The sequence below is a fragment of the Panthera leo genome, chromosome C1, assembly GCF_018350215.1.
Source record: "Panthera leo isolate Ple1 chromosome C1, P.leo_Ple1_pat1.1, whole genome shotgun sequence".
NCBI classification, from domain to species: domain Eukaryota; kingdom Metazoa; phylum Chordata; class Mammalia; order Carnivora; family Felidae; genus Panthera; species Panthera leo.
In genome coordinates, this window is record NC_056686.1 from 19,604,725 (window position 1) to 19,675,268 (window position 70,544).

At 50.9% G+C, this 70,544-nt stretch overlaps 2 protein-coding genes across 2 annotated transcripts; both read right to left on the reverse strand.

Moving 5' to 3' along the window:
• Nucleotides 1-588: 588 nt before the first annotated feature.
• On the reverse strand, nt 589-29,442 carry CRYBG2 (crystallin beta-gamma domain containing 2). The gene is made up of 22 exons (XM_042952395.1): nt 29,320-29,442; nt 27,192-27,261; nt 24,905-25,629; nt 16,923-19,545; nt 16,441-16,488; nt 16,242-16,354; nt 15,947-16,076; nt 13,956-14,095; nt 12,742-12,868; nt 12,464-12,499; nt 11,977-12,113; nt 11,694-11,820; nt 11,271-11,410; nt 11,047-11,173; nt 10,780-10,812; nt 10,577-10,689; nt 6,826-6,955; nt 5,358-5,497; nt 4,882-5,005; nt 3,852-4,010; nt 2,319-2,478; nt 589-2,215 (listed from the first exon to the last, which is right to left on the reverse strand). The coding sequence occupies exons 1-22, from the start codon at nt 29,433-29,435 to the stop codon at nt 2,127-2,129; spliced, it is 5,607 nt and encodes a 1,868-aa protein (XP_042808329.1). The 5' UTR covers nt 29,436-29,442; the 3' UTR covers nt 589-2,126.
• Nucleotides 29,443-31,488: 2,046 nt separating this feature from the next.
• ZNF683 (zinc finger protein 683) lies at nt 31,489-39,521 on the reverse strand. The gene is given in 8 exon segments (XM_042952530.1): nt 31,489-31,912; nt 31,914-32,209; nt 33,250-33,378; nt 35,191-35,894; nt 37,560-37,764; nt 38,427-38,551; nt 39,289-39,371; nt 39,512-39,521. Coding segments are annotated over 6 exon segments (1,731 nt in total). The 5' UTR covers nt 38,541-38,551; nt 39,289-39,371; nt 39,512-39,521; the 3' UTR covers nt 31,489-31,629.
• Nucleotides 39,522-70,544: the final 31,023 nt, after the last annotated feature.

Sequence of the window (70,544 nt, forward strand, 5' to 3'; positions counted from 1 at the left end):
TCAGAGTCTCAGACCCTAGCCCAGCTAGTCAGGTCAGGGGCCGAGACCACAGGTTCCCATCCCCCATGCCCTGGAGGAGCTGGTGGCTTAGCAGAGGTGAAAGGAAGGTCCCGTGGTAAGGGGAGGAGGAACCCCCTTTCACCTTGGCTGTGTCATGGCAGGAAGCAACCAACTGTCCTTGCAGGGCCTTGCGGCAAAAGTCGTGGTCATGAGGGACAGAGAATTGAGAACTATGGTATCAGGGTAGGGGAACTAGGTCTCTAGATAACATGAGCTTTGCAAGTGCCCCGAGCTCGTCCTACTTCTTCTTTTGCAGATACAGACCGGAGTCCTGGGAAACACCACCACCGCCGCCACCACCACCAAGAAACCCAAGAGCGCGACCCCGCCCCTCAGCAGCCTGAGCGGCGGCAGTGTCCTTCTCTTCCTGGCCAACATCCTCGTCCAGTTCTTCTACCTCAGCTGAGGTGACATGCCTCAGCCCTAGCCCCGTGCCCCCTGAGACCATCGCTCGGCTGCCACCATCTCTAGCAAGAGAAGCTCCTCCCACCCAGCCCCTGGGAGGGGTTGGTGCCAGAGATGACCAGGTTGTGGGAATTGACAGGTAGTGCCTTGGAGGCATGACCAACACCAGGAGGTACTGATGTGCAGGGGGCAAGTACCACTCAGCTGGAGGTCAATAAAGTTGTCCTGTACTTGGAGTGGGGTCCCGTGTGTGGTCACTGGACGTCACTGGGCCCCAAGAGCCAGGTTGGCGATAGCGCCAAGGACCTTCCCACGCAGGGGAAGGAGGAGAGGTAGCACCAGAGGGCGCTGACCCCAGCGTTCCTGCCTCGAAGTCCCAGTGCCTTGGCCTCTCCCCTTAGGATCCCTGTGCAGGGACATGGCCCAGAGCCTGCCACCCTCACCAACCTCTTTAATTGCACCTGCTTCACCCATCCCTGGGTGTTTGGGCACGATGGTCCCAGAGGAAGCCCCGACCCCATCCCTGGACGTCCCCAGCTGCAAGGGCTCAGCCCCACAGTCACCCTCCTGTCCTCACCGGATACTGGATGTTGGTCCAGCAGGGGTGCTGAGAAGGATGAAGAGGAGGCCGTCCACTTCCTCCCCGCCGACCCCAGGCTGGGAAGGCAGGAAGGACGCACGACTGCTCCAACCACTTCTACCCTCCTGGGTCTGCGGTGGTGGTACTGGGAGCTATGAGGAGGGAAGGGAGACCCAGAGAAGCCCCCAAGGGCCTTGACCGTCTCTGCCTCTTCCTAGAAGACCTTGGCCAAGGGACGGGGAAGTGCTGGCTCAATTGGGTGATGGAGGGGGCTGTTCTTCTAGGTCCTGCCTTCTCTGGGCTGGGTTAAGAACTCAGACCCCCTGTCCTAGCTTCTTTGACTGAGAGGCCAGGTCTCTAGGCCTTGAGACCGGAGCTGGGGGAAATTAAAAAGAGTGCTGGTGGGCAAGGCGAATGCTGTGTCTCCGACTCTTTTCCCCTGCCTGGCCCACTGTGACCCCATCACACTGTCTGCCTCCCTAGAACACTCTCCCTGTACCACCCCCTAGCCTGGCTGACTCCTTCCCATTCTCCACACCTCAGGAAGGAGCATCCCTTCCTCCGAGCAGCCTGCCCTGTGCCCCTAAGTGGTTCAGGTTCCTCCCCGGTGCATCCTTCTACTTCCGTTCTTATCACTCAGTGTATCACCCTACCTGTCAAAATCTGCCACTGGACTGTGAGTTCTCTGAGGGCAGGTACCAAGGGGCTTGGCTCGTGTTTGTGCCCCACAGCTCAGCGCCAGACTGGACTCAGAGCAGGCTCTCGGAACCCATCAACTGAGGGGGGGACAGACAGCTTTAAAGACCACACTCACAGTTAGTCTGGGCCCAGGGCTCCCTCTGGTGGCAGAGGGAGGCCTTACACCTGAGCCCTAGAACCTGAGCTGGGAGAAAAGTAGGGCGAGTACAGGGCAAAGAAGGCAGGTGAACAATTCCGCACCCCAGCCCCAAATATCGAGGTGCACAAAGATGAGGATACCTGGGAGCATATGAGAAAATAGCTTATGTTACAACAACGACAAAAAAACCTATAAAAACATTTCATCCCAGGGAAAGCCTCCAGGGCTGGGAGGTGGGGGTGGTCAGAGCACATGGACTGTCCAGATCTGGGACGCCCGGTCCTTGGCCACCTCCCACAGCACTGCGTGGTCCCGGTCATAGCCCCGGCCGCCTGTGGGAAGGGGTAAGAGATGGGGAAGGTGGTCAGAGATTGCTGAGGACTCCACTGCCCGCAGCCGCCTCAGGTGCCTGCTCCTGCACACAAGCCCCCTTACCCTTCACATCCAGGATCCGGCCTTCGAACATGTCGCTGCAGATGTGGCCCGATTCGCTGATGCTCCACGTCTGGCGGGGCAGGCGGCTCTCGGCCCACAGTACCACCTTGGAGCCCGTGCTGGGGGGCCCGATCACCTGCAGGCTCATGGTAGGGGCCACCTGAGGCCCCAGCAGGTGATCAGGCACTGTTCCTTCCCACTGGGTCTCCTCCAGCCCGACACCCTTGACACACCCAGCTTTGAATCCTGGCTCTCGTGGACTGTGACCCTGGGCCGATCTCTTAATTCTTCTGAGTTTTGTTTTCCTTGGGGATGGGAATCCCTGAGTGCTGGCTATTGTGAGGGTTCGGTGTGAAAGACCATCAAAGGTCTGGAAAAATAGTAGCTCGTCCAGGAAGACTTTCACGGCTGACTCCCCAAGCACAGGATTTAACATCGGACAAGCTCTCACACACTAATTGACTGTGTGACTTTCGGCTTGTTACTTAACTTCTCTGTGCTCTAGTTTCCTCACCTATGAAATGGAGAGTAAGTAAAAGACGAAACCCCTTCGATGGCCTGCAAAGGTGCACACCGTCGTAACCTTCCCTCCCTCGCCTCGCTCCAGCCAGTGGGGGGACCTTCTAGTCCTGCTGCCAAGCATTTTCCCACCCGAGAGCCTTTCCACTTTTGCTCCCTCTGCCTGGAACACTCTTCCTTCGCACATCGACACAGATGGCTCCCTCAAATGCCACCCTCTGGGGGAGAGTCGGCTTTGTCACAGCTACCGGTACTCCCTAGTCTCTAGTTACTTTTTTCTCCTGCGCTTCGCATCACCTAAGGCACAGAGATATTTGACTCATTTAAATTGTCTCTGTCTCTCCCCCCTCTACGATGTACGCTTCGGGAGGGCAGGAGTCATTTCCGTCTTCTCACTGCTGTATTCCCGGCCCCTAAAACAGGGCCTAGCACATGTAGGTGCTCGGGAGATGTTTGTGGAGTGAATCTATCATCATTATTATTATTGTTTAATGTTTATTTATTCTTGAGAGAGAGAGAGAGAGAGAGAGAGAGCACAAGTGGGGGAGGGGCAGAGAGAGAGGGAGACACAGAATCTGAAGCAGGCTCCAGGCTCTGAGCTGTCAGCACAGAGCCCGATGCGGGGCTCGAACTCACGAGCCGTGAGATCGTGACTTGAGGCGAAGTCGGAGGCTTAACCGACTGAGCTACCCAGGCACCTCATGAATCTGTCATTACTAATAGGACCCAAGTTCTCCCCAGGATATCAGAGCTGGCAGGTCCCTTAGAAGGGTCTGGTTCAACGCTCTCGTTTTACAGATGGGGAACCGAGGCCCAGAGAAGAGCCCGAACTGCCCAGGGAATCGGTGCCTGCATCCTCTACCTGCCCAGGGTCCTGTTATCTGTGTGTATCTCTCTGTCTCTCTGGCCCAAGGGCAGGTCCTGCTTCTGACGGGCAGGCTGGCATTTCCCCTGGAAATGGGCCTTCGACTGCCTGAGGCTCTGGGGTCCCTGTCCCCGGCCCTCAACTCGTACCTGGTTCTTGAGCAGCCCGTCCTCGTAGTACCAGATGAAGCTGCCTCCCTCTTGGGGCTCGGAGACCACCACACGGCCCGCCTTCATGTCCTCCACATGGTCCGGCATGGCCAGGAATCCCCTCAGTGCAGTATTCCAGAGGCGGAAATAAGCCCGGCACTGGTGAGCAGGGGAGGTTGAGTGAGGGACCCCTGGGCAGGGATGCTCCCACCTGGGCCCCCGACACCCTCAACTCTGGACCCGCCAGGATCCCAAGCTCCCAAGCCCTCCTCCATGCCCTGAACCCTTCCTGGGCTCTGCTTCTAAGCCACCCTTTCTTTCACACCCACGCACCGGGGGGCACATCCGTGGTGCACACCCATGGCCACACGGCTCCGCGTCCACAAACACCCACAGCCATGTGCAGAGGGACGCAGTGGCAGCAACACCCAAGGTCCACACGGTTGCACAGAAATTTGTGGCAGATACAAACACACGGATATACAGCCGTGCAAACACGCTTCCTAACTGATGTACAGGCCCCTCCCCCGGCCTACCCTACACCCCATGTTTGCTAAAAGGATGGATGTATGCAGGAATACAGACACACACACACACACACACACCATGGCCATGCCTCCACCTCAATGCACATGCACATAAATGAGAAACAGGTCCAGACGTGCTCACAGACGGAGAAACTCAGGAGTGGATAGTGTCTCCCAGAGTGAGGCCTGCTTATTATTGCTGGTTGGTACGTGAGATGATTTTTCACCCTAAGTGGATGAACTTATTGCTAAAAATTCAATGGGACTGTGTTTATTATCATGTCAATTAAAGAAAAATCATACATACACATCAAACCCATGATTTTATGGTTATCAGCCCTTAGGATAAGGACGAAGTATAAAAAACAAGTGAGTTGGTTTAGAGAAAAGTGTTAAGTAGATAATGGTTCAAGAGGAATGACGACGTGGCAAAACTGTGACAAAAATGCACAAAGGCTGAGTTTGGGAAATATGGGAAACCCACAACCCGACACGCTACCCACCTGCTTGATGGGGTAGAGGGAACCCACCCTCTGCGTCCCGCTGTAAGTCAGCCAGTTGGTGATCTCACAGCTGCCCACCAGCCACTGGCGTCCCCGGAAATCACTGTGCTCACACAGCACCCAGCTGGGTCCAGCAGGTGCCAGAGATGCAGAGAGGAAGACAGACAGACACACAGACAGAGGAGGAGGCACAGATGAGAGAACATTCTCCGTCTCCTTTTCTCTCATGCTGAGACTTCTCTACCTGGTGTTAGGGTCCCGAGGGAGGAGAGGGAGGCTGGGAAGTGGCGGTTTGCAGAGCAGAGGAGGGTCCTGGAGAACCTGGGCTGGGGTCCAAGACCCTCCTTAGCCTGAACCTTTCCCTCCCTCCTGGAGGGGGGTGGGGAGTGGAGGGGAGGTGGGAAGGGGCAAGAGGCCAGAGACCCAGCCCTCGCTCCCTAGCAGCCCCCGCCCTTATGCCCCCCCAACACACTCACACGCCCCCCCTGATCCGCACGGACAGCACGTGGTTGTTGAAGCCCTCGGCTTGCAGGCTGCGGACCTCCCTGTCCAGCTCGATCTCCTTCCCTTCAAAACACTCCAGTCCATACAGAAAAATGGAGGGCTCTGAAAAGTGCTGGGGCCAGGGGTATGGAGAAGGGGTGAGGCTGAGAGAGACTCGGCGCCAGACTCAGCCCCCAATTCCAGATACTCCGATTCCCAGATCAGTATTTCAGGCCCTCTTCCCTCCTGAGGTCTGCCTCACAGGGTCCTGGGCTCCTGGACACCCCCAGTCCCCCAGATTCTCAGATGCAGCATATACCAGACTGGGCCCCCTACTGTCCCCTCAAACCTCCCCCTAGTGCCAGTCCATGGTACTTCTAAGAACAGTAATAATAATAATATGGGTAATTATAGCAGTTCTCACGTATTCGGGGCTTACCGCACACCAGATTCTGTGCTAAGTGTTTTACCTGACCTCGTTATAACTTCTCAACAACCTTATAAGGTAGGTGCTCTTATTATCCCTGCTTAACAGAGGGGAAACTGAGTCTGGAGAAGATTAAACCACTTGCTCAAATCCCTCGAGCTGGGCTTCAGAATCCGGTCTGTCTGCATTGAGAGCCCAGCACATAGTTGTAAAGCTCGGACTCAGCAGCTGGGCTGCCTCTGGGAGAACCTGGCTCTGCTTGTTACCAGCTGTGTGACCTGGGGCAAGTCGCATGACCTCTCTGTGCCTCAGTTTCACATGTGGAAAAGGGAGCGGATGGTAGTAACAAACCTCTTCGGGCTTTGGTGAGGACTAAACATCTTAGTGCATGGAAGCCTTTGAAACACTGCCCAGAGCCTGGTAGGGGCTCAGTGGTCAGCTGTCTGCTGTGCTCTAACAGCGGGCCCACCCGGTCCTATAGACTCTGACTCCTTAACACGGCCTGTGTCACTTCCCTCCGTCTCCTCCCTGGTGCAGGACATCATCGTTTATTCTGGCTTACTGTAGCAGCAACCCCACTGCCTTGTCCCACCCTTCTGTCCTCCACCGCGCAGCAGAGACGGCTCTCTGTTCCACTCCTTCCTGCACAGAAGCCCCACCTCAGCAGTCTGGCTGCCGTCCCCTGCCCACCCCAGAGGCGCTAGTCCCTACTGTCCCCATACCACCTCTACATCTGGACACACCACTCTGCATTGTAATCGTTATGTCAGTGTGGTCATGGGTTCCTTGACATCAGGGCTGTATCTGGTTTGTGTCAGTGTCCCCAAGACCTGTCACAGTGGGTGCTCAATAAATCTCTAGTAAGTGTAACTGACTTTGAAGCCATGGGGTCAGGGGAAGCTGGGGTCGTTCTGAGGAAGACTGGATTCAAGCCCCAGCAGCCGAGCCGACAGTGAGGACAGACTCGGCGCCCACACTCCCCCAGCAGCATCCCCTGCCTCAGTGGTTGCCCGGAACTGGACAAGGGTACTCACCAGGGGTACCTTCTGGAGAGAGCCCAGGACTCCGGAGGCTAGGCAGCCCATGGCCGTGAGAGTGGGAAACTCGCCCTCGGAGAGAATGTGCTGGTCACCTTCAAAGTTCTTCTCATCAAACAGGATCCAGCTAGGGAAGGGGAAGAGTAGGAGGGCATAAGTAGGTATTTGAGCCTGCCCTGTCCTGTGCTTGGCCTGCCCAGACCCTCTGAGATGCAGCAGAGTGGATGCAGACTTGATTGTGACCACCGCCCCGCCCCCCCTCGTCTATGGGAGGTCAAGGATGAACAGGCCCTGAGCAGCAGAGACTGAGGTCAAGACTTAAGAACTGACTGGATGAAATCCTACTGCCCCTATGGAGGGAAATTTGGCAACACCGAGCAGAACTCTATTCACAATTACTCGCAATCCCATTTCATGGAATCTCAAAACCTCCTTCAAAAACATGAAATGGCACACGCACAAGGCTTTTCATACGGCACTGTCTGCAAGGACAAAGAGTGGAAGCAGCCTGAGTGTCCATCAGTGGGGGATTGTTGAATCAACTAAGAGTGTTGAGTATAATAATACAGCAGTAAAAAGGAATGAGAAAGAGCTCTTAAGGGGATGTAAAGTGATCTCCAAACTGTTAGGGAAAAAAGGTGCAGAACAGCGTTTATAGTATGCTTCCCTTAAAAAAAAAAAAATTGAGATAAAATTCGCATACCATAAAATTCACTCTGTATGATTCAGTGGTCCTCAGTATACTCACCAGGTTGTAGTATGCTTCTTTTTGTGTAAGAAAATGAGGGAGAAGGGCAACAAATATATTTGGTTTCTATAGTTAGATGCAAATTTATGTAAGAGAGTATATTTGCTTATATTTTCATTAAAAAAACCAATAGATGAATTAACTAAACACTAAAAATAAAAATAAAAAGATTACAGGGGCGCCTGGGTGGCTCAGTCGGTTAAGCGGCCGACTTCGGCTCGGGTCATGATCTCGCGGTCCGTGAGTTCGAGCCCTGCGTCGGGCTCTGTGCTGACAGCTCAGAGCCTGGAGCCTGTTTCGGATTCTGTGTCTCCCTCTCTCTGACCCTCCCCCGTTCATGCTCTGTCTCTCTCTGTCTCAAAAATAAATAAAAAAAAGTTAAAAAAAATTTTTTTTAAAAATAAATAAATAAAAAGATTACCTATGGGGAAGGACGGGGGGAAAGAAGATCGCAGGGATAGAGATAGATCTTATTGACTGACTTGGCTTTGGAACTGTTCTGGACTGAATGTCTCTCCAAAATTCACATGTTGAAGCCCTAACCTCAAAAACGATGGCCTTTGGAAGGTTCACATGAGGTCAGGAGGGTGGCGCCCCATGATGGGAACAGTGTCCCTATAAGAGGAGGAAGTGCTGTCTCCACTAGGTGAGGACACAGGAAGAAGGCAGCTATCTACCAGCCAGGAAGCAAGCCCTCACAGGAGAGCCAAATGAACCTGCACCTTGACTTTGAACTTCCCAGCCTCCAGAACTGTGATAAAACAAATTCCTGTTGTTCAAACACACCCCCACCCCCAGTCTATGATATTTTGTTAGCCCAAGCTAAGACAGGGATATTGTAAATGCTTTGTGTAATGCAAAAACAATTAGGGGTGCCCGGGTGGCTCAGTCGGTTGAGCTTCTGACTCTTGGTTTCAGCTCAGGTGATGATCCCAGGGTCATGGGATCAAGCCCCATGTCGGCTCCACGCTGAGCATGGAGCCTGCTTAAAATACTCTCTCTCTCTCTCTCTCTCTCTCTCTCTCTCTCTCTCCCTGTGCCCCTCTCCCCCACTTGTGCATGCTCTCTCTCTAAAAATAAATAAATAAAAATGAAAAGTATTCTTAAAAATTTAAATAAATTAAATAAAACAAATGAATCTAACTGTATATCAGGTTGGTGGCATAACCACACACACAAAAGTATTATTTCAAATGTCTTAAAAATGATATTTTGAACTGTTCATACCAAAAGGGATTTTAGTGAATGTCCCGAGGACAAAAAGAACCACGGAGAAGCCTCAAACAGCATTCACTGCTTTATGCTGTTAGTAGTAATTTAGTATTATAGTTTTGAAACACCCAGCTTCCATCTAAATACCATTGGAATCAGAGTCCCTTGGTACATAACTGATTCCAAGTTTAGGGGAAAAATGTACAAAGTGATCCTAGAGCATCTTATTGTACCAGAAAAACAAGGAAATCACAAAAAACTATTGGAGTCATCTCAGAAGCAGGCAATTTGAAGGGGCTCCCATTTGCCAAAGATAGAATGATTAGAGCACATAAATGCACTAAGACATTTCAATTGCATATAAATCCATGCATTCGTAACAACACTTAAAAAACAATACTTCATTACTCAGCTCTCGAGGTTGCTAAGGCACCAGTTCAGAAATTATCCTGAAAATTGATCAAGAGAATTGATCCTTGGAAAAGGAGCAAACTGCCTTTTTTGTATAAACTATTTCAGGTAAGCAAATAGTTGAAAAGGAAAGTTCTCTTTTATGGAAGTATTCCAGATAACATCTATAGAAGGAATACCCAAAATCTTAAAACCATCATTTTGTAACCTCTAAAGAAATAGTGAGTCTAGGCAAATATCACCAGTGGATGCTAAAACCATTAGGTGAGAGATAAATTGCAGATCTTATAATGTAGGCATCTTGATATCATTAAAGGTGGGACAGCCAGACCTGTGCATGAGGTAATGTAGTAAGAAGGACAGGGTACCACCTACATAGATTTCTTGCCAAGAAAACACCCTGAATCTCATCAAGCCTTCAGATCTACCAGTTTACAGGAAATATGGGGCACAACGGAAAAAAAAAGACACCACAAGGAAGCAGTGAGCCAAATACAGAAGATGGGAAACTTACAGGGCAAATTACTGGGTTTCTTTAAACAAACAAATGGTATAAAACAAAGGGAAGGAAGGGGAACTACTATAAATTAAAGACCAATTGACCAAAAGCAATGTGTGGACCTTGTTTGGATTCTGAGAAAAACAAACCAATTTCACAAAGGCATTTTTTGAGACAATGGGAGAAATTTGAACATAGACTGGGTACTAGGTAATATTAACAAGTTATTTATTTTAGAAGATGTGATAATAAACTGTGGCTATGCGGGTTGGGAGGGTTTCTTTCTTATTAGAGATATATATTGAAGTATTTACCTGTGAAACTTTGTTTGGTTGGGGATTTTTTTTTTTTTTTTTGGTCTATTTATTTGTTTTGAGAGAGAGAGAGAGCACAAGCAAGGAAAGGGCAGAGAGAGGGAGAGGATCCCAAGCAGGCTCGGAGCTGACAGCCCAGTGCCCAGAGCCCGATGAGGGGCTCGAACACACAAACTGTGAGATCATGACCTGACCTGAAACCAAGAGTTGGATGGTTAACCAACTGAGCCACCCAGGCGCCCCAAGGGTTGGGGATTTTAAATCCTCCACGAAAAAGAAAAGAAAAGAAGAGAAGAGAAAAGACAAGACAAGACAAGACAAGGCAGAGAGATACATGAAACTAGATTGGGGTTCTTTATATTATACCATCAAGTTTTAGGTTTTCCATTAAAACTTTATTTTACTTTGTGTTAAGATTGAATGCTTCGGGACAAAATAGCTAATCTCAAGGAAGCCCAAGGAAAGAAATCATTTGAAAGACCTTCCTGCAGCCCAGATCTCCAAGCTGAGTTAAGCACTTCTGGGCAGGTGCGCCCCACTTCCCACCTCCCCCCACGTCCTCACCTGCCGCCGTGGACACGGCAGGACTGGGGCTGGAAGGAGGCAGGCAGAGAGGTCTGGTCATCTTCGAAGGAGATGTGGTCGCCCAGGAAGTTGGGGCCGGAGAAAAACTGAATCTGGAGGTAGAGACAGAAAGAGGTGAGAATGGAGGGCGATGCAGTGGGAGAGAATGGGGAAAAGGAGACAGACCCCCACAGGCTCCTTACCTTTGAGACAAAGTGCAGATTGTGCTCCCCGACCTGCAGGGAGGGCCCAAAGTTTCGAGACTCAAGGAGAGTGCCAGACTCTAGCCTCAGTTTCCCTACCCTTTCCCCGGCACTCCCGCTTCTCAGGCAGGCATTAGCTCCGCCCCTTCCCAGAGGCCCCGCCCCACGCGCGCCGAGCCGCCTTCTTCCAGTCCCGCCCCCACCGCGGGGGCACCTCCCAGGCACTAAGCCCCTCCCCCACGGCCCCGCCCCACCGCCGGCACGCACCTGCAGGACTGGCTGCAGCGAGGCGAGGGCGCTGTTGCCCGCTCCCCAGTCATCGCAGTTGCGGTACACGCCCTTCTCCAGGATGTACTGCTCCCCGGAGAAGCCCACCTTCTCATAGGCCACCCACCTGCAGGAAGGACGGGGCGCGGGTCAGCAGGGCGAAGCCGGCTTCTCCGCTGGAGCCGCTCCAGACCCGCCTAGCTCCCGGAGCCAGGGTCACTCACACGCCGCTGAGCACGTGGATGGCCTGCGTGTGGGGGCCGTGTCGCGCCAGCTCCACGTCCGGCAATGCCTCGCTCACCTCCACGCCGTGCCCTTCGAAGTCCATGGCCTCAAACAGCACCACGGCCGGGTTCCCGAAGTCCTGGGCCCCAGGGATAGTCAGGTTTCTCCTGCCCACCCACGGAAACCCCAAGGAGTGCCCAGGCCCCGCGGACGCAGCCCACCAGGGGACTTTGGAATGAGGCGATCAGTGAGTGTGGCCCGGGGAAAGGCAGCAGGCCGGAGAGAAGCTAGACCTCAGGGAACACTTCCAGCTGCTCTGGAGAACAGGGAAAGAGAGCACAAACTCTTCGCTCAACAGATTGTACTGGGGGGAGTCCGCCTGTACCCACAGGCAGAGGGATGGCCCAGTTGCTCCTGCTTACCGTCCGGATGACCCTCAGGGAGGTCAGCACCTCGTCATAGCCTCCCCAGTGTGACCAATCAGGATATTCCCCTTCCTCCAGCAGATACTGGTGGCCCCGGAAGCCTGCTTTCTGGTAGCCCACCCAGCTGGGGAAAGGCAGAGGCAGACAGACAGGGTCAGGGAAGGACCTCGGGTGGGTAAGACAGCTGCCCCCACCCCTAGGCAGCCCGGGGCATTCCCCATCTCTGAGGGTAGAGGCCAGAAGGGAGGATGAAGTAGAAGGAAAGGTTCTGAGTCCTCACCAGCCCCCAAGAACTCGCAGGGACCCCACGGAGGCCAGGTGGGGGCTCTGGCTGTCCTCTGGCTGCTGAAGGTTGTAGATGTCTCTGCTTACTTCCCAGCTCTGGCCCTGAAAGCCTGTGGCCTCATAAACCACAACCTGGCAGAAAGGGTGGTGGGAGGGTTGTGGGGAGGCATCTGGACCCAAATACACTCAGCCAGCCCAGATGGCTCTGCCCAGCGTCAGCCCAGAGCTAAGTCCTCCTACTCTCTCACTGAGCTCCATTCCCTTAGGTAACTCCTGCCTCTTCTCTGACCTCTGACCTGGTCCTTACACATCAGAAGCCATTTCCCAGTGAGCTCATAGGATTCCACCCTTCCAGACCCAGCTTCTCAGCTTCTGTTTCCCAGCACTCTCCTCTCCTGTCTTCCACTTCAGCCTATGAGAGCCATACAAATACACACAACCCACCCAAAGGCCCTCCTTGACCCTGCAGCCCAGACTCTTACCTTGGGCTCCCCTGGCTTCTCCACATTTGGGCAGCCCTGCAGAGGAGACAGAGCTGAGACACCAGCCCAGAGATAGAGGAAGACAGATGGGGCTGGTGACTCAGGAATTACTTGATCCTGAGACCCCCCTAAAAATGGCCAACCCCGTGACTTCCCTCTGCCCCATTCCTTGGGTTAATTCCCCCTGTCCTCAGCCCCCATTCCCAGAAGCAGCTCCCAGGTCCTGCTTCTTCCCCCAGGCTCCAGGACAAGGTAACTTGGGACCACCTGCCCCTTACCAATCTCATGGGCTTTAAGGAGCCCACACTGGGGTCTGATGTACCCCAGGCATCCGAGGTGGGGTATTCTCCAGGCTCCAGGATGTAGGGAGTGTCTTCAAAGAAGGGTTTAGGATACAGCAGCCACCTGGTGGGGGGGAGGCAGAGAGGCAGCTGTATCCCAGATACCCAGGGACACAGACTGGTGGATGGGGGGAAGGCTTAGAGGGAAGAAGTTTTAGGAGAAGAAGCCCCCCAGCAAGGGGATGCTTGGGGATATTGCAGGCCCCCATAATCTTTTTTTTTTAATTTTTTTAAATGTTTATTTATTTTTGAAAGAGAGAGACAGAGACAGAGACAGAGCACGGGGGGGGGGGGGGGGGGGGAGGGCAGAGACAGACAGAAACACAGAATCTGAAGCAGGCTCCAGGCTCCAAGCTGTCAGCACAGAGCCCGAAGCAGGGCTCAAACTCATGGACCAAGAGATCATGGCCTGAGCCGAAGTCAGACGCTTAACCGACTGAGCCACCCAGGCACCCCAGGCCCCCATAATCTCTTGTAGTAACCACTCCATCAGTCCCCCTTCCTCTGGCCTGGCACTCTCTAATTTCATGCAGCAGCTGGAGAGTTCTCTCCTGCACACATACCCACTTAGGGACCCCAAGTAGTTCCCCGTTAGCCCACAATACAGCCCAGATGCACAGAGGCCCTTTGATCTGTCTCCCTGCCTTCTTCCTGGGCCTCACATCTCCCCACTTGCTGCCTTCTTGGGCCAGCCTGAACTTTCGAACTTTCGAGGCTTAGATCTCTCACCTCTGGGCCTTTGCGGGTGTTGTTCCCTCTGCTAGATATACTCTTCCCCATTCAATTAACAAATATTTAGGGGCATCAACCCTGTGCCGGCCTCTGCTTCAGGCATCAGGGATACAGCAGTGAACAAAATATACAAAAGCCCTTCGTGCCCTGCTCTCACTATGCTGAGATTCTTCTGGGGCCAATTCACCCCAGCTGAGGTGCTTCCTCCTCCAAGAAGGCTTCTCTGACTTCAGGTGCTCTTCTCTGGTTTGGTGCCTTTCTATGCTCCCCCATCCCAGAACTCTGCCACTGTCTTCTTACTCGACTGTTGCCTCCAGTAGACTAAGCACTTCTCGAGGGCAAGAGCTGTGTCCTATCACCTCTCTGTCCCCAGCACAATGAATGCCAAATGAAGGGATTCCAGAATAGCCCAGACTCACAGTCCTGCAGAGACAGTGGCAGATGCCACCCGCAGGGGCCTCTCCAGGCCCTGGGGGTCCTCCAAGGCATCCGTTAGCTTCACTTGCTCCCCCTTGAGGCTCTCTTCAGAGTACAAGATGATCTCTGGGGTAATGTAGTCCTGCAGAAGGAGAGAGGTGGAAAAGGAAGAGTAAAACAGAACCCCTCAGAGACTACCTCCCCACCAGTATCTGCTTCCCCAAGTCTGTCCAGCCCAGGCCCCAGGGAACTTCTGGGAAGCCTCTGTGGCCATCCCCGCAGAAGCCAGGAGGGTGACTGGGGTGTTCTCTGCAAGGTCGGCCACACAAGCCTGAGACCAAAGCCCTTTCTTCGGCGCTGGGCCTTTGGTACCGGTTACCAAAGTTCCCAGCAAGAGCCTGCCAATTGCCATGCCCCGGATAGCCTGATTTCCAGCCCGGTTGAGAGACGAACTGGATGGACAGCCACTTCCTGAGGCCTAACTTTGACTCTTCCTCTGTATACAATTCCCGCCCTTGTCCAGACTGGCTTCTACCCACATCTTATCCTAGGCAGCAGCGGATCCTATCTGCATTCTGGGTGTTTCTTCCCCACTAGGATCGTTTTCATTCCCTCACTCCTCATCAAATGCTTAGGAAGCATCTACTGAGGGCAGGGGATGATGCTAAGGGCGTGCCCTACCCCATCCCACTTGGCCCTCCCAACGGGAGTTATGACTCCATTCACAGGCTAGGAAAGTGAGGCTCAGTGAAGTTGAGCGGCCTGCCCGAGGGCACAAAGCCTGTGCGTAGCAGGGCAAAGAACAGAGCAATGTAGTTTTTGTTCTCTGTTGCAACCAGCACCTCCCACGTGCCTGGAACACACTAGGCGCCCAATCAATGCTGAACGAATGACATGAAACTAGGTCCACCTGACTTCAAAGCCCTTGGTTTTTTTCTCCCGTACCTCGTTACCTCCTACATGAAGATGAATTTATTGTGAGAAGCTCACAATAAATTGTCCACAAACACTTGGGTGTTTCTGGAGAGGCTTTCAAAACTATTCCCCCTTCGCATAGCTGGGCCACTGCCCTAGTTAAGACTCGTCGGCTCTCGTCCTCTCTTACCAGGAGGATTGCAACAGCTCTGTCTTAGGGTTATTTGTACTTTCATTAAAAAAAAAAAAAAAAAAAAAAAAATCTGATTGGCCTTGCTTTCAGAGCTATTGCTTTCTCTTCTGTGTCTCCCTGGTGGTCAAGGTGGTGTTACCCAGCTTAATTTTGGTAGTTTGTAAATTTGGGTTATGAAAACAGTATTGTTTTTTTCCCCACTTTATGGATATGGAACTAGAATATTGACTATGCCTTTTCAAACCACACACCTCTCCCTCAAAATTCAGAGGGGCCCCTCACCTGGAAATCACAGCCCTGCCTCATGTTCCCGGCTCCGGGATTTCTCCTCCCGGCAGCCAGAGGGATGTTTATAAATCCCTAATCTGCTTATATGGCTTTCCTGCTTCAAACCCAACCCTCATACGCTCATGTGCATGAGTCCTGCAGGGCAGAGGGCAGAGGGCAGGTCTCCTCCTCCAACCCACTGCCTGGCACGGTGCCTGGCACACAGCAAACTACTAAGCAGCATCAGTGAGCAAATGACTGAACAGACGTCTGTGGCACCCTAAGTCTGCATGTGGGCCTGAAATCCTGGGCCCTGGGTGGTGGGCCAGCACCCACAGACCCTTCCCCCCATTTCTGTTGCTCTAACTGAACCCTTCTCCAACGCCAGCTCAGACTTCCCCAGGCTGCTTTCCGAAGCTGGGGCTTGGCCTCTGCCTGCCCCTCCCCAAGCCAGGCTGCACACCCCAAAACCTCTTTCTTCCCCAGGTGGCTTGGAGGTCAAGAAGCTAGAGGCGACTACCTATAGACAACTCCAGGCACCTGCGGCTGTCCCCTTCCTCAGGAGCTGGGGCCTGGGGAAGGCAGGGCAACATCTGACCCCCGCTCCCAGCCACTCACCCGGACAACCCGCCTCAGGGAGCCAATGCCTTGCTTGCTCCATGCTGGCGACAGGGCTCCTAGTTCCAAATCTCCTTCCGGCAGGACCAGCTTCCGGCCCCGGAACTCTGGTTCTTCGTATAGCACCCAACTGTGGGCACAGAGACCCAGGGTCAGTGGTGGGGAGAGGACGTACCCACAAGGCAGGGTGGCTGAAAGGGGTTTCTGCCAGGTTGGCCTGGGCACATCTCACTGCCCCGGCATCCCCCAGGTCCACCAGCAGCCCCCCAGCCCCGCCCTGGCAGTCTGCACTCACCAGCCTCGAACCACCCTCACAGAGGCCATGCTGGCCCAGCCGGAGGTGTCGGCAACGTCTTGCCAGACCTCCTTGCTGCTGCCTTGGCAGCCAGGCTCTGAGAAGAGGATCATCTGGAGAAGACACAGAGGAAATCCTCAGGCCCTGTCCCTAGGTCCTTGCTTCCGGCTGCCCCCCCTACCCCACGTGCCCACCCTACCTTTCCAGGCCTGGTGTTCCGCTTGCCCTGGGTCTTCAATGCTGGGCTCTGGCATGGAGGTGATAAAAAGTCTTACGGAGTTGCCTCCTTACCGCCTCCCCACAACCTGCCATTCCGAGAATCCCACATATTCCCTGTTGGCCTCCACTCCCAAGGAGCTGGCCTGCAGAGGATGTCACCAACCTCCAGGGACCTTGTCACCCCATCCCAGGGATGGGTGCCTCTTGCTCCCCTTCCCCAGCTTCCAAGAGATCAGGGCCACTAAGCCCTTTACTCTTCACAGTGCAAACCTTCTGCTGTGTGAACAGGGCAACTGAGGCCCAGAAAGATGTGGCTTGTGTAAGGTCACACTGAACTAGACATCAGACCCAATCCTCTGGCTTCTCGAGTCTCTGTTCCCAGCACCATGGTCCTCATACCATCCAGACCCTGCCCCAGGCGAGGCCAGGCACCCTCCCTTGCTCACCCAAGGCCTCACTCACCCACTCCTCCAGGGGCCGGGCACATGCAGGTTTCTCTGGCAGTGGCCTTTCACTGCAGAGCAGAGGCAGCTGTCCTGGCACCTTCCTGAGCCCTGGTGCCACGTGGGGTGGCAGAGCAGACAGTTTTGTGCCCAGTGGTTCCAAGGTGGGGGCCTCCTGGGTGCCAGGCACCCGACCGCCAAAGAGAAGGCTGCCTCCAAGACGGGAAATGGGCCTGCTCCCCGCCTGCCACTCGGGCCCCAGCTCTGGGTGGGGGCCCTTGGCATCTGCTACGTGCTTCTTCATCATCTCCAGAGGAGAACTAGAGGCCTGGGGGGACCTGGCAGGGCGAGAGGCCCAGGAGGAGCTGGGCCTGGAGCTCTCCTGCCTACGCTGGAGCTTCTCATCATCGCTTAAGTAAGGATTCTCTGGTTCTTCCTCCTCTTCTTCCTCCTCCTCCTCTTTCTCTTCTCGTGTGGGCACCTCTTGGGGGCCGGGTCCCAGCACACATGGTCCAGGCTGGTCCTCCTCGATGGCAGGCAACGTGGCATACATGGCCAGGTAGGAAGAGCGGGGGGCTCGTGGCAGCCGGTGAGTACGGAGAATCTCCGGGGGCTCCATGCTCCGCAGAGTATCCAGAAAAATCTCCAGGTCAGCAGCCAGGGCCACCTCCTCCTCCTTGGCTGTCTCTGGGAGCGTCTTGCCCTCAATGGCGTCAGGGACAAGCTGCGACTCTAGACTGGCCTCTGCCCCCATCCGTACTGGGGCAGGAAGGCCTCCCGGGCTGGGGGACAACTTGCCCACGGAGGAGGGGGCAGGGAGAACAGCAGTGTCCTGGACAATCACTTTCTGGGTGGAAAACGGAGCAGCAGAAGCACCAGGACCCTGGATAGCCTCCTTTTGGGTTGGAGATGAGATGGGGCTCACTGCAGAGCCGCCAACAACCTCACCCTGCTGGGGGGATAGGAGAGTAGAAGCAGTCAGGCCTCGAACAGCCTCATCCTTGATGAGAGGAGCAAGGCCGCCTTCTATACTCTGGACAGCCTCTTTTTGGGAGCTAGGGCTGCCTTCTGGGGCCTGGACAACCTTGGCTGGCTTGGGGGATGAGGTGACAGGAGCACTGCGACCCTGCACAACCTCTTTCTGGGCGGGGGGTGGGTCAGCCAGAACACCAGGGCCCTGCGCTCTCTCTTTCTGGGTAAAGGAGAAAATAGTGACGTCTTCAGAGTCCTGAACAAACTTATTCCTTGGGGGGGACGAAGCAGAAAGCCCTCCTGAGCTGGGGACAGCCTTCCTCCTTGTGGAAGGTGGAGCAAGAGGTTGTCCAGGGACTGTAACAACAACCTCGGTCTTCACCGCGGGCGGGATGGTGACAGCAGAGGGATCTGTGAGTCCTTCCCTCTTTACAGAGGGCAGCGCCTGGGGTCCCCTGGGCTTGCCACTGAGCTGGGTCCTGGGGTGAGCAGGCACCACAGGCTGCTCTGGAGGATGGACTGGGCCCAGGGAGGGGGGATGGGCCTGGTGTCTGGGAGAGGAAGGTAATGGTGCCCGGTCCTGAGAAGTCTGGAGAGGGAGCTGGGTGGAGCGGGGGGCTCCCTGCACCCTTGGGACCTCAGAGGCTCTGGCCTCTGGGGCTCTGCTCTGGTCTGGGTCTGGGTGAGCTGCAGGGACGTCCAGGTTCTGAGGTGGGTGTACATCCTCTGGGACGCGTGCAGGGGCCAGAGCAGATCTGTCCTTTGGCTCTGCCATCCCCGTGTCAGGCAGCTGCCCCAAGGCTGCCCCCACCGTGCTGCCCAGACCCGGACTCCTTGGCACCACAGCCGTGGGCCTGGGAAGCCGGCTGGCAGGTAGGCTACGCTCGCCAGGCACAAGGCTACTAATCAGCTCCCGGGCTTGACTGCGGCTAGGTGAGCCCTCAGCTTGCGGGCTCACCACCACCGCCCGTGCGGCGCGAGCAACATTGCGGCCCCGTGGCAGGGCCTCGCCCGAGAGCACTGGCCCCACAGTCACAGAGCTGTTCACCCGTCGCTCCACATGCCCTCCCACCACCACGGTGGTCTGCACAGTGCGTGTCACCCGCCGTTCCTCGAGGCTCCGGGGGCTCCCACTGATGAGACTTGCACCCGGGTGGGGGCTTGGCTCGCGGGGCCCAGGCAGGGGCACCAAAATCTCAGTCCTGGCCACGGCTCCCCGGCTTGCTGGCTCAGTCCTGGGCTCCTGGGGACTGCCATCGCCCTGGCCGACGGCCTCCTTCAGCCTTCCCACTGGCCTTTTCTCCTTGGGGGCTAGTATGTACTTCTTGGAAAAGATGGGCCCATGGCTCTGGAAGCTCCTGGAGTCAGCCTCATCCCGGGGTCCCTGGCAATTTATCGTTGTTTCTTCCCGTGCTGCAAAACCATTGACTTCCTCTCGGCCGTGGCTGTACTCAAGCGTCTCCTCCGGGGGGGCTTCTATCCGGGCCCCCGACACCAGGGACACCTTGTGAAAACGGTGTCTCATCTCTTCCTGGGCAGGGGGCCGCTGCCACATCAGCGTGGCACTCACCACTGGAGCCTCAGCCTGAGCTGGGGGCCCACCTGCCTCCTCCATGTTGGGCCCCAGCAACCTGTCCTGAGGCGTCCTTGGCTCACTGTAGTCCAGCTGCCTGCAGATGGTGCCAGGAAGAAGAGAGACAGAGTCAGGGGGTGGTGAGAGTGATTCTCGGCAGGACAGAGGCACCACCCCTGCCAAGCCCGGGCTCAGTAACCCCAGGCAAGTCATTTGACTTTTTGGGTCTTTGTTTCTTCATCTGTAAAATGGGCGTGATACTCCCAGCTCTCCCACTATCTCCCCACTTTCAGATGGTCCCCAATGCCAGGGGTTCTTCAAGGGGTGAACTTGAGGCCTGAGCCTAAAGGAGAGAGAAGGGAGACAGCAAAAAAGCATATGGGGCAGACTCACTGGTCTATGGAAGGGGCTGCGACTCTGCCCAAGGAGCCCTGGGTCTAGTCCTCCAAGGAGCCAAAAACTAGAAAACCAGGCAACTGTTTTGATCCTGTTCCTGACCTTTATAAGGGAAGGGAAGGAAAGGTGGGCTGTGACCTCAGGCAAAGCTGAGCTTCCCCTGACCCTATTGCTTACTAGCTGGGTGATCTTGGGCCGGCCGCTTCTCCCCTTCGAGCTTCAGGGTCCCCAGCCACAAAACTGGAACGGTAAGGATATGTTTCATAGTTATTGTCCGGCTCCAGTAAGAGAAAAAGAATGAAAAGTCGCTTAAAAATGAAACCACTGGGGCACCTGGTTGGCTCAGTCAGCTGAGCGTCTGACTTCAGCTCAGGTCACGATCTCGTGGCTCGTGAGTTCGAGCCCTGCATCGGGCTCTGCACTGACAGCGCGGAGCCTGCTTTGGATCCTCTGTCTTCCTCTCTCTCTCTGCCCCTCCCCAGCTCATACTCTCTCTTTCTCTCTCAAAAATAAGTAAACATTAAAAAGTAAAAAGGAAACCACTGGCGCACAGATTTCCCACGGTCGCCTCGGAGAACCGTGACCAAATGTTAGCAGGCGTGCACACGTGTGTACCGGCAAGAGCATGTTGGTGACAGCTGTCCGAGCCTAAGTGCACATCTGAGTGCATCTGTGGGCCTGAACGAAGCCCAGCAGGACACAGCACTTTGGATTTGAATGTATTTTCCCTCAATTTTCTCCTCTGGGATTATTTGTGCAGATGAAGAAACTGAGGGTCAGAGAAGAGGAGCAGCGGGCCCAGGGTGACGGAGATGCTGAGTCGCCAGGCTGCGGTTAGAAATCACGTCTGAGGGGCGCCTGGGTGGCTCAGTCGGTTGAGCGGCCGACTTCGGCTCAGGTCATGATTTCGCGGTCCGTGAGTTCGAGCCCCACGTCGGGCTCTGTGGTGACAGCTCAGAGCCTGGAGCCTGCTTCGGATTCTGTCTCCCTCTCTCTCTGCTATCTCCTCCCATCTCCTCTCCTGCTCTGTCTCTCTCTGTCTCAAAAATAAATAAACATTAAAAGAATAGTAATAGTGATAATAACAGCCATGTGTTGAGGGCTTACTCTGGGCCAGGCTTGCTAGCTGCTTTATGTTCATTGTCCTACTGAATCTTCAAAAGAATCTCACGCATTTGATGCCTCAAAGAATAACTTATAAACAAACATTCCCATTTTGCAGAAGAGGACAAAAAAAGGCTCAGGGAGGTTAAGAAACTCGCCCAGACTCTGCGCTGTCAGCACAGAACCCGCTTGAGATTCTCCCTCTCTCTCTGCCCCTCCCCTGCTTGCACTCTCTCTGTCTTTCTCAAAAAGAAAAAAGAAAAGAAAAGAAACTTGCCCAGAACCACACAGCGGCAGAGGCAAGACTGAACCCCAACTCTATATGCTTAGCCACCAAACCAAACTCCTTAATGTAATTATCTGGTGAACGGAGACCCTGGTTTGGAGGTTTACTTTTTTTTTGTTTTATTAAATTTTTTAAACATTTATTCATTTTTGAGAGAGAGAGAGAGAGACAGAGAGAGAGACAGAGAGATAGCATGAATGGGAAAGGGGCAGAGAGAGAGGGAGACACAGAATCCGAAGCAGGCTCCAGGCCCTGAGCTGTCAGCACAGAGCCCGTGGGCTCGAATTCACGGACCGCGAGATCATGACCTGAGCCGAAGAAGTTCGACGCTCAGCGCTCAACCGACTGAGCCACCCAGGCGCCCCTGGAGGTTTACTTTTAAAGGGAACCACAGTAGTCCTGGAGGGACCACCCAGCCCCCACCCCAACTTCCAAGCTGCACTGACCAAGACAGTCTTATTGTCAGATCTCAAGGACCCAAGAGGTCAGGCCTTTCATCCTTAGCCTCAGGGCCAGCCTGTCTTTAAGGCCACTCCTCCTATCCATGAGGCAGCTCCTGGGGGCCATTATAAGAGAAGCTAAGGCCAGAAATGCACCTATGCCCCCAACTTCCCTCCCCCATTTCTATCTTCTTCCCTCCTGAGAGCCTGGTGGAACCCAGAACTTTGATCCTGCTCTGTGGCCCTCACAGTGACTCAGGTTTTATGAGGAGCAGAGATGAAAGGGGTTGAGGCCCAGGGAAGCCTGCTTGACTCCAGAACCATGGAAGCTACGAGTGGCCCTGGAACAGCCTTGTGAATGGGAAAGGTAGGGGGCTGACATGAATCCCCAATCCTTTCCTCAGACCAGAATTCCTGAGAGCAGGACACAACCAGACGCCTGAGGCCCTAGATCACAGCCCTTGGCTGAGGCCCTGGCCTCCTCCTGTCCTCACTAAGGAGTCCCTTTTCTTCCATCAGAACCCTGTCTGCTTGCTGGGACTCCTGACAAGGAGCTCACCTTTTCGCTGAGCCCCGCACTGAGTCTCCTCTTAATTTCTGAGAAAATAGTAAGTATGATTTCAGTGAGATTCCCTACCCCCGAGGGCATTGATAGTAAGTGGCAGAGCCTGGGTTTTAAGTCATTGATCGATTGATTGATTGATTGATTCATTCATTCATCCAATGCTAACAGTTTTAGGTGATGTGCTAGGCCCTGCTTTGGTGTACCCAAAAGAGGTATCCTAGGAGTCCAGGGATCAAAGAACTCCATTTAAAAACAGGAACCACATTTGGAAGGCCCCATTGGTTTTGGCAAAGCAACAGAAGAAGAGCTTCAAAGGAAGCCACTGGTCATCAGATCAGACACTGTAAATGACCTGCCAGCAAGTAGGATTCCACGCCTTTCTCAAGCCAGCCCAGCCCGTGAGCAACACCCCTGCCAGTCACTCATTCCATAAACATGTGCTCATCGCCTTCTGCCTGCACATTTCTAGGATACAGAGGTCACCATTTGACAGTTGACCTGTCCCATCCCTGGACAGTCATGACTGCTAAAGTGTTCTTCAAACTCTGCTGGAAATCTGCCTGCCCATAGCTGCCCCGTTTCATCCTTGCTGTGAAGACACCCCCCGATGACCCAGGATGCCCTTTCTAGGCTAGCAGAAGTCCTCATTCCCACAGCCATCTCTTTTTCAGGGGCCCAGACCAACATGGACCTGTTGGCACGGTGACTGTGACCTCCAAGCGAGGTGTGTGGGGCAGGAAAAGGGAGAGGCTGAGGAGGGGGTGGGGGGAGTGTGGGAAAGAGCCTCATCTAACCCAACAAGTCCTGGATTCTCCCCGCTTACCTGTGAGTCACCCCCAAACTAGGCCAAACCAGTCCACAGGCCCACAGGCCCACAAACACACGCTGCGTCACACAGGCACACACTGACACACAGTCACTAGCACGGACCCACTGAGTCACACAGGCACAAAGACAGACCGGGATGCTTACACGGACCCACACGGTCAGACACAGAGTCAGAGTTACAGACACTCAGAGACACAGCGGACATGCAGGTCACACACGCACGGAAACACACAGACACAATGACACACGTGCCTGTTCACAAGACACACAGGCCACTCACAGCCGTCCCCCTCCTCCTCCTCGTGAAATTTGCCTGCACTTGAACACAGACACACACATGGACGCACACGTATCTTACACATTCCCACTTACAGCCCCAACTGTGTCGCGCCTCCCCCCTGCCCCAATATCTGCCAATCCTGGCCCAGATATGCTTCCCCAGAAAGGGGACATAGAAGGAGGCTATCCCTGGAGGTCTGCTTCCTGCTTCTGCACCTGAGCCTTAGCCTCTGGTCAGAGTCTGTCATTAGCTACCTAGTCCCCAAATAGCCAGGAAGTGGCAGATAGCCCAGGTCCCCTCAGCTGAACCTACTGCTTCTTCCTTCTCCTCTCCGAGGCCTGCCTCCGCTGCCTACCTTCCCTCTCTCTGCAGCCCTTCTCTCCCAGCTGGGGCACCGGAGCAGGTCTCTGAGCAAGCCTGGGTCCACCTCTCCCTCTTCCTTGCCACAGGACGAGGTACCCCAACTCCTGCCCAGGGGCCTGGGCATTCCTGCTGCTGCCAAATCCACCTCCGCGAGGTCCCTGTAAACCCTCTACGGCAACCTCATTCGACCCTCTGCTGTCTGCACAGGACCAGCGAAGCCTCCGGGAGAGGCAGGATAAAGCAGTGGTTAGAGCACAGGCATCCGGTTCAAATTCTGACCCCTTTGCTTTCTAGTTGACTTTGGGCAAGTGATGTAACCTCTCTGAGCCTTAGTGTCCCTATTGTAATGGGGGCGGTGAGCAACTTTAGTCCTACTTCATGGGGCTATTTGAGGACTGAAACGAATTATGCTTAGAAAACAAGCCACAAATAATAGCCACCACCATCATCACTAGGAACTTTTCAGAGCCCGGTTTGAGGCCTGGCGGCCCTAGAGATGTCACCCCCTCCTCAGTGAGTTTTAGGGGACCCACCCTTCTAGCTCTGGGCCTACCAGGCAGATTTAGGAGAGTCATTTCAATACAAATAAAAACCAAGGCTTGGGAGCCTTGCGCTGTTCCTGTGGTAGCCACCCCAGAGCCAGGTAGGGTAATTATGCTGCGACCGAGGCGTTAGTAACAAGCATCCCTGCTATTTGGACAGCCCGACTCCTGGAGTTCAAAGCATGTCCTGTGTCCACCTCCTCCTTCCTCACTACCTCCTTCCAGCTACCAAATCTACTCAACAACTCAAGACCCAGAGAGGTTAAGCAGCTTGCCCCCGGACACCCAGCGCTTAGGCTGGGTGCCCATTCGCGGGCTGGGTCTGAGGTCTCCTAAACAGCACCAGGGAGTGAGTGGTGGGTGTTGCTGAGGAGGTGACCCTCCCCCATCCCTTCTATGACAGGCTATCCCCCTCCGCAGGTGGACAGAGGAGGAGAGCGGCAGTCCTTCCTGGAGGCAGCCTGTGGGTGAGGGGAGGGAGAGGAGGGCAGAGCTGGGGTCGGGAGGAGATGGTGGAGTCAGCTCATGCTCAGGGTACTGAATGAATGAGCCTTGAATTGGAAAAGCCCAGAGATCAGAGACGCGAGAGCGGGGCAGCCAGGCCGGTTTCCCCTCCTGTTGTCGCCCCGTGTGGGGACTGACCTGTACTCACCGTCTGTGTGGGGATCTAGGTGTCCAGTGGGCCCGGAGCTCCTGCTGCTGGGCTGTGATCTCCTGATGCGGTGGGGCTCTTGGCCGGGGTTCCTGGGGCAGGTCTGTCAGGCACCCCGTGATGGGGCGGGGCCCCTGGGGAGGCTCCCGCCAGCCCCTGGATTCCTCAGGGCCGCAGGGGTGGAGAGCTGGTTGGGCCGGTTTAGGCTCCTCGTGCTCCTCCCCAGGTGCCTGCCCATGGCCCTGTAGGGTGATAGTGATGTGGTAGCGGGTCCTCCTGGCAGAGGGACTCCGGTGCAGGGTCTGGGCTGGATGTGGCAGCGTCGGCCCTGCTGGCACAGGCTCGCCCTTTGCCCCCTGGGCCGTGGGGAAGGATGCTGGGTGGGGCAACAGGTCTTCCAGGCTGCCGTGTGGCTCAGGCCTCAGAGGAACGTCTGGAGTAGTGTAGGGGGGTTGCAGGCAAGCGCAGCCTGAGGTTCCCTGTTCCAAACACCCAGGAGCAGCAGCGGGCACGAGGGCCAAGTCTCGAGCAGTCTCTGCTGCCAGCGCCAGGCTCTCCGGTCCCACGGAGGCACAGTTGGCCAGGTCAGAAGCACTGCCCACAGCTGGCCTCTGTAGGCGCCCCAGGGGTTGAGTGGGTCCCCCTGAGCTGTGTCGTCTCTTCCAAAGCCAGGAACCACAGCTCCCTGCCTGAAGGTCCCATTCTGAGCAGCTCTGGGATTGGGCCTGGGGGAAAGCAGAGACAGGGGTCAGGCAACAGCACTTTCTCCTGTCCCCCCCAAGCGCCTCTGAACACTCTTGACTGCCCTCCATGGCACAGGAGAAGCTGAGCAGAGGTGCCGTAAGGCCCGTGAGAACTAGACCAAAGGGCAGAGCTCTGGGAAGGCCCACGGCATTTAACTCACCCCCTCCCATTCTACATATGAGGAAAGTGAGGCCCAGAGAGGACACTGACTTGACTAAAGTCACTCAGTGAGGGCCCAACTCTCAGGCCAACTGCTGCCTTCCCAGGCATCCACAGGCCTCTGGCCCTGTGGCACCAGCTGCTCTGGGGATTAGGGGCTGCATGGGCATGCGTGCTACAAGTGCCTGTGGCCTCTGCCTGCTTCGGGCTTCCAGACAGCTAGCAGCCCCCTCCCCAGTACCCTCACAGCCTGAGATTTCCAAACACACTGGACGCAGAGGTGCACCTGGGCCGTGGGGAAGCCAGGGAAGGTGGTTCCCCCGAAAGTGGGGCAAACCTAACCTCCATCTGCTGTCTTCCTCTGGGGCCCAGCTGGGCCGTGGGAATGAGAAGACGGGGCCAGGGATCCCAGATCCATATGGACACTGCTCCCCAAACCACCAATTTTCAGGGACAGGCTTGTGTCCTTGGCAACAGAGGAGCCACGTCTGGGGTCAAAATTCCTCCTAGCAGCGGCCCTTGATCCCAAATATCTCAATTTACTCATCTATGAAATAGATTCAGTCTCTCTTTCCTCAGGGGCTAAATACCTCAAGAGGGTACAGTGGTTAATGTAGGGGCCTGCAGCGAGGCAACCCGGGCTCAGATCCCAGCTCTGGTACTTCCTGGCACACTCTCAGTGTCCCCGTGTGTAAAATGGGTGTGATAATAACAGTACCTGCTTCCTGGGAGTGCTGTGAAGACTGTAGGAGATAAGCCGTGCAGGGTAACCAGCACATAATGAGTACTCAATTAAATGCTAGTTATTACTAATGGCATTCAGGACCACAGACACATGGCTGCTTGAGCCACCTCCAGAGAAGGCTATTTGCTTCTCTAAAGGAAGGACACCCCGTCACTGTTCAAGCCATGGCTCGGGTCCCCACTGAAGATGGGGATACTGTGGCCAGAGGGTTAAACCACTGGCCCAGCTTTACCCCCTGGGGAGCCATGCCAGGAAGGCTGGGGCCAAAGATGAGACAAGGTCAAGCTAGAGGAGGGAGGGTGGAGGAGGGGGTCCTGGGAATAGGCACTGGCCCTCAGCGCCTCCCCCAAGGGCCTGAGCATTACTAAGCTTATGCTTCCAGAACACCTAGTGCCTCATGCTGGATGTTTTACATGTTTACTTTCTTTCTCACAACACCTCTGAGCTGCATTATTGTCCCCATTTTGCAGATAGGGAAACTGAAGTTCAGAGGTTGGGGAGGGGGGGCATCTACTCAGGGCCACACAGTGAATCAGTGGCAGAGGGAGGATGAGAGAACTCCGGGTTCTCAGAGCCTGCCCAGCTCCTCCCCAAGCTTCTGGCCCTCCTCCTCTCCCACCCCTTCGGATTCTTTCTTACCTTGAGGCTGACATTGTTGGTGCTGCCCAGGCCCTGGGCCAGGTCAGGGCAGCTCTGGCCACCCCAGGGCCTAGGAAGGAAGCAAAGGGAAGGGAGTGAAGTAGCTTCCTCCTCTCCCACCCCTAGACTGGACCTTCGGGTCCTTCCCCACTTCTCTCAGGGCACAGAGGCAGGCTGAGCTCCTGAAACCTTGTGAGTGGGGCAAGGTCTATGCAGCAGCCTCCTCTCTGCTCCCTCCCCCAGCTGTGTACACCCAAAGAGAGAGAAAGAGACAAGGATAAGCTTGAGGCAAAAATGAGGACTAGGTCTGTAGCAGGGTCAGAATATAGAAGCAGGACAGCACCTCAATAATTCGAAAGCTTGCCATTTGTGGAGGCCCTCCCCATGCCATGCCGGGCTTAGCCTTAGGTACGGTGCTCATATGATCTTCTTCGAGCCTCACAATAATCCTAGAAGGTGGATATTGTGTCCATAGTTTTTCAGTAAGGAAACTGAAGTCCAGAAAGGTGAAGTGACTTGCCTGGAGTCACACAGCTAGTGACCCTTGGAGTTAAGACACTAGGACCGTCCCACTCCAAAAGCTGGTTAGACATCACAGCACTAATGGGGGCAAGATGGGGAAGTGCCTTGACTGCCTCCTCCATGCACCTTGCGCCCAACTCCAGGCAATCAGCAGGGATCAGAGGCCTGTGCCTTGGTGCCGGAGTCCTATTCCCACGTCTGGTGAGAACCAACTCCAAGTGCATGCATGGGATGTATCATCACGCTGGCCCACGAGCATGTGCAGTCCCTCCCCTGTCCTCCCAACCCCTGACTCACCTGCATGCCAACCCTGCCTCCTCTCAAGTGGGGAAAGGGAGGGGCAGTGCCACCTGGGCCTATAGGGCAGGTTCCTGCCATACAGGGTAATGGGAGAGGGTGTGTCTTCCAAGTGGGGGCAGGCAGGGCAGTGTCAGGGTGTGGGTACTTCCCCCCCCCCACCCGCCCCGGGGCATCCAGGCTTCCAGGCTTTCAGGGTGGCTAGGCCCTCCCCTCCCCTCTCTCTTTGGTGTGGAAGAACAGTACAACCCCTCCTCTCACTCTGCCCCCATCACGCTCCCACCCCTCCCAGAGGGGCCAAAGACAGCTCTGTCATGATAAGATCAGAACAAATTGCTGCATAACTCCGTAGATACACAATACCCCGTGCCTGAGAGCACATTCCTAGCTCTTTTCAGATTCCACTCTGAGCTGCTGGGATCCTCTTCACTGTCCTCCCTCCCAGCCATTCAGCTTTGCCGTCCAGAGCCTTTTCCCTTTCACTTAGACATTAGCCACCAGTGAATGGGCTCAGAGAGGAAGCAATTTGTTCAAGGTGACAAGCCCAGTGGCACCTAGGGTTAGGATGAGGCTCTGGCCCCCTGGCTTTGCAGTCCTGAAATCTCTCTAGCACATCCAGGGCTGTCAGGATGCAGGCTCTGGAGTCAGGCCGCTTAAGCCTGTAACCAGGCTCGGCCACTTCCCAGCTGTGTGACTGGGCAGGTGACTTCACCTCTCTGAACCTCCATTTCTATATCTGAATCACATGAAATACCTGCCTCGTAAGAGCCGCTGTGAGGATTAAACGAGATAATCCAGGTAGGGCATGAAAGGCAAATAAAGTTTATTGTTGTTCCAGTCTGGGACGACAGGGGAAATCCTTTCTGTGGCACATAAGGGCAAATGCAGTGCAGTTGGGAGGCAATTCAGGTACCTGTCCTGCTCATGACAAAGGGAACGAAGACCAGAGGTAAACTGGCCTGTGATGTGAGAATCAAAGTCCATAGGGGCGGGGGGAGCTACCGCATTTGCCTTTAAACTGTCTCAGGAGAGGAAATCACTGTCTGCAGGCCACCTATCGCGTTTACGGAATTGCAAAAGTTGTTTGAAAGTTTTAAAAGAGCACAGATACTTTTATAAAGATCGTTTTCACATTCACGTATCCAAAATCTTAGTACACTGACACGTATATTTTTATGCTCCGAGACACTCATACATGCTTATTTGAACATCCACTACGCGCTCACTCACACACGCGCGCACACACACACGCACACACACATCCCTAGGGCCCAGGGGAGCCCCTGCGGCCCTCCTCCATCCCCCTCACCTATCCCGAGCTCTGGCCTCCTCCGGGGTCCTCTTCCCCCTGCGCTTCCTCCCGAGCCCTAGCCCTGCCAAGCGGCGGGCCAGGCGTGCCCCCAGACCCCCGTGCCGCTCGGCCATGGCAAGGGCAAAGCCCCGGGCTTCGGGACACCAGACCGCTGCGGAGCCACGGGGGCCACCCGGATCCGCTTATTTGCAGGGAAACGCCTTCTCCGGCCCGCCCCCCGGAGCAAACAGCGGCCCCGCCCGCACTCGGGGCGGGCGGGGGACTGACCCAGATGCTACCCTTGGCGCAGGGCACGGGGTGCGCTTCGCAGGGGCCGCCCCCAACCCGGGCCGCTCCGCCAGAGCCTCGCCCACCCCCGCCCAGGCCATGCTCTCAGTCAGGTCCGCGCTACTTCTTCAGGCATGGGGAGGCGCCAGGGGTACACCGGGTGCTGGCAGCCCCCATGCTGGCCTTGCACGAGGTGGGCGGGGAAAGAGGGACCTAGGTCCTGCGGGGGTCAAGAGGCAGGGAGAAACGAGAGGTCTCTCCCCGCCCCCGAGAAGGAGGGGCTAGAACGCAGGGGCGGGATCAAGACCGGTGTGGGCTTGGTCTTGCGGAGTGGGTGGGGCCTAGCCCGAGTGGTTGGCATCTGGCGCAGAGCCAAAGAGGTGACGCGGTGGGCTTAAACTCGGACCTTGATTACTGCGGGGAAGGCCAAAGCCCACCCCGCCATTGCCCTGACAAGAGGGGCTCCCCTTAAGAGTTTTCTCTTGCGCTCCTGGGGAGCCTACAACACAGGGTGAATCTTGCCCAGTCCCTGGTGGGGAAGCCGCTCTCAAACCCACAGGGGTGCGAATGGAGGCCCCCTGCTGGAAGTTGGCCAGTTATTACTGGGGTTTTTTTAGTTTATTTAATTTATTTTCTTGATTTATATCCAAGTTAGTTAGCATATAGATCAACAATGATTTCAGGAGTAGATTCCTTAATGCCCCTCACCCATTTAGCCCATCCCCCCTCCCACAACCCCTCCAGTAGCCCTCTGTTTGTTCTCCATATTTAAGAGTCTCTTAAGTTTTGTCCCCCTCCCTGTTTCTATATTATTTTTGCTTCCCTTCCCTTATGCTCATCTGTTTTGTGTCTTAAAGTCCTCATATGAGTGAAGTCATATGATATTTGTCTTTCTCTGACGAATTTCGCTTAGCCTGATACCCTCCAGTTCCATCCACGTAGTTGCAAATGGCAAGATTTCATTCTTTCTCATCGCTGAGTAATACTACATTGTATATATAAACCACATCTTCTTCATCCATTCATCAGCCAATGGACATCTGGGCTCTTTCCACACTTTGGCTATTGTCGATTATGCTGCTATAAACATGGGGGTGCCCGTGCCCCTTCAAAACAGCACACCTGTATCCCTTGGATAAATACCTAGTAGTGCAACTGCTGGGTCCTAAGGAAGTTCTATTTTTAATTTTTTGAGGAACCTCCATATTGTTTTCCAGAGTGGCTGCACCAGTTTGCATTCCCATATTACTGTTTAATAACAGCTATTGGTATTTTCTTATAGTTTATTTATTTTGAGAGAGAGAGAGAGCACCCTCACATGAGTGGGGGGGGGGGCACAGGGGGAGAGGGGGAGAGAATCCCAAGCAGGCTCTGTACTGGATCTCACAAATCGTGAGATCATGACCTGAGTCCAAATCAAGAGTCGGTGGATTCTTAGCCACTGAGTCACCCAGGCACCCCAATAATAGCTACTGTGTATTGTGATTAATAATCTTGCTTCTCAGGCAGTGCCCTTTCCCCACCTGTTGCTAACTCCCAAGTGGGGGGCAGAAGACCTTGCACATCTGAGGGCATCCTCTGGGACCGCAGAGAGAAAGGTCATCAGGAGGGTCCTAGCTCCTCAGGCTCTCTTTGCCAGTTCTTCCCTCCTTATACTCCTTGTAGAGCCTCTACCTCTCCCCTGAGCTCGCACCTCCTTAGCCCTTTGCCCTCTTTGGTGGCTGGTCCTGGCACACAGGGGGATATCTTGCTTCTGGGTCATGAGTAGACATCGACATCCTTGTGTTCTTGTCCCTCCACCCCACAGGGGGCTCAGCTCCTAGCAGGTGCAGAGGGAGGAGCTCACCCCGCCCCCTGACTGTGGCAGGGAATACCAGCTAAGGAGGCACAGTGGCTTCTTACGAACTGTGAGACAAGAAGGTGGTGGGAAGCAGCAGACGTGCATCTGGGCAGGTGCTGGAACATCTGTTCAGGAAAAAGAGCAATGTGCCCCGTGCGTGGCAGCGTAGTCTGCACCGTGCAGAGTCCTGGAAGGCCGAACTACCCACTGGCAAGCTGAGATTGGAGGGCCTCGTCCCAGACCGGGAGCAGGAGATGGCTGCCTGCCCCACCCCAGGGGAGAGCATCACAGAATCTCTGTGGCTGTGTCCCCTGACCTGGTGGATTGCGAAGTCTGACCAATACACAGTGGCTTCCCCCACCACTGTTGAAGCTCAGGAGGCCTCGACTTGCCGTAGAGAAATATCCTTTAATCGCTCTGCCCTGCCCCCTCCCCACGACAGTCCCGGCACCAGGGCTCAGGCTGGCTGCCCTTACTTGCCCCAGATGCCGAGGACCTCTTGACCTTTTCCGAATCCCAGCCCAGCTGCCTCTCTGATGACACCCCCACAAGACCTAGTGCTTCCCGGTGCCATCGGGCAAAGCAGGCAAGAGACGCCGGGGGCAGGTGGGTGTGAGCTAGGCCGCAGGGCCGGCGGGCATGCAGCCGCTGGTGCAGCTTCAGGTGAACGTGCCGGGTGAAGCGACTTGGGCAGACACTGCACCCGAAGGGCCGGGCCCCTGAGTGCATCCGCAGATGGGTCTTGAGGTTGCTGGAGCTGCTGAAGCGCTTGTGGCACGTCTGGTGGGAAGGGGCGCTGGTGTCAGCTCTGCCCACCTGGCTGGCTCAGGAGCTCTGCTCCCCTCCCCACCTTGGACACCCCCACCACCCCCCCCGTAATGCAGGCCCGGAAGCTTTCCCCTGATGATTTCTCCCTGGGACCCACAGCGTCTGGCCCATTGGAGCCAGGCAGACCTGGGTTAGCATCCTGGTTCTTACTCCCTGTGTGACCTCGCATAGGTGACTTCTCCTGTCTGAGCCTTGGTTTCCTTATTGGTAACATGTTACTGTAAACACCTAACCTCACAGGGATGATGGACTGAGCGAGATAATCACATAGGACCCTCGTGCGTGGGTCTACAGCTTTAGCGGGCGTAATTAACATTTACTGGGAGCTGCGGCATGCCAGGAGTTGGTCTCCCATCGTCTTCCCCAGGACCCTGGAGAAGCATGACTAAGTACCAGTATAGCTCCTATATTTCAGCGAGAGAGCGAGGCTCAGAGGAGGCGAGCCACTAGCCCAAGATCACACAACCAGCTGGAGGTAGAGCTGGAATTTGAACCCAAGTAGCCCAGACTTAGAACCTCTATATGTCTTTCACGACTGCCTCTGTAAAACGGGGGAAGCATTCCTGCTGTTCTGACTTCCCAAGGGCTGTGGTGAGTGTCAGAGAGAGGGAGCTAACACCAAGCTGGTGTTACCCACAGTGCGTACTTTCACACGCTGGGCCTTTTACTTCTGCAGCAGCCCTGGGAAGTAGGTAATAGGTATTCACTCCCCAGCACCCCCAACTTTGTTCTTCTCCTCCCATAGGCCTTCATCTCTATTCCTCACGCCAGGCCCAGGGAGTGAGCTCCCGTATCACATTCTGGCCCTTCCAGGCTGACTCGGGTCATTTTCACCTCCCTCCACCTCCCTCCCCACCTCCACCCTTGCCTCCAGTCCTGTCTCCACCTGCTCCGGGAGACTGGGGAATAGAGGCTACAGGTGCCATCCCTCCGGGGCCCTGGAACTACTCACCAGCCCCCAGGAGTACAGGGGAGGGGAAGTAGGGTCTCACCAGGCACTTGTGGGGCCGCTCCCCGGTATGCACCAACTGGTGCTTCTGCAGGTGGGCGAGCTGAGTGAAGCGCTTCTGGCACAGGGCACACTGGAAGGGGCGCTCCCCGCTGTGCACGCGCAGATGGACCTGAGCCAGGTGTGGGACAAATGTTGCCAACTGCCCAGACCCCTCCGGCAGGGTCTGGGATCCTGTCCCAATCTCTCCCCACATCCCCACGGGACCCCTTTTTAGCCCTGAGGCTTCTCAATCCCCTTGCTTCTCTATCACTGCCCCCAGGGCCCCTCTTGCCTTTCCCCAGGATACCCTCACTCTTTCTGCTGCCCTGCAGGAGGGGACATGACAGTGGTCAGAAGGCTAGGTAAGGCGGTGCGACTCAAAGTGTGGTCCACAGACCAGCAGCATCAGCACCATCTGGGAGCCTGGTAAAGATGCACGTTCTCATTAACTAACAAACAAACAAACAAACAAACAAACAAATAAATAAATAATGAGGTGCCCGGGTGGCTCATTTGGTTAAGCCTCCGACTCTTTTTTTTTTTTTTTTTTTTTTTTTTTTTCAACGTTTTTTTAAATTTTTTATTTTTGGGACAGAGAGAGACAGAGCATGAACGGGGGAGGGGCAGAGAGAGAGGGAGACACAGAATCGGAAACAGGCTCCAGGCTCCGAGCCATCGGCCCAGAGCCTGACGCGGGGCTCGAACTCACGGACCGCGAGATCGTGACCTGGCTGAAGTCGGAGGCTTAACCGACTGCGCCACCCAGGCGCCCCCAAGCCTCCGACTCTTGATCTTGGCTCAGGTCATGATCTCCCGGTTCGTGAGATCGAGCCCCGTGTCAGGCTCTGTGCTGACAGTGTGGATCCTGCTTGGGATTCTCTCTCTGGCTCTCTCTCTGCCCCTTCCCCACTCGTGCTCTCTCTCCCTTGTGTTCTCTCTCTCACAAAATAAATTTTTTATTTAAAGTTTTTTTTTTTTTAATGTTTATTTATTTTTGAGACAGAGAGAGATAGAGCATGAACGGGGAGGGTCAGAGAGAGAGGGAGGCACAGAATCTGAAACAGGCTCCAGGCTCTGAGCTGTCAGCACAGAGCCCGACGCGGGGCTTGAACTCACATACCGCGAGATCGTGACCCGAGCCGAAGTCGGACGCTTAACCGACTGAGCCACCCAGGCGCCCCAATAAATTTTTTAAAAAATGCAGATTTTCAGGCCCTGCCCCAGGCCAGCTGACTGAAGATCCCTGGGGCTGGGACCTAGAAATCTGCATGTTTCCTAGCTCCCCAGTGGTTTGAGGCTCATTAAAGTTTAAGCACCCATGCCCTGGGGACCCGGAAGCGTCCCTCCTCAACAACCATAACTTTTCCTCAACTTCAGTGCCGCCAACATGTGCATAGATCCCCATCTCTGCTGATACACAGAGGTGTGCCCATGGGGTCCCCTCCGGGCAATGTGGATGATGGCCCCAACGGCACTGTGCTGCTTCATGGGGTCCCACGTGAAAAAAGCTGGTTGTCAGGTGGGTGGCCTGGGCTCACTAAAATTTATGCCCCCACCAGACCTTCAAACAAATAAACAAGCAGAGGCTTAACTGGGGATCCAGAAAGGGCTTTGCACTAGATGTTGAGAGGCTAATATCAAGGCCTAACTTCACCATTAAATCGAAGTAACTTTGGGCAAAACTTTCCCTCAGTTTCCCCATGTTTGAGTGCAGTGGACGCTCTCACAGACTATCTCTTACAGTGGAGAGGACTTTTGGCGGCCATTTTGTCATCTCCTCTCCACAAACATGACACCGAGAGGCCAAAGGAAGCATCCCAGGTCACAGCCTAGAGGCTGCCCAGGAGTTGCTGTGGCTTTAAGGCCCTTGATTCTGGAAGCAGGATAGCACGGGGTCATTGAAGGATGCCGAGGGGAGCAGCGGAGCCCAAGACGCAGATACCTTGAGGTTGGAGAGCTGCCCGAAGTTCTTGCCGCATACATTGCACTCGTACAGGATCTTGCCATTCTCTTTCCTCAGTGGGTAAGGCAGCACTGCGGTGCCTGTCCGGGAGCCCAGTGGGGTCCGCCTCGCTGGAGCCGCCCTGCCAGCACTCTTTTGCCCTGAGGAGTAGGTCCTGGCAGCTCCAGGGCCTGGATTCCAGGCCTGGAAAGACTGGATCTGGCCAGAGGCTTGGGAGGCCCCTGGGTAAGGATACAGGGTCTCCCTCTGGGCCGTGGGGGCCCCAGGCTCATTGACACTCATCAGCAAGCTGGGCATAGCCATGATGGGGTGGGAGGGATCTGGGGGCTGCATGAAGAGGCGGGGGCATCGGACAGAAGGTAGGGCCCCATAGGTAAGCAGGTAAGGAGGAGGCAGGAGAAGTGGATATGCAGGACAGAAGGGGTGAAGGCAGAATGGGAGCACTTTGGAGATGGGAGTGGGCAGCAGGCAGGACAGACAGGAGCAGAAAGCTAAGGGGCTGGGGCTCCTACTGTTCTGCCAGGGGGGTGGGCAAGAGCTGCTGTGGGGACAGAAGGATGGGCAGCGGGCCCCCTCTCCAGCTCTTTCCCATTGGCTTCCCCTCTGGTCCCTGTTTGCAGAGTGCTTGGCCGTGAGTTTCTCGCCATCAGTGGAGCCTGCATGCAGCCCTGGTGGCTGGAGCGCTGAGCGGGAAAAGGAAGACAGTGGTCAGGGCCCCACTACCTGGGGGAAAGCTCTGCTCCCCATCTAACCTGCCCTGCTCAGGCTGGGAAATCGCCATAGCCTTGCAAGCCTGTTGGGTGACTTGGGCAGGCATTTCCCCTCTCTGGGCCTTCCTGGTCTGCACTTGGACTTGCCAACAAAAGGACCTAGTATGTCTGTGGTGGTCAACCATTTTAGGGAGAGAAGATGATCAGGAAGCCTACTAGAGGGGCGCTTGGGTGGCTCAGTCGGTTAAGCTTCTGACTTTGGCTGGGGTCATGATCTCAGTTCATGCGTTTGAGCTCCGTGTCGGGCTCTGTGCTGACAGCTCAGAGCCTGGAGCCTGCTTGGGATTCTGTGTCTCCCTCTCTCTCTGTCCCCCCCCCCCCACTTCTGTCTCTGTTTCTCAAAAATGAATAAACATTAAAAACAAAAAAGAACCTTATTAGACATCCAAGTGGAGAAGCCAAGTAGGTAGTTGGATGAACTGGTTTGGAATTTATTTGGTTGTTTGTTTATCTGTTTGGTTTGGAGTTTATAGAAGAGAGGTCCAAGCTGAAGACATAAATCTGGGTGCCAGGGACCCTGAGGAGACCACATAAGGACGACCCTTGATCTGCTGTGTCCAAAACGGTAGCCACTTGACTCATGTGATGACGTTTCAACTACTTAAAATAAGTACAATAAGAATTCGGTTCTTCATTCACACGAGCCACGTTTAAAAGGCTCAGTAGGTACGGTCGTAAACAGCACAAGTACGGATCATTTCCTTTCTTGCAGGAAAGAAGTAGCTGTCAAACAGCACTACTACCCTCCGTAAAGTGAACAGGAGAGGCGGGAGAGAAGAGAAGAGGTGAGACTAAAGGGTGGGGGAGGGGAGAGAAGAAGGCTTTGGACTGAGTTATGGAGCATGGGGATATTTAGGAGGTAGGCAGAGAAGAGCGAGGAAGGGAGACTGAGGCACAACAGCCAGGGAGGTGGGAGACATATAAGGTGAAATACTGAAAAGAAAAAAGGTCACAAAGTAGATGTCTGCTTGGATCCTCATTTATTCGCTCAGCCAACTTCGCTGACCTGTCGTTTCACTCTGTGCTCTGTGCTGGGGAAATAAGGGACCGGGCAGCACAGTCTGCCCTCCAGGAGGTTACAGTTGTGTGATGAAATGGTGCGTTACGGTGCAGCAAATCTAGAACATAGGTATAGTGACATCCTACTCCCATGGAAGAAGAAACTGGCCTCGGTGATGTGCCCAAGGTCACAGAGCCGGGAAGGGCAGAACCAGGACTCTATCCTCAGCTCTCTGGCTCCCGGTCAGTGCTCCTATCTCATAATGAAGACCCCTTTAGCTCAAACATTCTAGGCACAGGGCGCCATGCTCAGTCCCAGGACTCGGACTACCCCTACTCCAGGTCCCATGCTCATGCCTGAGAAAGCCACTGTCCATCCACCTCCTCTGGCTCAGGTGTCGCCCTGAAAGCCCCGCCCCGCCCCAGGCCAGGACTCCAGGCCAAAATATGGAAGTAAAGCGTGCCTGAGGCTCCGTCCTCACCAGTGACACTGGGTCCCCTCCCTTTCCTGTCCTGAAATCTAAGAGTCCTCTCCCACCCGCTGCCCCCTTCACGGTGCAGCCCTCTGCCCTGGCTTACTTGTGCTCGAGGTGTCGCTTCTGAGACCTTGTGGGGCCATGCCCAGCGATGCCGGCTGCAGGGCACACAGGTATAGGTCCAGGCCCTGGGGACAGGTCAGCAAGGCAGATTTGGCTGGCGCCAGCGGCAAGGGGCACAGCCAGCTGGCACAAGATGAGCCATGGGCATCCACAGTGTCAGGAAGTGGCCTGCGAGCTGAGGAGACCTGGCAGACAGGGGGCAAGGGACTTGGGGGTGGGAGACAGGGACACCTGTGTTCCTAGGATGGTCCCAGCTCCAGTTTGGTTTCCAAAAGAGGAGAAGCTAAGACCCACCCTGTATCATGTCTGTCACTCAAACGGCTTCCCCATCCCTCATTTGAAGATTTCCCCAAAGACTTTCGTACCCACCCCAGTACTGCCCTCCTCCTATCCTCTACAACCCCTCACTCAGCCCTGGTCTCTCTCCCTTCCTTCCTTCCTGACCCCTTTGGCCCCACTGTGTCTCAGACCATCTACTGTGTTTTGAATGGAGCCTAGATGAACTTGGAGAAAATCCTCATCGAAGACTGTAAACCCCACAAGATGGCCCTGAGCTTCCCTCCCGCTAAGGCCCAGGTCGTGGTCATACAGCCAAGCCTCCTGCAGGCGCTATGCTATCCCTTCTCACGCCCCACAGGAAAGGTCTGGCCCCTGGGGCATGGGAGAGGGTCTCTGGCACCCCCAGGGCACATCTCCATGATGTACCAGGCGGGGTAGGAGTGCTCAGGACCAGGGGCCAGTGGGAACCTGGTCCCTTCAGATTTCCCCCTCCCCCCCACTTCATCCTAATATCCTCTCCCTTTGTAAGCAGGCTGCCCTCAAAGATTGGGCTGGGATCCCTCCTTACCTGGTTGCCTTGGCAGAGCTGGAAGTCCAGGCTGGAGGACAGGGAGCTCCCTGTACTCCCCGGAGGCTGAGTCTTGTGGCAACAACCCAATTCTGGAGCAGACTCCCCCTTCATGCCCCTACTACCTGATGGGAAGACAGGTCAGTCACAGGTGAGCGGTGAAGGACCTCTACACAGGAGCCTGGCTTCTAGAGCTGGCCGTTCCACTACACCACCGTGTGACTTTGAGTCACTGCCCCTCCTGGCCTCGGTTTCCCTATCTGCAAAACACGAGGGTTGGACAGGCTGATGTCTAAGGACTCAGTACTGACATTTAGAAGCCAATGATGCTTTCTTGGTAGGTGCAGGAAGAAGATCGAATGGAGACAATCAGAGGTGAGGAGCTGAGCTGGCCTTATGCTCATCCCTGGGGAAGAGGACAGAGAGGAAGATCCTCATGGAAGGTACTTCTGAGTGAACTCAGAGATCATCGACGCGGCTTTTCTGGGCAGCAGAGGAAGCCCTAGGGTCCTGCTGCCCAGACTACCCAGGCTCAGCTCCCTCACCAGGGACAGTCTGAGAAAGCAGGCCAAGAGTCCCCTGGGTCCCCTGACTGGCCTGACGGGAAGATTCTCCGATTGCTCAGCTGTCCGCTTCTCTGCCTTCTTTTCACCGAAGGCCACACAGCACAGGGACCACCTCAGCTCAGCAAGCGTCTCAAGGCTCATTCCCCTTCTCCTCAGTGGCCACGCTTCCCTCCTCCTCCAGTGCTCCTCGGACGCGGACCCTAGCACGTCCACTCGAGTGTCTCGGCCTGCCAAAGCACGGTCTCCTTTTTCCCTTCCCCCACTCCTCCCGACCCTGCCCAGCAGAGGCTTTTCACCTGCCTGCGTGAGCCTCTTCACCTGGTTCTGCAGAAGTTCCCTCTGAGGGATGCAGGGAGGTGGGCAGGCGGGCAGCTGCTGCCTGTGGTTGAGGCCCCAGTGAGTGTGACAGGAAGGTGCTTCATTTGAAGTTGCCACAAGTAGGAAGAAGGGGGCAGGCGGGGGGTGGGGGGGGCTGTGAGAGACCTGATGAGAGGGACCCACCCACCAGCCTTTACCTACCTGTGGCAACTCTACGGGACAATGTGCTGATTTGGGACCACTACAAACTGGGGTTCTGGAATATCAGTGTGTGAAGCTGGGGCGAGTGGGGTGGGGCTATGTGAGGCCAAGAGGGACACGGCAAGGCTCAACGGCTGAAGCTGGGGTCCTTCTGGAGACAGGGGCCTGGCCAAGATGGAACCGGGCAGTGATGATGACAGGGAGGACAGGGATGGTGGTGAAGGGACAGGGACAGTTATAGACATAGACCAGAGCAGGCAACACGGAAGGATATGGAGTGGAGCAGAGAAGAGAAGGAATCTGATCTCACGGAGCAGAGGCCCCGGAGGCAGCAAATACACCCTCCTCTTTCTCGTCCCATCTCTGATCTGCCTCTCCTGAGAAATCCTTTCTCTCATCCCGATACTGAGCTGAGGCCCCAACAGGGGTAAGAGGTGATTCAGTGGCATAGCAAAATGCATGTAAGGAATGGCTAGATATCAAAGGAGAAGCTCCATTGGTTAGGAAGCAGTTTTTTAGGCCAAGCAGTTTCATTATTTCTGAGAGCAAGAAAGGGCACACATTTCTAGAGACTCAAATTCTGCCCAGTCGGTGGATCCGTATCACACAATGTCTGGCCCCGTGCGACACAGGCCCAACCGGTCGTCAGACTCCACCCAGCCATTCCATCGAGGTGGCCTGGAGCACACAGGGACATCTTGGACACTCCACCACGAGCAGGGACATATTACCGGTGTTTCTCTGCCAGCCCAGCCCCTGGCTGGTGACCACCTCCACCATGGCCTCCATCACTTCCCATCAGAATTATTTGCCCACATAATGACCCCTATGTGCCTGTGAGTGTCTCAGGGACAGGAACCACTGTCTACTCATTTTTACTTCCAGTGCAGACATTTGTTGGGTTTCTGGGATGCTCAGAATGTGGAACTTTCCCCCCACATGCATCTGGGGGGAGGCAGAATGCACCTCCCACTATAAAAGCCAAGATGGCCACACACTTAATTCCCACCTCCCCGAACCCAGCACGTGATACAGGCACATGACGTGGACTGGGCCAACTGGATGCCCCCATCCAGACTGGATCAGAAACCAGGGGCCTGAAAGAGGCAGGTAAGTACAGACTCCACTCTGCACATCATGCCACGTCGGCTTCCAGGGCAGCAGAGGAAAGAAAGGGGTTCAGAGGGCGTTGCAGAACCCTCTCTGAGCTGGGTCCTGGGGGAGGGGGTCTCAGCTTCTCCTGATCCAGCCCATTCTCCAAGTCTGGCTCTACAGCATTTCCAGACATTCTGTGAGCTTCCCCATATCTTTTAAAGGAATTGCTTTTCTTCAACCCTCCTAAAATGGTTTCTGTAGCTTAACCCGAGAATCTCCCTAACATATGCCCAGAACAAAAGATAAAGCAACAGCGTTCAGGCTGGAATACTGAGCCTTCAGGATCTGAGTAGTCAGCTACCTGTACAAAGAGCCTCCCGCCTTTCTCAGCTGCCCTCTCACTATCCTTCAGATTGGTGAAGGAGCTCCTCCCTGGTGCCGCTTGTGGCCTTGATCCACCCAAACTGCATGCCCCAAAAGCTGGAGCCCTCCCAGCCTCCAAGGCCACAAGCCTGCCTTCCCGTGCAGCCTTGTTGGAATCACAGGGGAGCCAGGGCCTGGCTAGGCACCCACAGAAAACCCCAGTCTCATCTCCGAGGAGTCGTCACCTGCACATTTGGCTTCTATCTTCCACCTGCTAACTCCACCCACCCCGGCATCACACCCTTGCTCCCAACTCTCAGAAAAGTCTGTAAACCTCTTGATTAGAAACAAAAAGGGAAGTAGACTTGGAGATTTCTGACTGTCCGGTCCCTGAAAGGCCTGGCTAGGAATGTCCTGGGAGGTGGGCCGAGGACACAGGGCCTCGAGTTCCCACCCAAAGCAGCCTCCACCTGCCAACCCCTTCCTTGTTCTCATCTCCTGGGCCCTGCCAGGTCTTCTGTCCTGTCAGCCTCCAAGTCCACCGTGATGTCATTAGCCTAACTGTGATGTCACCATGTTTCACATCCCTGTGGGGTAGCTCAGGCATAGAACTACAGCCTCTTAGCCAGGGAACCTGTGCAGATACCTGGACCCAGATGAGAGACCCAGGCCAAGGCAAGTCCTCAGTGACCACAGGGGGGCTTGGGAAGTGCTTGTGGATGGGAGAGAGGATTCGGAGCCTTCAGGGATAAGCGGGGGACACCAGAGAGGCCTTTGACAAGAGCTGGAGGGCTGGACAAGGGTCCTCAGGCTCCTGGTTCATGGACGCTTACTTTCTTCTTCGTTCTGTTAATTACAAAATAAAACATACTAGTGGTAAACATTTCAAACAGCAGAGAACAAAAAGACAAAAAAAAAAAAAAATGGAAGCTCCCCTCCTTCACAATTTCCTAGGGACCAATGTGAATTTTTTGGTGTTTGGCCCCTGACATTTACATATGAACCTACAAACGAGTAAGTGAACTTTTTAACTTTGTTTTTATACAACCTAGTTTATAAGATACATATACTTTTCTGTAGCTCTTTCCATCCAACAATCTGCTGTGACCATCATTGCATGCAGAACAAACACATCTGCCTCCTGCTTTTTCCTGATTGCATAGTGTCCCACAGCAGGGATAGACAAACTGTCATTCCTGTATTGTGGACTCCTCAATTCTCCCCTCTTCCACACAAGGCTGGAAAAGACCTCCGTATGGAAGTAGTATGCAGAGTGATTAAGAACACTAGCTGGGGGGCGCCTGGGTGGCTCAGTCGGTTGAGCATCCAACTTCAGCTCAGGTCATGATCTCACGGTCTGTGAGTTCGAGCCCCGCGTCAGGCTCTGTGCCGACAGCTCAGAGCCTGGAGCCTGTTCAGATTCTGTGTCTCCCTCTCTCTCTGATCCTCCCTCGTTCATGCTCTGTCTCTCTCTGTCTCAAAAAACTAAATAAACATTAAAAAAAAATTAAAAAAAAAAAAGAACACTAGCTGGGACTTAATCCCAGCTCTGTGACCATACGGTAAATCACTTAACCTCTCTGTGCCTCTTTCCTTATCTGTCAAATGAGGATAATAATAGTACTTGCTTCACAATGTTCTTTTGAAAATTCCTCCAGTTGATTCACCTAAAGCTCTTAGGCCAGTGCCTGGCCCAAAGCAAGCACTTGACAAATGTGGATTAATGTTAACATTGTGCATCAATCTTTGCCTAGTTAGGCAAGCAAGTTAGGCAGCTTCCGAATAGTGTTAAAATTGTGATGAATGTTCCTGGCTCACTTTGGAGAGACCAGAATTTGGGCAGCACCCTTGGAAAGATTAACTACATTCTGTTTTATTGCTTTATTCATCCGCCCCTAGTCGGAGACCATCGTGCTCACCCAATACTGTCCTGTCCCCGCGCAAGTCCACGCTCCACAATAATTAGAGTTTTCGGCATTTGGGCGCTCACCATGTGCCAGGAACCCTGCAGAGCACTTTGACATGTTTTGTTTAACTCAGTCAGCACAGTGACCCTCCGAGATGGGTACTATTATTCCTGTTTTACAGGCAGGAAAACTGAAACTCAGAGAAAGAAAGTGACTGGCTTCAGATCACAAGACCCAAGTTGGGACTGCAATGTCCCAGGGAGGAAGGGGGAGCCCAAGAAAGAATTTTTGGAGGGGCACTTTGAAGAGGTAAAAAGAGCCACAAACGTGGAACAGTAACAGTAGAGTCTGGATTCCCTTCAGGACTATGAGAACTCTGTCTCAGGCACTGGACTACTTGCTGGGAATACAGCCTGTGGGAATACGATCTAGACCTTGGAAATTCACAGTTCAGTTATCAGAAGGCTTGCTGGTTGCTGCTGAAATAGAAAGCGGGATACACTTCTCAGGACTTACTATGATTAGAATAGGCACCCTCTACTTTGGGAAGCAAAGCACAGCCAGGGGTGTCGAGCTGACTTGTTCAGTAAGAGGGAGAAACAATGGGCCCACAGGCAAAAGCCCTACTTCCTCTTTGAAAACCTCAAAAACTTCTCCAGTCCATCACCATGGCCACCTCCAAACGTTTGGCCAGCCGGCTGAACTCCTGGCTGGCCCAGCGCATGGGTCCTGGAGCTCTGTTGCATGGATAGTTTGAAGGACACCAGGTAGGCAATCCAGGTCAGGAGGAGATCTGGGACCATCACTGGTTCAGAAGTGAAGCAGCTGTGTGCGATGTCACTCCGAGGACAGAGTTAAGGGTGGGGAGCTCCATGCTCTCACCTCCCTCTGCTCTGTGGTTGACACCTTCCTCCTTCTGCCTGACACCCACTTATCTCATCTCCCTGGACAGTCTGTCAGATGCAATGAGTTCGTTTTGGCTTCACACCCCAGGGCGGGGAGATCCTGAGATAGGACGCACCAGCTTTCACATCTGCAGAAGGGGCCTCAAATTCTTGCATCTTCTCCTGCATCTACCCATGACCTCCCGGTCCTGAGGACAACATTAAGAGATGTCTTCAAACGACATCTGAGTCATTCCACCCATCCTCTCATCTCTCCCTTTCCAAGTGGATAGGTGACACACTGGATTCAAATCCAGTAGGACCGATACACTCTTAACTGCTATGCAACGCTACAGAGCATGCACTTGGATGTCCTTGGCACCCCAAGAATGACTAATGTCTTTATCCAACTCTCGATCTCGTTTTTGTGAGTTTGAGCCCAACATTGGGCATAGAGATTACAAAAAAAACTATGTGTAATAAAAGACAAGTGTTGGCAACGATATAGAGAAATCAGATGCTCTGCCAACTGAGCCAGCCAGGTGCCCTTTATTATCTATTTTTAAAACTTACAACCATCTGGGGTGCCTGGATGGCTCAGTCGGTTGGGCATCTGGCTGTTGATTTTGGCTCTGGTCATGATCTCATGGTTTGTAGGATCGAACCCGTGTCAGGCTCTGCACTGGTGGTGCAGACCCTACTCGGGACTCTCTCTCTCTCTCTCTCTCTCCCTCTCTCTGCCCCTTTCCCACTCACGTTCTCCCTCTCTCTCTTAAAATCAATAAATAAACATTTTTAAAAAATTACAACCATCCTAGTGCTGCTATGAACACGTGTATACAGGTGCTTGTTTGAATACCTGTTTTCAGTTCTTCTGGGTATATGCCTAGGCATAGAATTTCTGCGTCATATGGTAATTCTTTATTCAACTCTTTGAGGAACCACCAAACTGTTTTCCACAGCAGCCGCACCATTTTGCAGTCCCACCAACAATGTATGAGTGTTCCAATTTCACTACAACTTTGCCAACATTTATTTTACTTTAAAAAAAATGTAAAACCACACTTTCCTTTCTTGATGGAATCCTTTGAAGCACAAAAGTTTTTAATTTTAGGGGCACCTGGGTAGCTCAGTCAGCTAAGCGTCCAACTCTTGCTTTCGGCTCAGGTCATGATCTCACAGCTTGTGAGATCAAACCCTGTGTTGGGCTCTGCACTGTTAGCGCGGAGCCTGCTTCAGATTCTCTGTCTCCCTCTCTCTCTGCCTGTCCCCCACTCGCACAGTGTCTCAAAATAAATAAATAAACTTAAAAAAAATAAATTATTGTGTTTAAAGTGTGAAAAGACAACCCACAGAACGGGAAAACATATTTTCAAATCATATACCTAATAAGGAATTTGTATCCAGAATATATAAACAACCTTTACAATTCAATAAGAAAGGAAAAATAGCCCAACTAAAAATGGGCAAAAGTGTTCATTCAGACATTTCTCCAAGGAAGATGTATAAATGGCCAGTAAGCACGTAGAGAAATGTTCAACATCGTATGTCATTAGGGCAAAGCAAATCAAAGCCACAATGAATCACTGTTTCACTCCCATTAAAATGATTGTAATTTTAAATGTACATTTAAATTTTAAATGTAATTTTAAATTAAATTTTAAATGTATAATGTATAAATGTATAATGTATATATATATATACATTATATATATATATATTATATTTTTTATATATTATACATAAAATAAGGCACACCCAGCTGGCTACATCCGTAGAGCACTCAACTCTTGATCTCAGGATCATGAGTTCGAGCCTCACACTGGGTATAGGGATTATATGCATGTATAATAAAAGACAAGTGTTGGCTCAAAGTGGAGAAATCAGAATCCTTACACATTGCTGGTGGTGGGAATGCAAAACGGTGCAGCCACTGTGGAAAATAGTTTGGTGTCATTCAAAAAGTTAAACAGAGAGTTCCCATATGACCCAGCAGTTCTACTTAGACATATATACCCAAGAGAATTGAAAACATATGTGCATACAAAAACTTGCACACAAAGTTCATAGCAGCATTAGTTTTTTAGTTTTTGGTTTTTTGTTTGGCTTTTTTCTTTTGAGAGAGAGAGTGCCCAACGTGAGGCTCAATCTCCACCCCTCCCCACAGCATTTGTTATAAAGCTAAGAAGTGAAAACAACCCAAATGGCCATCAATTGATGAACGGATATGGTGCCTCGGTGGTTCAGTTGGTTAAACCTCCCACTCTTGATTTCAGCTCAGATCATGATCTCACGATCTGTGAGATTGAGCCTCATGTGGGGCTCTGCACTGGGCATGGAGCCTACTTAAGATTCTATCTCTCTCCCCCTCTGTCCCTCCCTGCTCTCGAGAGCTCATGCACTCTCTCTTTCAAAAAAAAAAAAAATTGATGAACGGATAAACAAAATGTTGTATACTCATACAATGGAAGATTCTTCATCCATGAAAAGAAATAAAGTACTTACACATGCTACAATATGAACACTGAAACATTATGTTAAGTGAAAGAAAGAGGTCAGTCACAAAGGTGACATATGATTCCACTTATGTAAAATGTCCAGAACAGGCAAGTCTATGGAAAGACTGAAAGTAGATTAGTGATTGCTTAGAGCAGGCAGTTTTGGGAGCAAATGAGGAAGGTCTACTTTTACTGATGATGTTCTAAAATAAATCATGGTTGTTGCACAACTCTCTCTAAAAACCACTGAATTATACACTTTTTTTTTTTTAACGTCTATTTATTTTTGAGACAGAGAGAGACAAAGCATGAACGGGGGAGGGTCAGAGAGAGGGAGACACAGAATTGGAAACAGGCTCCAGGCTCTGAGCCGTCAGCCCAGAGCCCAACGCGGGGCTCGAACTCACGGACCGCGAGATCATGACCTGGGCCGAAGTCGGCCGCTTAACCGACTGAGCCAATCAGGCGCCCCTGAATTATACACTTTTTAAAGTCTATTTAGAGAGAGAGAGAGAGAGCACACTCACATGAGTGGGGGAGGGGCAGAGAGAGAGGGAGGGAGAATCTCAAGCAAGCCCCACACTGTCATCACAGAACCTGAAGCAGGGCTCGATCCCACAAACTGCGAGACCATGACCTGAGCTGAAACTAAGAGTCAGATGTTCAACCGACTGAGCCACCCAGGTACCCCTGAATTGTACACTTTAAATGGATGAATTGCATAATATATGTTTTATATCTTAAAACTGTTAGGAGGGGCGCCTGGGTGGCTCAGTTGGTAAAGCGGCCAACTTCGGCTCAGGTCGTGATCTCGCGGTCCGTGAGTTCGAGCCCCGCGTCGGGCTCTGTGCTGACAGCTCAGAGCCTGGAGTCTGTTTCAGATGCTGTGTCTCCCTCTCTCTGACCCTCCCCCGTTCATGCTTTGTCTCTCTCTGTCTCAAAAATAAATAGACGTTAAAAAAAATTTTTTTTTAAAAACTGTTAAGAAAAAGAGAGAAAAATGAGGGTATTCTTGTTTTTCTGACACCGGGATGCCTTCTTGGAGTTTCCCATAAACGCCTCCTGCTGGGATGGCAGCTCCAAGAAATGAGTCCTCAGTGAAGCCTCTATTAAAACCTACATGTCAGCATCCCCACACCATCATCGTAAGGGTATGTGGGCAAGAGCAGACCCTGGGCAGAATAATTCAACGCACAGACTCTGCCCCGGCAGAAATGGTGGCGCGGCATCTATAGCCCTTGCTTCCTCCTGGCGTGCCTTCCTGTACTGCGCAGGTGGACACAGGTGGAACGTGGAAAAAAAAAAAAAGAACTACATTTTCCAGACTCCCTTGCAGCTAGGACTCTGGGTGTGAATACGGTTCCACTAATTTAGATACATATGGATAAAATTTGGAGGGTGAAAATGAAGAGGTCAAAGACACTAAGTCAGCCATTTTTGCAAGAGTGTCCTCACAGGATCCTTTCTGGCCCAGGATCAAGGTTTGAAGCATCTTTTTTTTTTTTTTTTTCCTGGTATGGATCCCAATCAGTTTATGTTGAATGAATAAATGAGGGGCAGACAAGGAGGAGGATGGGTTCTAGGCAAAGGCTTGGAGGCAGGAGACGGTTTGGCTCCTCTGGGTTCCTGTATCCCTTACTCTTCTTTCAAGGGACACAATAACCCCTTCTAGGGCTTGACCCCTTACAAATGCTTTTATGCCCCTTGTAGCCTGTTAATCTCCCAACAGCCCAGTGAGGTGAACAAGGCACTATTATACCTGCCAATGGGGAAACTGGTCTTTGGAGAGGGAAAGTGATTTTCCCATGGTTCCATGGCAAACTTGGTGGCCTTGCTGAGAGAACTTAGGTGTTCCAGCTCTCAGGTTTGGCTCTAACTTGCCTCCCTGCTGCAGGGAGAGAACCCAGAATCTTCCTCATTGGGCTGTAGAAACCATGAGGTTGAGAAGCCATACAAAATAATGGTGATAATAATAATGAAGAGGAGAAGAATTGGAACTTTTCTCTTGTTATGATAGATTTCTTTTAGTGAGTGAAGGGCTAGACATCTATTCCCTCATTCATTCATCACCACAACCCTATGGAGTGGCTATTCTTCCTCCAATTCTACAGTTAAGAAACTGAGCTCAGAAAGGCTCATTAACTTGTCTGGGATCACACAGCCAATAAGTAGCAGAAATGAATCACAAACCAGGTCTGTTAAGATTTTTACCATCTTTGCTCATGTACAAAGATCTAGGGAGGTAGGATCACTGAGATGCAGTGTTCATGCTTAGGACTAGGAGAACCTCCGAGCTCTGGGCAGGAGGCACTTGCAAGGCCAGACAGATTCCTCTGGGCACCAGAGGCAAGAGTCTTGGAGGAAAGCCTATGGTCCCGACTCCTGCTGCCATAGCTGTGTCACAACAAACGGTTACAGATGCCAGGTAGGTGCCTAGCGCAGCCGGGATGCAAATGTAACCCAAACACCCAGGCTCTACCAGGCTTGAGAGTAAATGAGGCCATGTTAAAAGAAATGACTTAAATTTCATTCCAACCCAACCTTGAAGCCGCCCTCGGTCACTTCTCCTTGAGGGGGTTCAATATTTTGGTGAATAGCCCAAGGCCCCAGAGTCAACCAGACTACATTCAAATCCCACCTTTGCCACTCTAGCTTGCACCTTGAGCAAGTTCTGTTACATGCCTTAGCTTCAGTTTCCTTAAGTACAAAATAGGACTAGTAACAGATCCAAGTCTTGGTGGTGTTATGAGGGTTGTAGCAGGCCGTGCATGGAAAGTCCTAACCCAGCACCTTGCCCGGAGAAGAAGCTGGATGAATGGGAGCTGTTAGGAGGATTATTTCTGGGAAGTTTTGGGGATGGTCTTGTGGGCTCCCAGGCATGCCACCTGAGGAATGCCACCATCTATGTCCATGGGAAGCCGAGGACACGGTCGCCTGAGGCTCCCCAAGCACTGAACCACCAAGTCATACTTACCATACCAAAGCCATGTTCTGCTTTCAGTGATGGGAAGGATATCCCCCACATACCTGGGTCCCGCTCTGGCAGCAGAGGGTAGGAGAGCTGACACCGGCACTGCTTGCTGTCCGACACATCAGAGTCCCTCATGGTAGCATCTCCTTCAACTCTGACAAGAGGGCTTGCTGGCCTATCGGACCCAGTGGCTGTGGCTCAGGGTCTTGGCCATCTCATTATCCTGGGGGCAGGCCTTGTACACAGTGACTTCCTGGATCCATTCCAGCCCACAATGTCTGAACCTCAGCAGACTCCGCGCCTTCTGGCCACTAAATCTCCTGGTCTGGGTAGAAAAGAACACCATAAGGGGTAATGATGAAGAGCTTCAAGAGATAGAGAAAAGTGTTGCGGGAACATAGAGCAGGGAGCTTTACTTCTGCCCATCCGTGGCTGAGAAGGCCATCTCACTGTGCCACTAATGACTCAATGCTTCAGTGCCTTCCCAGACCCCCTGGTTCCGTCTGTGAGCTAGTCTGATGGAGCCCCTGGCCAGCTCACTACTAAGTATACATGACCTCGTTTCATCCTGCCGAAGCGGTATCATCTCTATTCCACAGACAAGCAAATAAGGCTCAGAGGTTTTAAATGATTGGCCCAAGGGTACATACCAAACAAGGATTTGAACCCAGGCCTAACGTCAGAGCCTATACTCTAAGAATCAGTGTCTTTTTAAGAACTAAATGAGGGGTGCTGAGGTGCCTCAGTCAGTTAAGTGTCCAACCCTTGATCTCAACTCAGGTCTTGATCTCAAGGTCGTGAGTTCAAGCCCAGCATTGGGCTCATGCTGGGCATGAAGCCTACTCAAAGAAATAATAAAATAAATTTTAGGGCGCCTGGGTGGCTCAGTAGTTAAGTATCTGACCTCAGCTCAGATCATGACCTCACATTCCAGAGTTCAAGTCCCACATCAGGTGAGCATGAGCCCTGCTTCGGGAAAAAAAAAAAAAAAAAAAACAAGACCCCCACTTTATGTGAGCCCCGCTTCTCTCTCTCTTTCCCTCTCTCTCTCTCTACCCCTTGTTCACTTGTGCCCTCTCTCTCTCTCTCTCTCAAAAATAAATAAATAAATAAATAAATAATCTAAATGAACAACTTGTGAAAACACTTTGGAAAGCATAGGAGAAAAATTTAAAGACACCATTTATAGTAAAAATCTTTTGAGTTAACTCAAAAATGTTTTCGACATCTTGATCAAAACCCCCAAGGGTTATCACCTCTAGATCTGGTCATTCTTAACACATCAAAGGAAACCAATGAGGTCAACACAAGGTGGCTGACAAAACGGAGGGTCCTCTTTTCTGCACGGGATGGGCAGGCACCAATCCTGGAAGACTGCAGATGATGGCAGGACCAGGCTCTGCTCTGCCCTCGGCCAGAAGAAGCTGTCTAACGCCCATTGTCCTGAGCAGCATCAGGAACTGAGACGGTACATATGTTCCAGGTGGGTTTGGGCTAGCCCTTCACAAACTCATTTCCCACAGAACACTCATAAAGTAAGAATGTATTAGAATACTGCCAGGAGGTCATGACCTCCAGATTAAAGAAGATATCCCAGCCTCTCACAAAGCAACAGAGGCGTCACAAATTAACTGCTACAAGAAATGATCAAAAATCGATTCCTATTTAGAGTAGACAACAAGCATTGAGTATCCCAGCCACTGACACCGTAAGAAAAGTTGCAGGACACAGTGAAATTATGAAATATCTTTCTCTTTTAATGTTTATTTTGGAAAGAGAGAGAGTCCGAGAGCAGGGGAGGAGCAGAGAGAGAGGGAGACACAGAATCCGAAGCAGGGTCCAGGCCCTGAGCCTGTCGTGGGGCTCGAACTCACGAAGTGGTGAGCTCATGACCCGAGCCAAAGTCAGATGCCCAACCGACTAAGCCACCCAGGCGCCCTGAATTATGAAATATCTTAAATGCGATTCAGTGTGTGGTTGGTGGATGCATTAAATACAAAAGTGGGGAAATATCTGTTGGACTGAAACAATGCATTTCCTCCTTGGGGAATAGCTTGTGGAGCTTGTGGGAAGGTGTTAGTTCAGGCCCCTCTGGAAGCAGATGTCAAGAGACGGTTAGATGTGGGATAGATTTATTGGGGAAAACACTAGTGAGGGAAAATGGGCAAGAAACCAGATGAAGCTGGGAGACCTGGCAGAAGACTGGGCATGGAGGACAGAGGAAGGAATGAAGGTTGGGCAGGAAAAGTCTTAGACCGTGGTACAATTCTAAGAAAGTTTCAGCAGAGCCAAGGGGGAGTTTTCAATTCAAAATTGCCCATCAGAGGACTCCCTCATCTCCCAAGATGGCCCTGCCTTTCAGTCCCTGCCTGCCTAGTCACTGCCTGGGGGCAAGCCATGGGAAACATGGCTTCGGAGAGAATGTGGTGAGGGATTTATGCCATTAACAGTTGGGGCATGCACAATGCTTGGGCATAACGTACCATTTATTAAAGGCAATGATTATGTCACAGCAAGGCCAATCATAGAAATGTGTTTGGCTTTTATGAGGCATATATTTTTCCAATAAATTTTAACAGAAAAAACATCACTAGCCTTGATTGTGCTTTCAAATACTCCATGAAGGGGCACCTGGGTGGTTCAGTCGCTTGAGCATCCAACTTTGGCTCAAGTTATGATCTCACGGTTCAAGTGCCGTGTCGGGCTCTCTGCTGTCAGCACGGAGCCCACTTTGGATCCTCTGCCCTTCTCTCTCTGCCTCTCCCCTGCTCATGCTCGCTCTTGAAAACAAATAAACATTTTTTTAAAAAAATAGAGAACTACATGAAGTCTCAAAACACATTTTGGAACGTTCTGAATTCCATGGGTTCCTAGCCAAGGGACAATTGGGATTGTGGACAGAAGGTACAGGACAGAGTGGGAAATCTGGGTTCTAGCATAATATTGTCGCTGGCTTGTTCCAGGAGCTTCTTCAAGTCATTAGTCTCTACACCTTAAAATGGGTTCAAACAAGAGAAGCTCATACCTGTCTCTGGGGACCTGCTGTTCAGTGCCCCTTAGAGACAAACTCCCAGGCAGAGGACTTCATGGCAATGTAACTGCTTTTGTGGCACCAGGGCCTACTGGTTCTGCACTTCCCACCTTGGGCGTGCCAAGCGGGGACCTAGCCCCCCCACCATCCTCTGCCTGTGGACTTTCTGAGCAGACTGACTCCACTTCTGAGCTTCTGGTTCCCCCCTGTCAGCTGTCAGAGCACTTGTGGGTGCTAGAAGGTGACGTGGCTTTGGAAAGGGGGCTGTGGTAGACAGGGGTAAGGTGTCACCTTCCAAAACAACCCTTGGCTACTTTGAAGCAGACTCGGCGCCACCCCGTTTCCAGGAAACCCCCAGAGGCTGAGTGAAGGAGGGCGTTTGTTGTTGTTATTGTTGTTGTTGTTGTTGTTGTTTTATTTTTAAAAATTTATTTCTTTTAGGTGGAGATGGGGATCAAAATTTATTTTTTCTTCATACATTATACCAATTGACCCAGAATGATTCTTCAAAAAGCCCATCCTTTTCCCATGCGTCATTTTTTTCTGTCACAAATTAGGGAAGCAATCTCACAAACCAGGTGATCATGACCTGAGCGGAAACCAAGAGTCAGATACCTAACCAACTGAGCTACCCAGGCGCCCCTCCCCAGTCATCTTTTGTTGTAATGATTATTCTTTGGAGACTCAAGAAGGATCCATGGGTACAAAAAATTCCTAAATCTTAGCATGTTTAAACTGTGTTCCAAGGAGGAGGTTTTTAAGAAATGTAGCCTGGTTCAAGATCACAAGGCCTTCTGGACAGGTGGGGGACAAGCCGAGGGTCTGAAGGCCCAATCAGATTTGGAGGGGGATCTGGGAGCAGAATGAGGAGGAGGGGGGCAAGGTTAGTGATGAGAAGGTCAGGGTGTAAGATCCCCAGGAGCAGAGTCTGTGTCTCCCCCATCTAACTAGGGGTTCCTAGGTAGTCATGTCCTAGTCTCCCCTCGAGATGTATCTTGCATTAAGTCAGGAGTTTCATGTGGAGCCTCCGAAACGCAGCCTTGTCCACTCATCTCCCCAAGTCTCGTGCAAAGCTTCTTCCCATCTCCCAGAAGTCTGCCTCCATCAGTGCCCTCCACCCTGTCCTGTGCTACAGGTCCAGCCTTGCCACGCTCCTTCTGGCTGCCACCTGTAGCTTTCTCTGGACTTTACTACCCATCTTAGGCCTTCTTCCTCGCACACTTAGCCTAGTTCAGTTCTGCTTGTTCGGCCAGAAGCCTTCCTGCCTCTGAAAGGGGCAGAGGCCTCCAGCCAACCAGTGACTCCTGGCAATAGCTCTAACTCTGTGCATATACAAACAGTCCACAAAACAGACCACATGCAGTAAACACGAACAGTGGTCCCCACTGCCTGCTGCGTACCAGGCACGATGCTCACACTACAGCTCATTCCTTCAAGCTCCTTGTGTGCACTGGCCCTTGCTCGGTTTGCTAGGTGCCAGAGGCACCACAGTCAAAAGCATACAATGATCCTCGCCTTCTTAAAAAAATTTTTTAATCTTTATTTATTTTTGAGAGAGAGAGAGAGAGAGACAGAGAGACAGAGTGAGAGCAGAGGAGGAACAGAGAGAGAGGGAGACACAGAATCTGAAGCAGGCTCTAGGCTCTGAGCCATCAGCACAGAGCCCGATGAGGGGCTCAAACCCACGAACCGTGAAATCATGACCTGAGCCGAAGTCGGACACTCAACCGACTGAGCCACCCAGGTGCCCCTGATCCTTGCCTTCTTAGAGTTGACATCCTCACCACAACTCTGGGGGCTAGGCATTATTGTTTCTGTTTCATATTACCTAAGATCACAAAACCACTAAGCAAGATTGATGTTCACGCTCAGCTCTTTTCTAAGGTCAAGGCTCTTTAAGAAATTCGGGATGTTGGGTTCTACAAACACAATGCCCTAGACAAATAGGAGTACAGCTCCCGCTTATCATTCTCAGTTTGTAAAACACTTGGCTCCTTGAAGAGGAGCTGATCTGAGTGCTGGGCTGGGAAAGAGCAGGTCAGCCTGGAACGAATGAAAGTGCCAGAAAGCAAGGGAGTGCTCCAAGAAAGATGAGGACCCAGGACCCAGGAAACAGTGTGAAGGGGTTCCCGCTAGCCCAACCGAGGACAATTTAAACATCAAAATAAATGATAGAATGGACTATAGCCCGTTGAAAAGTGGGAATCCATGAGTCCATTCTGATATCAATGAATGAGTCAACAAATGGTGAAGGCAAACCTCTTCTAATAAATGCAGAGATAATGTAATTAGAAAATCACCATTTGATAACCATCACAGTAAAAACTGATTTAGCATCCAACCAACGGATGCTGAAACTACGGGGTGAAAGGTTGGAGAAACAGGATATTTATGTCATCTCAGCATATGTCCCTAAAAAATCCCTGTAGGGAAAATATAGTCACTTTGCAGTGGGGAAACCTGACACTTCAGAAACCAACCAATTCAACCTCAACACATAATGGTTCAAACAAATATCATTTCCTTCCTGACATCATGTACTGAGAGAGGAGTATCTTTTCTGTGATGTGTCTGCCCAGAATGCAAAATTTGAATCTAATCATCGAGAGACAGTAGACAAACCCATATTGAAGGATACTTAACAAAATAACTGGCCTATTATTTTTTTAAATGTCAGGTCATGGGGCCCCTGCGTGGCTCTGTCAGTTGAGCGTCAGACTCGATTTCGGCTCAGGTCATGATCTCAAGGTTCATGGGTCTGAGTCCCATGTCTGGCTCTGTGCTGACGGTGCCGAGAGTGGAGCCTGCTTGGGATTCTTTCCCTCTCCCTCTCTGCCCCTCTCTCACTCATGCACTCTCTCTCTCTCTCTCTAAAATAAAGAAAATGTGGAGAAACAGTAAAAGGCTTTTCCAGATTAAAGAGATAGGGATGTGAGAATTTAATGGAATGAGTAATCCTGGATTGATTCTAGACAAGAAAAGACATTATTAGAACTTTGGTAGAACAGGGGCGCCTGGGTGGCTCAGTCAGTTGAGCGTCCGACTTCAGCTCAGGTCATGATCTCGCAGTCCGTGAGTTCGAGCCCCGCGTCAGGCTCTGTGCTGACTGCTCAGAGCCTGGAGCCTGTTTCAGATTCTGTGTCTCCCTCTCTCTCTGACCCTCCCCCGTTCATGCTCTGTCTCTCTCTGTCTCAAAAATAAATAAACGTTAAAAAAAATTAAAAAAAAAAAGAACTTTGGTAGAACAATTGCAAAAACTCAAGTAAGGTCAAGTAGATTGTATTATATCATGCTGACTTTGATAATTGTATTATGATTATGTTTGAGAATATCTTCGCATTTTTAAGAAACACAGTCTGATGTATTTAGGGATAAAGGGATAAGGTTAGCAATTCACTCTGAAATAGTTAAGTGTGATAGAGGAAGTAGGAGAGGAGAGAATAATAATAAATGAGGTAGATTTCTAACATTTGGATAATCTGGGTAAGGGGATACAGGAATTCATTTATTCTTCTTGCAACTTTTCTATAGGCCTGAGATGATCTCAAATTAGAAAGTTATAACGTCTGGCCATCAATTATCTCATCGGCAATTCATGTACAACTTGAAAAAGACAGTCCCATGACATCCTTATTTTGCAAATGTGGGTACAGGGTTTAGAGAACTGAGAGTACTTGCTCAGGCTGTTAAATTAATGGGTGAAGCAGGATTTGAACCCAGATGGGGCGCTGGGGTGACTCAGTTGGCATCTGACTCTTGATCTCACCTCAGGTCATGATCTCAAGTTTATGAGATTAAGCCCCGAGTCGGGCTCTTCACTGACAGCACAGAACCAGCTTGGGATTCTCTCTCTCCTCTCTCTCTGCCTCTCTCCTGCTTGCATGCGCTCTCTCTCTCTCTCTCTCTCAAAATAAATAAGTAAACTAAAATTTAAAAAAAGGATTTGAACCCAGATCTCCAAGCCTCAGATCCAGGAATCTTCCATGTGGGTCTGAAGGGTCAGTATCATCCAGTGTCTAATGGGGATGCATCCCTTGCTCAGAGTCTCTATCTGTCCTAAGAAATCACACCATTCAAAACATTCTTACCTCCCTCCCCCTACCCCATCTCAAAATACCTAAGCATCTCCAGTGGAATGGGCCCTATTTGCCCGCAGCACCGCTGGGGAAGTGGGTCTACAGAGATGCCCCTGACGCAAGCCTAACACACACCAGTGAAACAGACATCAAAGCCAACAAGGCCCCTTAGAGCTGCTGGGTGGGTCAACAACACGATGCAGGAATGAACTAATGAATGAGCGGATGGCAGCACTCCCACAGACTCTCATTGTAGCCTAAAGACCTTGGATAGTTCGAGATGTCTCCTCTTCAGGAGGGGCTGGGCAGCGGCAGTCTGGCGCTCTGTACCCCTCAACATGCTTCTCCCCAGGAGCCAAGGGGCGGCTCTATCCCCTTAGCATTCTCCTTACCCATGAGCTGTCTGCCCAGGGAGTGTGGACCACAGAGCAAAGGGAGAGGGAGGGGCCAGGGGCCAGTTAAGATCTGGCGCCAGAAGATGGGGCTCTGGAGTCCCACTCAGGCAGATCCAGGGGTACTGGACCTGGAGCTTTTATAATTTAGGAGGCCCTCTTTAACCAAAGGAAAACTAGATTATAAATATAAAATGTATACCCCTAGAGAATGTTTATTTAGAATGAGAAAAGAAGGCATGATAAATCACATCTTTCGAAAGCTGGAAAATACCACAAATCTCATTAAACATATTTGTATTAATTAACTGCCTGGCACACCTCTATACTACTTTTCAACAGAGTAACTGTTGGTATGCCCCCCTTTCAAATTCCCAGCTGTGACTAAAATATCTCATTTGGGCACGTTTCATGAAAATATGTGAGCACATGACTTCACTGCCCCACAGCCGCGGGAGGGGCCCCGAGCTTAAACCTACTTCTAAATCTACTAAATCTACTGAAACTAAATCTACTTCTGTGGCACTCCTGGACAAAAAAAAGTTTTGAGCTTAGGAAGGGGATAACGGGAATTCTCCCTTCCAAGCTTGGTCGCTCTAGAAAGGCCCTAGCGACCTGCTGACTTTTGCTCCTCCCTTTCTCAAAAAAAAAAAAAAAAGCAATTATCAAGAGAACTGAGCCTAGGAAAGCCCAGGGCTCCAGCTGTGCATGTTCCACAATACAAAGGGTTAAAGCTCTGACCAAAGCTGAATGCAGCCACCATGAAGGCCTCTTTCCTTCCCTCTGAAGGGGTCCTGATCTTTCCTGCTTCAGGGTCTTTGCACATTGTTCTCTACCCCCAACACACCCATCTAAACCTCTTTTCCACATCGTCACCTGGCCAAGATTTAGGAATCTGCTAAGTCTCAGTTTAAAAGTCAGTTTTGCAGGAAGTCTGTCCTGATCCCCTTTCCCTTAAATTAAATCTCTGTAATTATTTATTCACTGTAATTCTATCCTGCTAGCACCGCAAAGAATGGGTCTTTGTCTGTCTGGTTCGTACTTGCATTTTTGCAGTCCAGTGGCGATGTGTCCGGTGCACAGTGCCTGGCACACAGGGGGCTCAATACTTTTGAATGAATGAAGGAGCAAAGAACTTGGTTCTGTTGGGTGAATAAAGAGGAAATATGGAGACAGAGCGCCCCCTGCTGGACACCAGAGCACGAGGGACGGAGGACTTCCTCTTAGTTGGGAAGAATGATGATGAGGTGGTAAATTTCTCGCCGCAGTAGTCCTGGGGATCCCAACCTCATTTATGACTCCTACCAATTTATGCCTTCTCACTTCTATAATTTCCGCCCCAACTCTCCTTCCAACCTTTAGAGAACAGTCTAAGCCTTGCACCCATCCTCCCCCACACTGCAGAACACCTCACCCTCCTCCCAGCTCCATAGTGGATCTCTGATCCTCCCCACAATTAATATCCACCCCCCCCCCCACTCCGGACCTTTAGCTTTGAATAAGAATAGGCCCAGATTCTTCCATCGATCCTCTTTCCTCCTCCTTAATCAATCAATCAGAAGTGATTGGCTGGAGAATTGGGCTGGATGTGGGGAAGAAATGGTGGGCAAGGATCATGGAAAGTTGAGGGGGGGGTGAGGCTGGGGTGGGTGAGTGTGTTTCTGAAACAGGATCCTGTTAATGTTAGAGACAGGAAGACGGATTCGCTCTTGGGGAGAAGACGGGGATGAGAAAATACCTGGTACGAGATATTTAGAAAATGGTGAATAAAGAATTCCTGTCTACTGCTTTGGCTGAAAAAGCGTAAAACATCTCCAGATTATACAGCACAATCTGGGGGGTGGGGGGGCAACCACAGGAGATTCAGCTAAGAGAGATGTAGGGTTTCTGTGAGGGAGGGATAGAGCTCAACAAACAGGATGGAGGCCCAACCAAGAGATTGGGTTCGGGAGGAGGGTCAGAGCTCAGTGCTAGGGATATGTTGGCGGGGCGGGGGGGTGGGGGGGGGGTTGGACAGAGAGAGCAGGAGTTAATCTTGGGGGAAAGGGTGGGGGTCAAGAAGAGATAGAAGTAACTCCCTGGTGGGGAGGAGAACTGGCCATACCTATGTCTCCCTGTGATGTTTCCCATTCCTGGCCCCTCCCCCAGCAGTGCCCTGAGTGGGGCTAGGGAAGAGTGACAGTTACTTAATGACCCTGAGTCCTGCTAGCTCTTCTGAACAGCCTGTGGTCACTGGAGGGCTAAAGGGGGCTGAAGCCAATGTCCCAGGTTATTGATCTCTGGCCCCAAAGGTCAGCATCAGGGGCAGAGGGAGTGGTGTTGCCACAGTGGGGCCTCGAGGGACCCCACAACGTGGGACTGTGCTGCACAGCCTGGTTTTCACGTCTGTATCCTTGGCTCCCCATGACCTGCTCCTCCCCGCAACACATACATTCCCCCTCCATCCTGTCTGGTCTGAAACTTCTGCTTGTGAGACATCTCAGAATAAATTCTTGGTGTCTGGACTTTTGAGCAGCTAGAGAGCATAAAAGCAGGGACTTGGGTAGAATTATTTGCTACTACTCTCACCCTGAAGACAATGCCCTGTGAGTCCATGAACTCACTGATGAGCTCTGAGAAAGCACCAGTCTGGTGGTCAGGAAGGACAGCGCAATTTATTGTGTGGTCTTAGGCAAGCCTCTTAACCTCTATGGTTTTCTTTTTCTTTCTTCTTCTTCTTCTTCTTCTTCTTCTTCTTCTTCTTCTTCTTCTTCTTCTTCTTCCTCATGATTTTCCTATATACAAAATGAAGGGGTTGAATCAGATGAGCTCTGAACTTTCTTCCAGATAAACAATCTAAGATTCTAAGGAATTAAGTGGGGACAGGGGCTAACAGCAAGGGTTAAGGGTAAGAATTAGGTTTGGTTCAGAAGATGGTAAAAAGAATTCTTGGACTTAGAAATAAAACCTGGATTCTACTTTTGGCCATTATTATTCATGCAACCCTGAGCGAGTCGCTCATTTGTTCATTCAACAAACAGTCGTTTTAATTCATTTTTTTATGTTTGTTTTTGAGAGGTAGAGAGAGGCAGAGCATGAGTGGGGAGGAGCAAAGAGAGAGAGAGAGAGAGAGAGAGAGAGAGACAGAATCTGAAGCGGGCTCCAGGCTCCGAGCTGTCAGCACAGAACCCGATGGGGGACTCCATAAGATCATGACCTGAACTGAAGTCAGTTGCTTAACTGATGGGGCCACCCAGCCAACCCCCCCAATTCAATGAACATTTAATTTAACAAACTATTACTCTTTTCCAAGCTTTGTGTTGTGTGCTGGGCACACAATGAACAAGACAGACATAGTCTCTGACTTCATGATGTTACATTCTAGCAGCGAACGGGAAAGACAAATAACCAAATATAATAAAGTGGGGGAAATACTCTGTTGTTGAAATATAGGGTACTATAAGAACAAGTGAGGAGGTGGTAGGGGGGGTGAGTAGGTGGAGGCAAAGAAATCCCTGAAGGAAGTGACACCTATGTTGGAGCCTAAAGAATGAGTAAGGGAAAAGTGAAGTGAGGGAAATGGTGGTTTGGACAGAGGGGTAAGCATTGAAAAACACCAGGAAGAAAGGGAGAGCAAGGGTATGGAGGCCCTGGAAAGCTAACTGATAGGAGCGAGGAGTATACGTTTGGAGGTAAGTCTGGTATTGAGGGTAGAGACCAGCCTCACCTGCAAAACTGAGATAACTACATGACTATCTTACCCCCTTCCTTTTGTAGCAACCCTGTTCTCCAGGGTCTAGTAAGACAAGGCATGGGAGAACACTTTGCCGTTGCGTAAGCATTGTATGAAGTGATGCACAGAAAGTGGGAAAAGATTGTGGATCAGTGAAGAACACGCTGGGTAAATCTGGCATTAGCTTCCAGAGGAACAGTGGGAAACCAACCAAAATTCAGGCGTTGAACCTCTAACAAATTTGCCCAAGGTCACACAACTGGGAAAGGGTGATCCTGTGGTTTGAACAGAAAGCTTGACTGTAGAGTCTGCAGAAGAGGATGGGGACTTGTCCTAAAGGCAAGTGGTTAAAGGCTATAAAGATCAGCTTCAATTCAATGGAAGAAAGAACTTTTCTAACAGTCCAAACTATCAGGGGATGGGCAAGGTTTCCAGAAGCTGTAAGATCCATGTTGCTGGAGGTTTGCAATTTGAGTCTAGAAATCTGGGGTCTGGGAGGGCAATGGCTGATCTGCAAGGTCCCTTTTGGCTTGAGAATCTTGGAATCAAGGACTCTTTCTCTGTGCTCCATACTCTCTCCTTTAATAGAACAGCAGTGGGGGCATCAGAACCTCAAAGGGTGGCTTGCATTCAGGAGAGTCCAGAGTGGGGGAAAGGATAGCTTCTTCTTTTTCTTTCTTTTTTTTTCTTTTTTAAAAGATTTTAAGTAATCTCTATACCTATTGTGGGGTTTCAACTTATGACTCCAATATCAAGAGTTGTATGCTCCACCAACTGAGCCAGCCAGGTGCCTTCTGTCACCTTTCCTCCACCATGCTCAAACCACAGGGGCCCAGTGGTGGTTTGGACAGAGGGTAGGGACTGTCCCTTGTCATCTGGAAGCCTTGATTCTGGATTGGTGTCTATGAAGTATGGTGCAGACTCAGACGTCATCAGAGGTTGTGGCATCAGGCAGACCTGGGTGGGTACTTACTGTTAGAGTTACCCTGGACAAATTGTTCAATTTCTGAATCTCTGTTTCCTCATCTTGAAAATGGAGATGATAATTCCCACATCATGGAGTTGTTGAGGGATTATATGAGCTAATGTAGGATCTTGACAGAGTGTCTGGCACATGGTAAACGTTCATACATATTAGCTATTATTTTTTGTTGTTACTTGCTGGGAGAATTTGAGGACGTTATTCAAATAGTTTGAGCTCCAGTCTCCTCTTCTGTTAAATGGGGAGATGACACCTTCCTCACAGGGTGGCTGGAGGGGGCTATGCCCAGAACTTAGCAGAAGTTAACAAATGTTATTTTCTTCCTTACTCCAAAGGAAGGAAAGTCAAAGACACTTAGACACCTTTTGCCCTATTCTCATTCTGTAATTATCACAAATGCAGGAAGAGACCTTAGAGATCATAAATCTACTCTCTTATTTGATATATGAGGAAATAGGCCCAGAGGAGATTTGCTCAAGGCCGGTCAGTGAATTGGTGATAGAACCTGGAACTCTCTTACCATACCATTCCATCTCTCTTACTGACAAAATCTTGAATGAATGTGTGATTGAAGATCGAATGGAAGGAGGGCAGGTCTCTCTGTCTGTCTTCACAGGGACATAGAGGACTTGCAGTGTGGTAACCAAGCTTTGTAATTGTTCCCCAAACAAGCTGTTCACCAATCGTCCTGGCTTTCATTTTTGCTGTGTCTTTCCTCTGGAACGCACTGCCCTCCTTGGCTTTCAAATCCTTAGACAAGGTCCAATGCAGTGGCACCTTCCTTGTGAAGCTTTCCATAACATATCACATGAGTTAGCTTTCATTGTTTCCATCGTGCATCATACATGCTTCTACTACACATCCCAGCTACAATCTGATGGGACATAAATCTTTGATATCTGTCCTTTCTAATAGTTTTCTCCCCACTAAACAACCAGGGAAACCAACTTTCAGAAATGAATCCTGAATTTGAACACTCTTTCCTTGATGGAAAGGGTGATACTAGGAAACCTGGGTTTCTAGTTCTTGTTATTAACTAGTTAAGGGACCTTGAGCAAGTCACTTAGATTTTAGGTCTTGTTTCCACATTTACAAAATAGATGGGAGGAAGACAAAGTCTGAATATACTAATCTCTAAGTCTCCTCCAATGTACGTTACTGAATCTGAACTTGGATTCCAGAGTCAACCTACCTACCAGGGTTTGAATCCTGACTCTATCACTTACTCCATGAGCTTTACCAGGTCACTTAAAGTAACCCTTCAGTGCTCAGCTTCACCTTAAAACTTTTTAAAAATTATTTCTTTATTTGGAGAGAGCGAGAGAGAGAAAGAGAGTGAGCAGGGAGGGCCAGAGAGGAAGGGAGAGACAATCTCAAACAGGCTCCGCACTGTCAACATAGAGCCTGACATGGGGCTCGAACTCATGAACTGTGAGATCATGTCCTGAGCTGAAATCAAGAATTGGACACTTAATTGACTGACCCACCCAGGAGCCCCTCAGCTTCATCTTTAAATGGGAACAATAACCATGCTTATTTTTATAAATTTGCTGTGAGGATTAAATGAGATAATTTGTGTAAAGCATTCAGCACAATGTCTAGCACATGGTGAACCTTCAAAAAGCATTAACTATAGTAATTTTTATTCCACTGACAACGCTGGGTTCAAAACCTCAGAATCTAGAAAAGACATCTCCAACTTCAGTGACCTCAGAGTAAGCCAAGTGTCTTTCTTCATTTTGCTAGGGGTCAGCATAGCAGAGTGGTAAAAGGTATGGCTTTGTAATCATCAAAAAGCAAGGGTAAAGAAAACAACACACTTAGACTTGTAAGGTCCAGAATATTTCCCTCCCATGCACCCTTCCTTAGGCAGTTACTTGAGGATGTGCTCCTTAAGCGTGAACCAAGGAAGAGATTGACATGGACTTCCAGGAATCAGTGGGTCTAGCCACCGTAGTGAAGGTGACAAGGTGACAACTATGAAGCATGCTCAGAGAACAACCAGGAAGGAAGGCCTCAGGAAAGAGGCTCTGGGAAAAACAAGGGCTAAGTGGAAAAGATAATGTGATGGATCCCTTGAAAATAATTGAAGATATTTCAATGGCAAATATTGTAGGAAAGACAGAAAGGTAGGGGTGCCCGGATGGCTCAGGAAGAAGAACATTTGACTTTTGATCTCGGGGTCATGAGTTCAAGCCCTATGCTGGGTGTAGAGGTTACTTAAATAAATAAAACTTAAATGAGAGAGAGAAAGAAAGAAAGAAAGAAAGAAAGAAAGAAAGAGGAAGAAAGGAAAGAAAGAGAGAGAGTGAGGAAAAATAAAACATGATAAAGAAAAGAAATTTTGTCCTACTTAGTATACAACTTGGCAATAAGGTGAACATTTCCATAATCATAACAGTATAAACATTCGTTATCAATTTGGTTGAAAATGGTGATTTAACTGTACTAGGAAGGAAAAGGGGGAGGTAGGTCCTGTAAGAGAGATAAGTCCTCATCCACTGTAACAGGAAATCAATAGATGATATCTAAAATTGATAAATCAAGGAACAGAGGTACATGCATATAATTTAGAGATATGGAAATATCCTACAGGAAAAAATGACCCAAAGAGTCGTTGCCTCACGGGAGCAGAGGGGGTAGGGTAGTCAGAGGACTATTGTTTTTCATTATAATTCTTTCAATACTAATTGATTTTTTAAACCACATGCATTAATTACTTTAACTGTTAAAAAAAAAGTGAAGAAGAAAAATATTGGATTGAGCTAGATTTGGGTTGCACCCTTTGTGATTTGTGAGTCAGGGCAAATCACTTAACTCTACTCACTAAGTCTCAGTTTCCCCTCGAGTAAAATGGGGGTCAGATTAGGATGGTTGGGGACAGAAAGAGACAATACACACAAACACTGGGTACACACCTGGCATAATCAGCTCTCAATAAGCAGTAACTACCGAGTCAGGGAAGGGTAGGTTAAAGGTCGAGGCTGAAGTGGTATTGGGGAAATGACAGCATTTGGTTAGACACCCTGCCTCCATGGTACATGACAATCATTGGACACACACAAATGGACACCAGGTGAATGACAGTTTCATGAGTTGTGACCCATGGGCCAGGCTAGAGTCACAGCGAAGATCACTGAAAAGATCAGCAGTCGCGAAGTAAATTACGGGCATGGCAAGTTCCATGCAACAGGACATCGGGTGAGGTACAGTCTCTGAACAGTGGGCTATAGTGGGCTCATCATTTCCTCTTCTTGCTTGTACCTTGTGGGGGATGTGTCAGAAGGAAAAGATTTAGAGGCTGTCAGGGTGAGGGTCAGAGGTCAGCTGGGGTCAGGAAGTCTATTTCACTGAGGTCACTCTGGTCTCCTTTCAATGTAATGAAGCCATTATTGGTGAAAGCAAGTGCCTGGCGTCCTGCTCTGTGAAGCAAGGCCCGCATGCAGAGCAGGACTGAAAGAAGGAAAGGGACTCCCTTGGCTCATCCTCCTTCTGCCAATTCAACAGGCCTAAGAGGTGAGAGGTACACAATCCCACTTGATGTAGGAAGCCCTAGTCCCTAGAGCGGGATGAACATGACAGCATGGGTGAAAACAGATTGCTTCTCAGCGTAGTTAGGAACGGGGTCTCTCTCCCAGTCTCTGTCTCTGTTTCTCTGTCTCTGTCTGTCTGTCTCTCTTGAACACACACACCCCCCCCCACCCCCCCCCCACACACACACTAGAATGTCAGAACTGGAAGAAACATTTGTCTAACAATGAATCCAATTCCCTCATTTTACCCTTAAAGGGTAAAACTGGGTTCCTTTCCTGAGATAACAGAGCAAATTAACAAGCTTGAACTATATATACTATACGTTTTACTTAATTACTTCTTTATTATCTGTCCCTCTCCTCTAGAATGTAAGCTCTACAAGGGTAGGAATTTAATCTGTTTTGTTCACTGACATATCATCAGTGCTTCAAACAGTGCCACCTGACACATAATAGATGCTCAATAAATATTTGTTAGGTGACTGAGTGAATGAACAGATGAATGAATGGAAACCCTGCACACATCAGTATGATTCCCTCCCTGATGAATCACAGAGTGCATCACCATACTAGAGGCTTCGAAAAGTCCTGCATAGGAAATCTAGCTAATATACAATTTTCCAAATATTTCACTATGGAAACTTTAAAAAAAATTTTTTTTACATTTATTTATTTATTTTTGAGAGACAGAGAGAGACAGAGCACAAGTGGGGGATGGGCAGAGAGAGGAGACACAGAATCCGAAGCAGGCTCCAGGCTCCGAGCTGTCAGCACAGACCTGGACACGGGGCTCGAACCCACAAACCACGAGATCATGACCTGGGCCGAAGTCAGACGCTCAACTGACTGAGCCACCCAGGTGCCCCTAGAAACTTTTCAGTTTAGTAAGATATATTAATCATTCCATGGAACTAGTATACTGAAGGACACATTGTGGGAAATACTTTTCTCAAATGCACACTACCATTCATGTTAGATGGTAAGGGCTTTAACTCCAACCATCCTGGCGGTGTCTGGCTCTCTCAGTTGACAGAGCATGAGACTTTTGATCTCAGGGTTGTAACTTCGAGCCCCACTTTGGGTATAGAGATTACTTAAAAATAAAATCTTAAACACACACACGCACACACACACAACCATCCTGGACCTTACCAGAGAATTCTCAAAACACCTCCGAAGTGGGAGTTGGATGTAGATGATTGCCCCGCTCTGGTCAGCTCTTTTTTTTTTTAATTTTTTTTTTCAACGTTTTTTATTTATTTTTGGGACAGAGAGAGAGACAGAGCATGAACGGGGGAGGGGCAGAGAGAGAGGGAGACACTGAATCGGAAACAGGCTCCAGGCTCCGAGCCATCAGCCCAGAGCCTGACGCAGGGCTCGAACTCACGGACCGCGAGATCGTGACCTGGCTGAAGTCGGACGCTTAACCGACTGCGCCACCCAGGCGCCCCTCTGGTCAGCTCTTTAATTTATAAAGCCAAGGAGTTTGGGGGAGGGTGATAACTACAAATGACAGATGAGCTGTGGCTCAGGGACAAGCTTGGGTCCTATTTACTAATCATATTGAATATATAGTTTTGTTTCACAGCCTTTTTGCTTGTACAGATCTTGTTCCTTATTGGTAAAATGGGGACAGTACCAGTCACAACTTTCTAGGACTGTGGAAAGAATGTGAGTTTTGGAGTCACGTATGTGAGTTAAATCTGCTTCTGCCATGTATTAGCTGAGCTACATTAGGCAGGTTATATTGATTCATTGAGCTTCAGTTTCCTCTCCTACAAAGTGGGAATATTAATACCTATTACTCAGAGTTATTGACAGACTTTAGTGAGATAAGAAATGTGCCTTATTCTTTTTAAAAAATATTTTTGGCTTTCCAAGTTTTTATTTTAATTCCAGTTAGTTAACATACACTGTTATATGAGTTTCAGATGTACAATATAGTAAAGAAATGTGCCTGTATTCTTGACAAATAATAGCTCTTGTTATGATAAGGTGTCAGGATATAAGTTCCACAAAGGCAGCATTTTTGTTTGTATTGTTTACTGATGTATTTCCAACACTTAGAACAATGCCTGCCACATGGGAGTGCTCAATAAATATTTTTAAAATGTTGAATGAGTTATTACTAAGACCTATTTCGGCTCTTCCGTTTATGAAGATATGTACCTACACAAGAGGAACTTGGTAAAATATTTTAAAGAGATATTCAAACAACAACAACAACAGATGTTCTTTGTGTTAATACTAGACCTTTGTCTAAAGACCCCTTTTTCTTCCCACCTAGATATTATTATTCCCAGAAATACACAAAAAATTGTAATACTTAGCTATATCAGGCCTTGTCTCCCTAAACAGACTGTAACTTTTGAGAAGGCAGGGAATCTTTCTTTCTTTCTTTCTTTCTTCCTTTCTTCCTTTCTCTCTCTCTTTTTTTTAAGTAAATTCTACCCCCAGCGTGGGTCTCCAACTCATGAACCCAACATCAAGAGCCACATGCTCTACTGACTGAGTCAGCCAAGGCATGCACCTGGACATGTTTCTTCTTTACTTTTTGGGGGTACATTTTCAGTCATCATACTACCTAGTGCATAATACTTACCTGGTTCTTCCACCAAACTTGTGAGCTAACACATTGACTGGTTCACAGTAGGAAACTAACAAGTTTTCACTGAGACAAGGACCCAGGAGAAGGTTTGGTCAGGAGTCCCCACCTCCCACATAGAATCAACCCACTGGGGATGAAGAGTCAGTTATATTGGGAGCCATATGCCCTTTCCTAAAGCAGCCTCTGTCTCTACATATGCAACTTTATGAGGTCCTGAAACCCTCCTGGGTTTGTATTGTTTAGACCTGAGAGAGGCAGTCAGGAGAATAAATATTAAGACTATTATAATAACATTTCTATTATTTCAGTTAAAGGTTATTCTGGAGACTCTTCTTGGGTGCCTTCTATGGGCCAGGCACTGTGCTAGGTACTGGTAAGGATGTGGGAAAAGATGCAGAAAGAAACAATACATGAATGGCCCTAGTCCTAAGAAGCAAATGATCCAGCAGGTTCTGGTTCATAGAGACAATCATATTCACAATAGCTATAATAATAGTTATAGTTTACACTATTAAAAACTATTACAGGCACTATTTCAAAGGTTTTAAGTGTGTGATCTAACTTTGTTCATAATAAAACTCTGTGAGTTAAATATTCTCATTATCCCCATTGGACAGAGGAGGAAACTGAGGCATAGAGAGGTTAAAGAACTTGCCCCCCTCCAAAAAAAGAATTTGTCCCAGATCGCTGTGTAAGTAGACCCAATATTCAAACATGGGCTAGCTGGCTCCAACACCTATGCTCCCATTTTCCCATTAATTAGGAAAATAATTTGAAAACAAAGATTAGTCTCTCTTCTACTCTGGTTTCCTTTGTGGTTTTTGTTTTTGTTGTTGTTATTGGTGGTGGTGGTGGTGGTGGTTGGTTGGTTTGGGTTGTTGTTGTTTTGCTTTGTTTTGTTTTGTTTCTTCTACTCTGGTTTATTTATTTATTTATTTATTTATTTATTTATTTATTTATAAAGTTTATTTATTTATTTTGAGGAGGGGGAGAGGCAGAGGGAAAAGGTACCAAGCAGACTCTGCCATCAATGCAGAGCCCTACATGAAGATCGATCCCACCAGCTGTGAGATCATTACTTGAGCCGAAATTAAGAGTTAGAAGCTCAACTGACTGAGCCACCCAGGCGCCCCCACGTTTTTTAAGGTTATATTTTTATTTGTATTTTTTTGATATATTTTAAAATATTTGTTTATTTTTGTGAGGGGGGAGAGAGAGAGAGAACAAGTGAGGGAGGGGCAGAGAGGGGGACAGAAGATCTGAAGCAGGCTGTGTGTTGACAGCAGAGAGCCTGATGTGGGGCTTGAACTCATGAACTGTGAGATCATGAACTGAGCTGAAATCGGACGGTGAATTAACTTATCCACTCGGGAGCCCCTAAGATTTTCTTTTTAAGTAATCTCTACACTCAATGTAGGGTTGGAACCCACAACCCCAAGATCAAGAGTCATATGTTCTATCAACTGAGCTAGCCAGGTGCCCCTACCCTGTTTCCTTTGAATCAGAAAATATTATGTCCTCTTTCCTCACCCTTTGTGGCCAAATGAATACTTACATACAATTTTCTGAAGGGGAGCTTGAGATACTTGCACTGCTCTCACAGAATCATGTACTGCTGAATATTCCCTCTTTTTTTTTCTGGCATTCAAGAGAATCCCTTCACTTGTCTCAAGTGTGTCAGGATCACTGACGGTTTGAGAAGAGAGGTTTTCTGGGAAGGACTTGGAGGTGGGAAATCAATAAGGCATTCTCAAAGCTGGGAGCGGGGAGCCAGGAGAGCGTGGCTTTATTCAGCACCGTGGACAGGGCTCCTGGAGTTCTCAGGACCCTGGACAGAGAGGCTGGTCACGCCTGCGGAGGGAACAACCCTTACTTGAGAGCGGACCAAGAGAGACCAAACCACTAAATTCCTTTTTCCCTCTCTTCAGCCAGACCTCAGTCACCTGCTCCTGAATCTTAAGAATAGAGATACAGGGAGTGAATATATTTTAAAGGCCCTAATACCGAGGGGAGATAAGACTTAGGTGGGGAGGATTATATAAACAAAAATGGCTTTGGCTGATGTACTTGGAAGAACTCTTGGAAGAACGAAATTAAGGTTCTCAACTGGGAGTGGGACATTACTAATGATATTTGTTTAATGATATGTATTTTTTAGGCTGAGTAGTGAAGGGCCACATTTGTCCTCTTTATCACCCAAAGTCCTACCCCCTATCCCGTACACTCAAGTTTTCGTCTTTTGGAGAGCACTCTCCATGTAGGAAAGAGAGGAAAAAAATCTCTCCACAACCCCTTTCCCTCCCCTCTTTCCTTTCCCTACCCCCACTCATTCCCTTTCTCTCTTAAATATACACGTGGGCGGGCGGGCGCGCGCGCGCACGCACACACAGACACACACACGCTCAGGGTGAGAAGCGCGAGAGGTTCTACACACTTGGTGGAGAAGACTGAATTCAGAGCAAGCGGATGCCCCCGAAAGCAGGCTCTGTCTCTTTAAATGGGTTGTAGCAGTGGGGGAGGGGAACTGGCCGGAGCTGGCATTGTCCAGTTTGAACTGAGCACCGGAAGTGAAGGGGCAGGGCCAGGGCCGTGCACTGAGCCCCCGGCCATTGTCCATCTCCGACCAGGGCACTAGCCACCCCCCCTGGCCAACCCTCTTTATCTCCCAGAAGGGGAGCTACCTCTTCAAGTAAGGAGATCGTCTACTCCAGTTCCCCCACCAACCCCACCATGGGGAGGGAAGCGCACTTTAGGATGGGACTCTGAAAGAAGGAAGGTCTGGCTACCCAAGAGTGTCCGGAGGACTGGAAGAAATGCCTCCACCCACCTACCCACTTCGTCCCTCTCCCAGCAACGGATAGGGATGGGATTGGGATAGGAACAGGATGAGGGCAGCTGGAGGAGAGAGGAACACACTTCAAGCCTCTTAGGTTTCCTTCTGCTCTCCCAGGAAGCACCACGTGGAGTCAATTTTAGACACA

Bases quoted from the DNA above. Each gene is read 5' to 3' on its own strand.
- CRYBG2 (XM_042952395.1), bottom strand. From the start codon at position 29,435: ATGGCCGAGCGGCACGGGGGTCTGGGGGCACGCCTGGCCCGCCGCTTG. The intron at 16,489-16,922 runs GTGAGTGAGGCC...CCTCCATGCCAG, and splicing joins CCCGGCCCCTGGAGGAGTGG to AGCCCAGCATTGAAGACCCA. The intron at 11,821-11,976 runs GTGAGGACTCAG...GCCTTTCCCCAG, and splicing joins CTGCGAGTTCTTGGGGGCTG to CTGGGTGGGCTACCAGAAAG.